Genomic DNA, 72,089 nt, shown 5'->3' on the forward strand with positions numbered 1-72,089 from the left:
CTCTTTTGGACTCTAATTTCTCACAATAGTCAATGCTTGCCAATAAAAGCTGGAAAATTTGCCTTTACACTAGAGGGTATACTATGTCACCCTTTAGTTTGCACCTCTTTCCACCGAGTCTGCAATGTAAAGATTAGTTGGCCTAGACACTTTTTAGAAGGGTTTCACTGGAATTTTATTCATTTATATTTCTAAGAAGCTATTAGTTTGTAGCTTATCAAATGTTTTCATAAGATTAGAATGAGAAGATCTCATGCAATGTTTAACACCATAACCTGAAGAAATCCAGAACTGTGTATTGAAAAACTAAATTAAATAGATGTTTTACTAGAAAGTGAGTACCAAAATTCACTGACAAGGAATTATAAATACTGGCTACATTATAAAATAAATTGTAGGTAGTTTCTAGGTAGTTTTCCTAAACCATGGGATATATTTATTCTTGTTATTTAATGTTTCCAGAATTCAAAAAATGATGTAAAATCTCATTTAGCAGAAATAAACCTAATATAAAATTGAACACAGATAGTCCAGAAAGTCCAAAACACAACACAAGCTTATGTTTAAAAAAAAAACAAAAATCAGTGCTACAGTTTAACCAGGAAACAACATAGGAACCAGAATAGTTCATGAATGATAGTGTATTTTATGAAGGGTCAGTGATTGTGCCTAATTCTTTCTTAGCTCTATCTGATTAGCAGGTCTGAGCTACATTAGTGGTGCCTATTCTATACTAGGTAATAATTAATTTATTTTTATATTTCTAAGGTTATATTCACTTTCTTTTTCACTGTTATTAATTTCTTAATAATGTGTTATGCATGTAACTCTACTTTTTCTAATACATTCACTAATGAGTAGAATATCTGGTATCCCCTAATTAAAAATATTCTTAACCATAAAATATGTCTCTTTCTTTCTTTCTTTCTTTCTTTCTTTCTTTCTTTCTTTCTTTCTTTCTTTTTTTTTTTTTTTTTTTGTGATGGAGTCTCGCTCTGTTGTCCAGGCTGGAGTGCAGTGTTGCGACTTTGGCTCACTGCAACTTCCACCTTCCGGGTTCAAGCAATTCTCCTGCCTCAGCCTGGTATATTTATGTTTCTTATGAATATTTTCTAAGTTGCTTTTTTACATAGGTACTACACAACTTTTCTTAAGTTCGTTTTTAAGAGTTACCCATTTTTATGTTGGTTAGTAGTTTTTTAAATTACTCTTTCTCTATAGTTACTGCTGGTTCTCAGTAATGTCTTTTATATTAGGAAAATATTGTAAAATAAACCAAATGTACTGAAGTTATTTTATATATTCTAATTATTAGTATTATTATTCAGTAAAAATAATGAAAATCCAGGCAAGCAATTAGTTTAGAGGCAATTGAAAATATTCTCAAATAATTACTTTTCCCAAAAAGCATCAGGCTCCAAAGTCAATTATTTGAAAACTTCAAGGTATAGATAATGCCAAATGTTATTTAAACTGTTTAAGAGGCCAGCAAGGAAAGAGGAGCTTTGAAATTCCTTTAACAGATTCGGTATTATATTGATGCCAAAATCTAAAAGTACAAAACAATACTGAAGCAAATATCTTAAATAAAATATTAGAAAGTAGAAGCCAGAAGAACTTTCAAACTATTATGCAACATAGTAAATTGGGCTTTATTTCATAGTTCAATCATAGGAAATACATTTCTATATTTCAAGATATTAAGCTAATGGAAAATATAGACTATTAGAAAAATATAATAGAAATAGAAAAAACAATCTATAATGATGGCAGAATGTCCTTTGATAAAATATAGATAGATAGATATTTAGATATATAGATCTATGTCAAATAACTAATTAGAAACTAGCTTAAAAATGCAACACTGGATGAATGTGACCCGAATAGTCTATTATTACTAAAAGATTACCTAAGAAACTAATGTAATAAGAGAAGCAATAATGTGAAATTTGGCAAGTAAAATTCAAAATAATCATTTTATTTGTTATTTTATACATGAATATTCCAATAAAATAAGTTGAGAAATTTCTGGATACCTTATTGAAATGGTACAGTTAATGTATAAAAATCAGTTTATTTTCTATATACCACATTTACTAAGTAGATCCTGCATGGAGAAAACATTTATGTTTCATGCAACAATATAGTTCTTAAAATACCTATGAGATATTTTAACAAGCAGTGTTCAAAAACTTTTCTGGAGGTGCATTTCTATTGTTGTCACTATTTGAATCTCTTTACATCAGCCAATTAATAACATTGTAGTCACCCTTTATTCTTTGTTTTATTCACACAATTGCTGAACAAATTTCTGAAAAAATATGTATGCATCCCATTTCCCATATTCTCAACTGTTTATTTGATTAATGCTCAAAATACCTTAAATGTTATGTGTAATATCACATTTGTGATATCCTTCTCAGAATTTTTGCAAAACTTCTAGGTTATTTCTTGCACATTTGTAATCAGTATTGTTGTTGTGGAAAGTGGTTAACAAATCACTAGATAATTGGAGAAGAAGACACTATAACAGAGACAATAAACCCTTTTTTTTTTAGTAAAGGGAAAGCATAGTAAACCAGTTAGCACACAGATACACACAAACATACACACACAAGCACACACACATTTACATGTTTTCTATTTTCTTGCAACATGAGTATGTTTTTATATACTTATTTGTATTTGTCCTTATCTTTTCTGAACTGTATTTTTGTATTATTTGACAATTTTACTACTGGGTGATTTAACTGTTTTTTGTTGATTCAAGATCTTTATATATGATTGGTATTATTCAGTCATCATTTACATGTATTGTAAAATTTTATACAATCATTACTTGCCTTTGTTACTTGTTGACTGTGCTTTTTTTAAAAAAAATGAGAAATAATATCGGTAAAATTTTAAAGCTTGACAACAGCATATACATACGTGTGTGTGTATATATACACACATATTTGTGTGTATATTATATGCATATTGATAGAAGTATAATAAATTCTACTTCAAGGGAAATTTTAATCACAATAGCCATCAAAAGCTAAATTGTATGCACATTTGCTAAATATTTTTGTATTATTCAATGTTGCAGGTACAAATACAATATGCATATGGTTGCAATCCAAATGAGCATCAATAAATTGTTGTTTCATGCATAATGTAGAATACAATGCGTTCTTCATAAAACTTATGTAGATCTATAAATATTTAAAACCTAAGCCCAATAAAATTAAGTTAAAAGAAATCTAACAGAAAGCAATATACATAATATAACCCTCTTTTCATAAAATAGAAGTTATTTTATATATGTATACATACACAGAAGGATATTTATAGATGCACACAAACACTTCCAGAATGATATATGGCAAACTGGTGGAAATAGCTATTTCTGGCAAGGGAAGTTGGCTCTTGATTTTGGAGATTGAAGGTGTTGAAAATAAACTTTCTGTTTTCACTCCAATATTTCCATAATAAATGGCATTTTTATAACTAGAATATATCTGTTATATAAACATAAGTAAAAAATAAAAATATTAGTAAACTAAAATATGGCTTAATTTGGCTGACTTCCATATAGAAAACTCAGCACTGTAAAATGTCGGTGAATTTTTATTTGATTTTTAAAATAACAAATACCTTTAAATAATATTAATAAAATATCTCATGTATATATTTATATAACATATTTTATGAGAAAATGAATATGAGTATCAAATAAGGAACAAAGTTATAATTATAACAATCTCTAGTAGCAAACATCATATGGATAAATGCTGTTTTAAAAATTCAATTATATTTGTGAACAATACCATAAACTAAAAATGTTTTCTCAAATTATAGATAACATATATTTAAAACCAATACCCAAGATAAGCTGCCTGTAGAATAACTAGAGACATTCTATATAAAATTAATAACAAAACAAGAAGTCCAGACAAAATGCATTTCAATGGCCATGTATTATGTGGTTATTAGTAGAAGCTCTGTCATCAGATTTCTTGGGTGTAAATTTTATTTGTAGCAGTTAGTAGCCATATGACCTCAAGCAAGTTAATTAATGTATTCTTAATTTCATTTTTAACATCAAAAAATTGTTAGAGTTTATACAATTTTTATAGAAATATATATTAAAATACATAGTAACTACTTACTAAAACATAGCTGCTTTTATAAACATAGCTCACCTAATAATATCCAGAGCCCTCCACAATTGGTCCTAGCAAACCTTTCCAGTTGTATTCCTCAGTCCTAACACTTTATTTAAAACTGGCCTTTGTCACCACACATATCAGTTAGTACTGTTACCTTTCTCTAAATACTCATCTTTCCCTCTTCCATTCTTGGCCAACTTATGTATTCTTTCAATGTGCCTGTTATAAGTGATGTTACTTGTACAATTCCTGTCAAAGTGTAAGAACTCAGGACTTATGTTCCATATAGCTAATCTAGCTCATTTGAATACATATACTTTTCTGAATTCCCAAGACATTTGTATTTTATTTGAATAAATTCATCAAATATGTATTTATCATTTACTTTTAAGTTTTCACAGAGTACAAAATGGGTATATTTTTTATTTTACTCACTGAGGAAAAACATAAATAAATTATATAATGTAACAAAGGAATCATATTTTAAAAGATAAATGTAGGTTATTTTTGAAATGTCTACTGGATAAGGTTCTGCACTGTTTGTTGAACACACAAAGGAATGAAATACTGGGAGAAGTCTGCTATTCACTACAGCTTCTCCTAGATTTATACTTTCATAGTGATTGTTGCATAATGACAGGGCTGTTACCATATCTTACCCAAAAAAAATCTTTCCCAGGGGTAACATTCATATAAATTTAAGTAAACCTTTATTCATCTGTATATCAATAAGCAAGAAGTTTTCATATGTGATTATACATAATTCCATGCTTTTTTCAGCTCAATAATAGAAGAGTTTACATTTCTTTCTTCTTCTTCTTCTCCATACTATAAAGAAAAAATATTGAGACTACATTTATTTATTAAAATGTTTAAGAAATTGATAAAATAACTTCCTGATGTTTCTCATTAAAATTTATGTCATTTAAGTTACTGTTATATTATTGATGTAGCTCTGGACAATCACGTCTTACTTTGGAAGAAATTTTCAGAGGCATTAGTACTTTGTTTTCTATGTAAAATTTTATAAATATAAAACTGAAAATTTCTTCAGGCCCAAGGAATAATAATACTTGATTACTTGGAAACCATAAATTGTGTTATTGATCTTAAAAACAGTAAAGTTTTTGAGGTAATATATTTGTAAATTAGCTAGATTTAAACATTCCAAAATGTATATTTACACTGAATACTTTAATGGATCTTGTTGTACACAATAAAAACATACAATGCTATCTGTCAATTTGGAAAAATCAGAGTAAACATATATTTCTTGCATGCATAAATGTTATTTTTACCTACAATTTATTAAGGAAAACTATCGTACATCACCTTGGAGAGAGGAGAAAAGGTTAAATAGTAAAGCGGTGATTTTTATCTAAGGCTTATGCATTTTATCACCTTTGGCATTTTTCTCTACTTGCTATCATAACAAAAGAAAATTCTAAATTGGAACAATTTACTCCAAAAAAACTTTCTACCGAAAGAAAGTTATTTTTCTAATTGTTTTTTCTAAATTGAATGCATTTTAATTTTAAAATAAAACTGTGTTAATTTCTGTAGTTTCTTTATCCTCCTGGAAGAATCCTTACTGAGTTTCTGTCACACCTTATTTTCACTTTCATGTTAGTATAAATTAGCATTGTGTTAAAAAGTATTTACTCAAAATAATGTTTCCTTGATGGAAATAAAGGAGTTAGTATTAGCAACTATGATGAAGAGTAAATAATAGAAAGTACTGTTGAGTTCTTAGAAAATACTACTTCATATTCCTATTTTTCTATCACAGATATTAAGAATAGAGCCAATATTACAACAAATAACCTTCATGCCTGCAAAAACTTTTTCAGGTACTGAAAAAACAAGGTTATTTTACCTTTCATATATATTTCATATATACTTGTCACACTAAAGAGAATCTGAATTCCCGGCAAATATGTTCAAAAAAGTTATTAATACATCAAATGATTATGACTACAGAGACTACAATAATACACATAATACTGTATAATACAATAATACACATAATACTGTATAATACAATAATACACATAATACTGTATAATACAATAATACACATAATACTGTATAATACAATAATACACATACTGTATAATACAATAATACACATAATACTGTATAATACAATAATACACATAATACTGTATAATACAATAATACACATAATACTGTATAATACAATAATACACATAATACTGTATAATACAATAATACACATAATACTGTATAATACAATAATACACATAATACTGTATAATACAATAATACACATACTGTATAATACAATAATACACATAATACTGTATAATACAATAATACACATAATACTGTATAATACAATAATACACATAATACTGTATAATACAATAATACACATAATACTGTATAATACAATAATACACATAATACTGTATAATACAATAATACACATAATACTGTATAATACAATAATACACATACTGTATAATACAATAATACACATAATACTGTATAATACAATAATACACATAATACTGTATAATACAATAATACACATAATACTGTATAATACAATAATACACATAATACTGTATAATACAATAATACACATAATACTGTATAATACAATAATACACATAATACTGTATAATACAATAATACACATTTTTAAACTACACATGTAGTAATTTTTAAAATTTTGAACTACACATGTAGTAATTTTTAAATGAGTGTCTATATACATGATGTATAGAATAGTTTATTTTTAGTTTTTAAAAACATTAATTTATGTTGATGACCTTTTCTATAATATCGTATAGACTTCTTATCTAGTTGATTAAATCATATGTTCATATACATGTTTCTATTGACAAAGGGAATTTACATATATAATACACATATATAAAATATATATATAGTTTTGTGTACATATATATATTACATATATATAATATTTGGAACATTGCTGGGTACACAGTGAATTTTTTTTTTTTTTTTGAAACGGACTTTCGCTCTTGTTGCCCAGGCTGGAGTACAATGGCGTGACCTCGGCTCACCGCAAGCTCAGCCTCCCGGGTTCAAGTGATTCCCCTGCTTCAGACTCCCGAGTAGCTGGGATTACAGGCATGTAACTCCACGCTTGGCTAATTTTGTATTTTTAGGAGAGACAGTGTTTCTCCATGTTGGTCAGACTGGTCTCGAACTCCCGACCTCAGGTGATCCGCCCGCCTCTGCCTCCCAAAGTGTTGGGATTACAGACGTGAGACACCTCGCCCGGCCTCCCAGTGAATTTCTTATAAGTGCTTTAAGTTGGATTGCTCAAAAAGCAGACATTGAGATGGCAATTACCACCCAAGAGTTTTATTAGATTTTTGTAGCTGTGAAACGAGAGTGAGAAGGCAGGATTGGGCAGAGCTATGGGTGCAGGCTCAATAATGATGTGGCTGGCCCAATAGGGAGCTCCCTTCAGAGTTGTTCCAATATGGTACAAGAGGACTAATCTGGGTTGATTAGTCACTGAATGAAGACTGTCCAAGGAAAGAGGTCTGACCCTAGGTGATGTACTTTTTCATCAGTGAAATGGGGACTGACAACTGAGAGCAATTTTCTGGCAGTATCCTCAGTAGTGGAGTCATAGTACATCATAGCTTGCTCCACAATCCACTCTTGTACTGCTCAGATACATTCTTCATATAGAGTCCAGAAACATTTCTTTCAGCCCTCTCATGTATGACTTCTTGGGTGAAACTGAAGTAAGACAGGTTAGGGTTTGAACTAGATAGAGCCCCTGGCATTGCAGCTGCCCTTGGAACTATAACCAATACTCACAGTTTTCTCTGTCTCAGATTCCTCTTATGCTCACACAGAACTTCTAATGGTCTTTGTGGGCTTATTGGTGGCATGACTTGCATCCTCATACTTGAGAAACTTGAGCCATAAGTCACATAATCTTTGTAGCTCACTGTTGCTGGATTTATTCACTAAACATCAAAATTAGGTAAAGGAGTATCAAAAAGCATAAAAATTGCCTACCTGAATGTCAAATACATTCCTCCCTACCTCCTCTTGATAATCAGGTTCAGTTCTCTCTGACAAGATGAAGAATTCCCTTTTTGCCTGCCGGACCCTTGGCACTAAGTCCTTGAAATACCTAAACAAAAGCGGTAGTTTTTCTTGCTGTATTTCCCACAATAGGAATGTTTCCCCTCTAGAATAAAAAATCTCCAAACCCACAAGAATCACTGCAGTACTTCACTCATGCCTCTTCCCTAGGCTGTCCATTGCTCTCTCCATCTGAAATGGGAAAACTCTTAAGGGATCTTTCAATTGCACCATCTACAGCTATTTGCTGCATGTGTAACACAAGTCAGATTTTCCTTCTGCGTAATCCTGCCTCCTTACTATAATTTTCAGCTATATTAATCCCAAGAACACTACATAGGATGGTGGTAAGTGGGATAATTCCTCATATATATATACACACACTATGTACCCATAAAAACTGAAAATAAAAAAAAATCATTTTAAAAAGTAGGGCTATACTTGCTTCCAGCTCTTGAATTCTGAACCATGCATTCTTCCTGCTGGGATGCATCACCATTTAAAAGTCTTTGATATATTCTGCAGGGTGGTATCTCACTCTTATAAAATATTAGTATCAAGTTGGTGCTTTTGCCGTACATTTGCCTAGGTATTCCATTGCTCCCGTCGGCCTCTAGATTTTGGATGTCATTACTGTGAAATACTCAATGGATACCATGGACATGGATGCATTCATGCATCTTTTTTGTGTAAAGTAAGTGCATTGATCGGACATGTCATGTGAAATTCTGTGCAGGTAAATAAATTTCTAAGTCTCTGGGGACAGACGCTACTTAAGGGTCAGAATGCAGAAACATAATTACTATTCTTAGAATATGTGTTTCTTCCTTTCAAAAATGGACTGCTTCCCCTTCTATGGTAGAAGAGATCCAAAATAGTCCATTTGCCACCAAGTATCCAGAGTCTCTCTTCAAGGATTGTAGACTCAGTGTGTGTTTTTGTTGCTGAGAGATTGAACATTAAAAGTGGCAATAACTTCACTATTGGAATTCATGCTGTAAGGATACTGCATACTGCCATTACTGCTATCGTACTTATTTCATTCTTATGCTTTCTGTGCTAAATCTAGGATAGCCAATAACGGTAGTTGGTGACCATCAACTGGCCAAGTTATTTTGTCTAATCGATTCCTTAGTTCTCTTCAACAGTGAATGCCCTCTTTTGAGTATTTACATGTAATGGGATTTTCAATGGTTGTGGTAATTCCTCTATATCTATGGGAGTGGGACAGGAGGAGGCAATGAGAAGAGAAGAAAAAGGGAAGATAGTTTTTCTTCATTTGTAAAACTGGAAATATAATGCTTCCAAATTTTAATGAAAATAAAATAGGTTATTATATAAAAAGCAGAACACATTTTAGACAGTTTGCTCATTCTTCATGGAACCTCATTAATAATAAATGGTGCACTTTGATTACAAATATAAAGAAGTAATCTAGAGATTAGAGAATTGATAAAGATGCATGTATTAAAAGTTATAGTTAATTTATTAAATGCACAAAAATAAATAATAAAAGGGATACTTATTATCAATGCTCAAAGACAAATGTCATGGAGGAAGCATTGTTTCAGAAATATAAAAAGTAATATTTAAAGAAGGCTACAGTTAAATAATTTTAAAGTAACGAAAAAGAAAATAAAAATATTAGCAAACCATCGACAAGTTACTACCACAAATTATATGTCTCAAAAAGCTGTTAATCATTTATTCATGGCCATTTCTTATATGCTTTGTTCAAAGTTAATGGCTAATTGGTAGCTCCACCCAATAGGATTTGATTAATAGATTGTCTGAAATAAAATTATACAGGCTAACCTTAACTATTAACCTTAATCAAGATGCAGTGAATCCTCTCATGGTGGGAAACGTGTTCATTTCCTTTGTCCACTTTCTAATGGTGTTGTTTATTTTTTGCTCACTGGATGAAGTTCCTTGTAGATTATAGATTCTGAATATTAGAACTTTGTCAAATGCATAGTTGGCGAATATTTTCTACCATTCTGTTAGTTGTTTACCCTGTTGGTAGGTTTTTTTCTGTATGGAAGCACTTTAATTTTATGCTGTTCTTGTTTCAAAGTGTTGTATACTGCACTCACAAATAACTATAACCACTTAGCCTTCATCTGTCGACAAAACCACTCAGTGACTACAAGAACTATCCAATGAAACTCTCTTGCTCCTCTCTCACTTGCCATTTATCTAACAAAAATCCAACATAATTCTTACACAACTCAGTATTCCCTAGGTCATAAAAAATTCCAGTTCATGTAAGTAATGTGTTATGTATAAAACAGGCATTTTAATAATCAAAATACCCTTCTCAAGTTATTACTTGGTTATATTAAGAAAATATATATCATTTTAATTTCCAAAAGAATGTTTTCCTTATGACTGGAAAAATTCTCTTCAGGTTTTCTAAAACAAAACCAAACTATTTAGCTGTGCAGCAGAATGTGAATATTCAAATAGTCTTGCAAGGGAAATTTAATTTTTAGCCTTATGTTAGTGCATTAGAAAGCATTATTTGAGTAGTTCTTACAGAAAGAACCATATACCCTGTATAGAAAGAAGTATCTCCCTTATTTTGTCTCTAGGAATTGATACCTTGCTGATTTTTTTTTATGAAGAATGAAACTTTCTTACCTTTGTTTAAGGAAAAATCATCTTCCTTTATTGATATGACTTGTAGTTAAAGTAAGCAATACACTTTTTCAACTACATTTTCCATCATAAGCTATTATGAATGAATAAAGTGAAAAATATTTGTGTGGAAGGATAGAAACAAGTATGACTGGAATATAGTGAAATCTTAAGATGAGAGAATGATCTAAGAGTGACTACTTTGGAAGATAATATTGAGCAATCAGGCTAAGGAAAGGTCATGATTCAGAGCACAGGAGTGTGTGTGGGGGGAGGGTGGGTCAGAGTCCACACCAGCTAAATATCTAGTCTTCACCTGAGTGAAAATTATGTTATCACCTCTGCTCAAGGCTTGTAGCAGTAAATTTGCCTATCTCCATCTGGAAGTCATGATCATTGCTCATTGCTTGGTAGAAGACATCATTTATGGTTCATCACTATCTACATATAATATAAAACACATATCAAAATATGTGTTTTATATTATATGCTGCAGAGAACCTCCGCCTCTCTCTGCAGCACAATGGTGAGAATATTCTGCACAAGTAGTTGTGTTGAGCTAAGTAAAGAGGCAAAATGAGAATGAAAGATCTCTGGCAAGTAAATCTTCAACAAGTTGTTGACAAATATAAGTACAAATAAGTATTCTAAATCAATCCATAAGTATAGAATAAGTACTTCATGTCATTCTCTAAACAAATACTTGAAAGTTTTATGTGTAATCACTATAGCAGTTTTTTATCCATATTTTCCTTTTGTTTAATACTTTTTATTTCTCAAGTATTGTCAATCTTTATCCATTTTAAATCTATGAGATTACATTGTACACATTATATTTCTTTTCTGTACCTTTTTTCTCTATAGTCACATTTGTTATATTGTAACAGTAAATTTTCAACTTATTTTACAAAGCAATTAATAAACATTTATGTGTTTGCTTTACAGCTTAACTAATGCTTGTAATGTTTATTGCCTGTCTTTTCAACTTGGTCTACTGAGTCTTTAATACTGGTGACTGAGCTGCTTGAAGTGAACTCTGGACAAGGTGGAGAGCATCTTCTTGATTTAGGGTCTGATAAATACTAGTAGTCTTTCAATTTATCTAGTAAAATGGGTCAGAACAATACAACTACAGGTATATTTTGTTTCCAAAATTAAAAATGTCCTAACAATCAGTGTGCTTCTATTTCAGCAGTAGTGGGTGAATGGAGCTACTGTATTTTTTTTTTACTTTGGAAGAAATATCACACACATACACATACACACAATGACTCCTTGAAACTTTATTTAGGAGGCAGACTCTGAGACTTATCTCTCTCGGCATTCAGAATGTGTGAGTCTTGCCAACTCATTCAGGATATCTCCTTCTTTTTTTCCCCACCAGGTCTTGACATTATAAATGTTATAGACCAATATGCTATGTTTTGGAGTAGTGAAATTATCAACGTCCCTCTGGATTAATTCGAACCTTTAATAGGAGAGTTGATGTAACACAGAGGTAAGAAAATGAGGGTCTACTGCTGTTCCCTGATAGATTTAATCAAATTACATCTGGTGCTTTCTCTTAAAGAATGGAGAAAAAGCCGTTAGCAGATGGAGAGTTGCGTATCAGGGGATGCATTAATTTTCTCCACAGTAATTTTTCAGGACACGTCTATACAGACCAGTTAAGTAAGCTAAATACGGGTATGGTATGTACACTTTTCAGGTGTTTGATAGTAGCACTTATATATGCAGCTCACCCAGAAATGTTGTATTGCTATCACTTTGCTCTTTTGTTAAGGAAGTTAAGTTCTAGAGGTTCCATTTCTCTCATTTTACTATAATAACACGTCTAAGGTCAGGAAAACAAGATTGTATTTCTGTTAACTGTCAAATATATGTATATGAATAACATATTCAGGATCTGAGAAAGTACTCATTGGTTAAATTGATAAATGTAGAAAACCTGGCCAGGTGTGGTGGCTCATGCCTATAATCCCGGCACTTTGGGAGGCCAAGGTGGGTGGATCACTTAAGATCAGGAGTTCAAGACCAGCCTGGCCAACATGGTGAAACCCTGTCTCTACTAAAAATAGAAAAATTAGCCAGGCATGGTGGTACATGCCTGTAATCCTAGCTACTTGGGAGGCTGAGGCAGGAGAAATGCTTGAACCCAGGAGGTGGAGTTTGCAGTGAGCCAAGATCACACCACTACACTCCAGCCTGGGCAACAGAGTGAGACTCCATAAAAAACAAAACAAAAAGAAAGAAAAGAAAAGAAAACCCATGGTGAGATAGAGTCGTTCCAACATGGACTTTGACTAGTGGACCACAGTGTTCATCTTCTGAATCATTACGGATTACTGATAGCTCAGATACAATGTGAAGTATCAACCAAATAACTGGAAGTGTTTCTTCCTTGAGTGCATATTTGCACAGTTAAATGGCCAAATCTTTCTTTAAGTGAGAAATTACATCACCTATAGATGTCAGATGATGGTTCTTTGCTCCTGACACTCTAGGATCCCATCATCCTCACTAAAATTAGCCACTTTCAATCATCTCACATATTTATTGTTGTGCTATAGGGAATAATCACTACAGTGTTTTAAATGATATATTTCTTAATCTCATTGTGAATTAATTCCTTGGCCTATTGGGTACATAATTATGAAAAAGTCATGTATTATGAATTATATTTAACATTTATCTCTCTCCAAGTTTTGGAGTTTCTTTCAGTTTATAATACAAAGAATTTCAGGTGTGACAATATCAATAATCATAGATTAAGTTTGATTCTTGGTTCAATGTACTAACCAAGAAAAGGTATGATACCATTCTCAGTGGTATAAACTAGGATATGTAATCCATAGTCTTTGTTAACTTTTCTCGAACTCTCATTTCCATAAGGTAATTCAATTTAATATTATGTTTATTTTCAACTAGTCTCATATATATTCCCCCGTATATTTTTTTACTTCTGAAGATAAGCAAAATACTGTGTTATTTACTATGTAAAATTATTATTTATTTTTTGGTCAGATATTTTCTTGGCCATCAAGTGGCAGGTTGGAGTTTAGTGGCTATGAGGAGTGATGGAAGTGGGAAGTAGGGAAACCTGGTATCTCCTGTGAGTGTCTGGTGAAGGCTCGACCTTAAGTGAGGCCATTACAAGATAAACAAAGACAGCCTTCCAAAGCAAAGACAGAAAAGCTTCTTATGATGAGAAGGAAGTCTCAGAGACTCTGAGAAGATTGTGATATTCACCATTATTTAATTCCATCCAAATGTCCTCATTGCACTTTCCAGAGTCAAGTGTTTTCTTAACTAACTTTCAAATAAAAGTTAGGTAGGTAACCAGGTAAAACTAAGCACTGAAAATCCACTGTAACTTAACAATCTGCAAGATAAGCTTCATTTTCACTATAAGGTTTTATCATAGCAGCTGTCATATCTAATACAGCATCTCCTTCAACAGAAACTTCATTTTAGATGGTAGAGATAATGAATTAATTGTTTTGTCACTGTATAATATGAAAAGTCAATATCCTATCTATAATGTACTCTTGAATCTCTTTCAACCTAACTATCCAGAAAACAAAACCCAATTTTCTATATTTTGCATGCTGTTAAAGAAGTTTCGGATTCAATTATTCAGTTAAATAGAACACAGGTTAGAATACAATCCATTTCAGCTAGCATAAAGATGGACAATTTATCTCAGCGTTTGGTAGCTTACTAAATTATTTGGGTGGTTGAAAAACTTACTCTAGGCTGATCCCGGACTTCTAAAGCCACAGTTCTGCAATGGGTTTCCTTAGAAGCTGTTCCCTATCATAATCAGAAGCTGTAGAATTATTAGTGTAGAACCAATAATCACCCTACCAACTTTGGAGATTTCTGATAAAAATATTGCTTCCAAATCCATGGTTTATGCTAGGGTTTGAATGCTTGTGTCTTCTTCAAAAATTTATAGTAGAACTCACCTTCCAATGCAATAGTGTTAAGCAGTGAGACATCTAGGAGCTGATTGAGTCATGAGGATGGAGGCCTCATAAGCGGGATTATGGACCTTAGAAAAGGGCTAGAAGGAAATCGCTAGGCCCTTTTTTGCCCTTACACCATATGAGGATGCTGCAAGAAAGCTCTCGCCAAACAGTGAATGCTGGAGTCTTGATCCTGAACATCCCAGCCTACCGAACTACAGGAGATACATTTCACTTGCTTACAAATTACCCAGTCTGAGGCATTTTGCTATAGCAGTACAAATGGACTAGGACAGCCTGTCTTCTATAATCAGAAAGAAGTTTTTGCTGAATTGGAGATCTACCGGAATTTTGCTACCTCTAGTTCAGTATGCAAAATGAATGTCCAGTTCTGTCCCTTTGCCCCATTTGACTACGTTCCAAATTTAAGTTTACTGTGAGGATATGTTATTGATGAAATCTTATGAGATTCTCTAATTGGCACCAAAAATATAGTTTTTAGTGTTTCAGCCTCTTCATGTTAAGATAGGATGTTGAATGTTTGTCAAGTGATATAATCTTTAATATTGGCCATATTTTAAAAAATTTCCTTCCACCCACTGATAGAGTCTTTTGAAATCTCATTTTTATTATACATTTACCCTTTTTCTTTTACTTAAATTATTAGCCACAGTTTTTCTGAAATTTTTGAATGGAGGTGAGATTAAAACATATGATCAATTCTCTGTATTATTGCAAGGCTATTCCAGGATTGAAGGACTTTACTAAAATTGATGACCTTAAATTTCAGAAAGACTTTTTTGAACACATTTTATTTGTAATATGTACCTTAGTTATTATACTAAATGCCCTAGAACTTGCTGCCCTGTAAGCACTTTTGGGAAAGAATTATGCCAAATTTCAATATGTCAAGCTGTGATTAATCAACTTTATTCCCCCAAAGATTAAATTACTACTGCAAAAGGTCAATAAATGCTAATGATTGTTATCTGGCCTTACAGCTATGAACAGAATTCCTAAAAAATGATTTTAAAAAAGAAAAGTCATTTTGGAATAACTGATTAGAAAAGTCAACTAAATTTGTTACGTTTGTTGTGAAAAAGTTTGTTATTTATAACTCAACAGACAATTACTGAGTGACTGTTCTTCATAGGATATTGTGCTGAAAAGTATACAATCAGTCATATGGAATAAATGCTGGTCTGTATTTTCATTGAAACAGAATGAAAAGGAAATGAAACTTCACTCTTTTGTTCAACAATACCTATTAAGTACCTAGTATGTGAAGTATGTGGCTGGTATTTATATTCTGAGGAGTGTATATAAAGATATTCTGAGGAGTGTATATAAAGAAAGTTGTAGATGTCTCTGGAGTTTAAATACAGTGGACTTTCCAAACACTTTGTTATTAAATCCCATCAAAGTTATAGTATATATGAGAAGTTTTGTTTACTATTTTACAAATGAAGAAGTGAAGACTCAAAAAAGTTAATATAGTCACAAAGTCATATAGAGAGTATTTTATCTCAAAATCTATATACTTCGAGAGCACCATATTGCTTACAATCTAAAAGGATAAAAAGACATTTGAGTAATAAATTTTACTATAGTGAGTAGATTGATAAACACATCAGTAGAAACAAAGTATTTTGGATGGCTAGAGAAGTGACCTGTTTTTAATGAAAAGATTTTTTTTAGTATGAAAGAAAGCGGTGATTATAAAATTATCAGATCACTTTTGATAAGTAGAGATTTATAGAAACGCATATGCAAAGACACAATGATATATGGGTATAGTGCACAATTAGGGGAACAGAATTTCTGTTAGAGGCTGCCCGGGGGAGCTAAAAGATAGCAACATGACTGGCGAATTCGGTTGGTTAATCATTGTGGATGACAGTCCTAGTATAAGATTCCCAACCAGAATCCCAGCACTCCAGGTTGTTGAATTGACAGGAAGAATGTCTATATAGGTTTCTAAGTTTACTCAGTTTTCAAGCTTATGCTATAGTCATTATTAAAATAGCTGGTGCTAATAACAGCTTGTGCTAAAAAAGTGGCAAGAGATGAGAGGCTGCATAAAGCAGCAAGCCCTTGACATGTGTTTATCACACTCTGAAGCCAAATATTTCCTCCAGTCACTGACACTCTCAGCTTTTAGAACAACATAAGGCAAAAACTGAACTAGAAGATGACCACTATCAGGAATGGTATGTTAACAAGTAAGGGTCATTGACTGCAAGATTTTAGGATGATATACTATGTGTAGATAACTAAAATGGTTCTTTATTCTGTAAAGCTATACCCAGATGATCATATTACTTCTATTTCAAATTGTCAGTGATGAGGGCTGCACACAATTGCCCATATCAACTGTCCAGACACACAAAACTACTTTCTTAAGAGCTAAAGTAAAAGCCTTTTTTGCTGATGAGTAAATTGCTGAGTTGACATATCCTACCAAAGTACACCCTGTGCTGAATGAATGTAGCTGCATTAATATCATTAGTGTACACTACATAATCTGCCATATTATCCTTCTGTGCCAAGCTTCCTATAAGAACCCAGTCAGTGAGTACTTCAGACGGAAAGATCTGGTGTAAACAACCCAAATATTTGTTGATGGGGAAATACCACAACTGCCTCAATTATAGCAACTCATGAAACAGCAGCAGGAAGGCCACCAACCTTAACCTCTAAACAAGTAGAACAGACAGAGAACCAGAGCAGAAAACAGAGGATCAGTACCTTTCAAAAATTAGATCAGCATTTTAAAAACTTAAGTTCCCAGTAGAAGAAAGTGGAAAGATAAGAGGAAGAGCTGCCCATGGACACCTGAGAAATGTGTTTGAATTAGTTTGCTAGGGCTGCCATAACAAAGTACCACACACTGGGTGGCTTTAAAAAACATATTTATTTTTTCTCATAATTCTGGAAGCTAGAAGTCTGGAATCAAGGTGTCAGCAAGACTGATTTCTTCTGGGGCCTTTGTCTTTGGTTTGTAAACGGTCATGTTCTCCCTGTGCCTTCATATGGTTGTACATCTATAGTCAATTTTGTCCAAATTTTCTCCCTTTATGAGGATATCAGTTATACTGGATTAGGTCCCACCATAATGACATAATTTAACTACCTCTTTAAAAACCATATCTAGAAATATGGACATATTCTGATATATTGGGGTTTGAATTTTAATACATGAATTTAGGGAAGATGAAATTCAACCCATAACAATGGATAAGGCATACTAGATGATATCACTATCCTCTGAAGAGGATAGTGATAGTTCAGTATTCATGGGAAATTAGATATGTGTATAGACAAGACATATATAAAGAAAAAAAGAAAATTTTAAAATATGTGTGTGTGTGTGTATATATATATTACTCAAACATATAGGACTTCAATGCTTTTAATTATAGCATTGATTATTTTTAAAGATAAAAACATTGTTATGGAAGTTGTTAAGCAGAAAGTTAAAACTCTAAAATTTGAGATACCTAAATAGAATTAAAGAATTTATTCAGAGAAGGCTGGAAACAGAAAATCTAGCCAAAATTCTGTTAATAGTTCATAAGAAGAGTGATTAAGGAAAACCAGGACAGAAATAAAAATTGTAACAAAAATAAAACTTTGAAGAAACACTAAAGCTAAGAGCAGCAAAATTTGGAGTCCAACTGATTATTATGTATAAATGAAAAGGGAAACTAAAATTATTTTTATATTTTTAATCTGGAAGACAAAGTATTTTGATGCTGATAGTGACAACAGGAGGAAAAATAAGAGGTAGAAGAAAATACAATTCAAGACATTTCAATTTGCAGATGGAAATATGCAAATAGGCCAAAATTCATTAAACTCAAAATCAGGAGGTCAGAAGTAAAACTAGACTTGATGTCATGCATATAGAGAAAATAATGATGGTGGGAATGAAGAAAGATGTTATGTGGATCATACTGAAAACATGCCGAAAATATAATTTTATGAAATTTCTGTTTTAAGGGTGAGATATATACATACATATATATATATATGTATATAAAACTTAGGAAAATATGATTAAATGAAAAAAAAAAAACATGAGTACTCAGAACCAAAACAGTAAGGATTTTATGAAGCAGGACATTTGTTTTTCTCAAAAGGTCAAATAATATGAAGGTATAAAAATGTGAATTTTCTAAGTTTGAAGTTACAGTTGATTTTGGGACCCACTAATTTATTTCAAAGCATTTTCCCTAAAATATTAGACTCATAAGATGTTACACATAGATTATAAAGGAATAAAACCATACACAAATTGGTTTGAGAAAAGTTATAATCTATACCTTACTTGGTGATTCACAATATGAATCCATATTGGGGTATACCATAACTGTTAAGAAAATTATCCAATGACACTTGTTAATGCTTAGTAACTAAGAGCTTATCCAGGACTATTGCAATAGGCACTGGGACCACTGCAATGGGATCTCGCAGTGGGGAAGGGACATTGAGCTCAACTCTGAATACAGCATGGACAAGTGGGAATTTATAGTCAAGGAGCAGGGTGGGGATTGGTGGATGAAAAATTGCTAAAAAGAAAAATCAGGGGTAAGGAGGATTCTGGCTGAATCAACTCAACAACATTCTTGCTGAAGCCAGGCCACAGTGATGACATCAATTGAGGGATGGTGGTAAATGAAGAACCTAATCCAATATTGAAGATGATCAGGTCTTGAGGATGAGTGGTTCTTGCTAAGCTAAATTAGCAGGGTTCTTTGCTAAAACTGGATTTTACAAGGAAGTGCACAGATGGGCTGGCCTGCCAGAGGATTCAGAAACCTGATTCAAGTTTGCCCAAGCAAAGAATCTTTTTCAAAAATTTTCCCACAACAAAGAATGACCTAGTATGAAAAACCCTATCCAAATGATACAAATAACATTACTTTTCCAACTTCACTTCCCACTAATTCCTCAACTTACCGCTCATTCAATCCACTTGGTCCCCAGAGTTCTTCTCTTTCCCCAAACACACCAGGAACACTCTTGCATCTACACCTTTGTACCAGTTTTGGCCTCTGCCTGGAACTCCTATTACTCAAAAATCTAAGTACCCTATACTTTCATCTTCAAATCTCTGTTCAAACACTGTCTTCTCAGTAAGGCTGACCCTGCATCTTCCTTAGAATATAAACTACCCCTCAGCCCCAGTGCTGCCAATCTGTATGAACTACTTGTTTATTTTTTTATAGCCTTTAACACCTTCTAGCATACTATATACTTAACATACAGCTACGGTGCTTCTTGTTAACTTTTTGTCCTGTCTTACCAAAATGTGTGTTCCCCGAAGAAAGACATCTGTGTTTGCTTTGCCTACTGATTTATACCAAATCTCTGACAAAACTAGATACTCAATACATATTTGTTAACTTTAGTAATTTAGTTTTCACTTCATTTATTTTATTTTCAAGACAATTTAGTGTACATTTTTTTACTAGTTTATATGGAAAAGGTGGCAATTTTTATCTACCATCTGTGTTGGTATGATCTGTGGCTAAACATATTCTTGTTTCTTTGTTTGCTGTTCCTTCTCCCTGCAGAAAGATGAATTTCCTAAAACGACATTACAGCCTTACTTTTCCTATTGTTTTTTGTGGGAGGAAAACTGCAAAAGATTAAAGGGATCATTAATTTCTTAAGGAACAAGAAAACACATTAGAACCCAGAGCCATTCTTACCCGTTATTTAGTATTTTTATACCTTTTAAATAACCTGGTGTCCTAAAATAATTGTGCAAAATTTCTCCAGTTACATATTTATATCTCAGTAAAACAGCACAATGTAGGTCATTACTGATACATCACGAGACAACGCACTAGGATATTGGAGACTGATTAGTTGCTATGCTGTGCTTGTTAACATGCAGACCCTTGAGTGAAGATTACATTTGCATATTTCTTTTCTTGTCCAGGATGACACACATTTCTCTTTGCCTGCCTAATACTATTATCATGTTTGAACATTCTTGTCCTGGGAATTAATTTTACACAGGTCTTTCTGTTTGCTCCACTTTTTCACTCTATTTTTGATTTTTTTAAAATTTATGTTTATATAATTCTGTCATTACCTATTTAATTGTTCAAAGTAGCATTTTCTCTGATTTTTTTTTAATGTTTTTACTTTGGGTTTAACTCCTCAGAGAGAATATGGGTAGGATTTGACCATGACATGCTGTGCTTTTTTAAATATTTTAAGACTTACATATTCTCTCTGCTCTATTTCATATAGCATGTTTATTACACTTAACATTTAAAACTTGTCTATTTTTTTCCAAACACTCTCAACTCTCATTTCTACTCTAAGCAAATGCAACTATGCAGCTGTCATCAAACATAATACATATTAATCCAACAAGAGATTTGCTACATGAACAAACAGGAAATGCCTCTGAACATGATATATACATATAAATGCAAGTTTAAGATATATAATTGGGCCAGACACGGTGGCTCACATCTGTAATCCCAACACTTTGGGAGGTCAAGGAAGGTGGACCACAAGGTCAGGTGTTCAAGACCAGCCTGGCCAACATGGTGAAACCCTGTTTCTACTCAAAATACAAAAATTAGCTGGGTGTGGTGGCATGCACCTGTAATCCCAGCTTGGGAGGCTGAGGGAGGAGAATCGCTTGAACCCAGGAGGTGGAGATTGCAGTGATCCGAGATCGTGCTACTGCACTCTAGCCTGGCAACAGAGTGAGACTCCACCTAAAAAAAAAAAAAAAAAAGATATATAATTGAAGGCTTACACTTTAATGAGAAAGTTTTCAAGGGAAGAAGAGGAAGGAAACAGAAAAGGAAAGTGAAAAAAACCTCAAAAATAAGAAATGTGTCTAACAGAAAATAATAAATACAGGGTTAGAAGTTGATTTAATGGAATTCTGGCTCAGATTGTGGAGTAAGATCACTCTGATATATTCTCTCTGTTCCCAACACATAATAGTGATAAGAAAATATAAGGGTAAAAATAGCAGTAACAAGAAGTCATGAATTCTCTGAAAAACAAGATAATTTGATCTTGTTTGATCTTTGATCAGAAAATTAAACATAAACTTGAAATAATACATAAATTCGAGGATACCAGTATGATTTTCTTTGGTGTTTGAGGCTGACAACGATGATTGGATTTTGATTCTTACAAGTCAGAGGGCACTAAAAATGTTCCACTTCAAAAGTCTATTCCCAAGGACAAAAGAGGAACAAAAAGACTTTCCGTCCACAGATATTTAGACTAGATTGAGAGATTTCAACAAGAGTCAATAGTTCTGGAAGTAAACATAAGAAACAATGGTGAAGTTGTAGAAATCATTGCTTTAATTTCCCAGAGGATGCCTTAGATCCAAAAAGCACAGATCAAATACCAAAAACTAAAAATAAATATACATATAGATCAAATATATAATAACTGAAAGATCAAAAATAAAAAGAAAATCTTAAAGAATACCAGTAGAAAACAGCAGATTATTTACTAATTATAATATTTAGCAGAGTATAGTCTTAATAATAGCAGCATATGTCAGGAACAATAGAGTTGTATCCATTTGTTGGGGGAAAACCTCTGCTCTGACTCTTTCTGCCCCATGAATTTCTTACTTTCTTAGCATTGAACACATAAGATTTTTTGTTCACCTAGTAAATATGTACTATGTATAAAATTCAGTTTCAACTATTTAAAAACAACAGTGGCATTGAATTTATAATTTTGTGAGGCATAAATATGACCATTGAAAGGAGAGTGATATTTACATGTGAAACTTTAAGATAGTGAGTGACATCTATCTGTCAATATTACAGCCTAGCTGTTCTTGCCTTGCCCTTGCTTATGCTTTAGTGGTAGATGACAACTTGCTTTGAAGAGTTATCTCCCAAATTAGTAGGCATATAAAGAAATGCCAAGGTTGTGCTATACTTTCTACATATCATGGAACATACAAATATATGTACATATATATATATATGGCATATTCTTATTCTGTTGTTTTGTTAATTTGCTGGACTCTCCCAAGAGGTAGTATATTCCTTGCACTTATAAATCCGATTTATTTGTGACTGTAGTGGAGGAAATCCATAAATCAGTTAGTCTTAAAATACAGCCTTTAAATTACCTGCACCTGAAACATCTGCATATTGAAAGTTTGAGTCTCACTACCAGGCAGAAATCCATGAACAGCGGAGAAGCTTGTTTATGTCCAAGTGACTACAGAACTGGTAGTAGAATTAAATAGTTATTAATACCAGCAAGTCTCATGAGATCTGATGGTTCTACAAGGGGGAGTTTCCCTGCACAAGCTCTCCTTTTGCTTGCTGCCATCCATGTAAGATGTGACTTGCTCCTCCTAGCCTTTTGCCATGATTGTGAGGCTTCCCCAGCCACGTGGAACTGTAAGTCCATTAAACTCTTTTCCATATATAAATTAGCCAGTCTTGGGTATGTCTTTATCAGCAGCATGAAAATGAACTGATACAGCCCCTAAAAGTTCTGCGTATTTATTCTTTATTTTGATATGAGTATTTTGTGTGTAACTAGCACTTTTTTTTCTCTTCTCTCAATCTCCCACCATCTAACATAATACGGCATAATAGTTAATTGTATATCTCAGTAAATAAGTTACTGAGAATATTAAAGGGGAAATATAACTCAGCAAGAATAATTAACATCTATAAAGACAGATAAAAATAATATATCCTCCTTTGAGGCAAGACTTGGTATATTTTCAGTTGTGCAAGAATGATTGCATTATGTTAGGCAGGAGCATAATTTTGTTGTTGCCTTAATTTGAAACGAAGCATGGTAAAGTGGTGTCTATTGATGTCAAATTGACAAAGAGTAAACCCCAGTGGATTTGTACTATGTCAGTTTAAATAGGGTAGGACTAAAGTTATCAGAACAGTAAACAGCTTCAAGTTAGTTTCAGCCATAGAAAATATTTTGTACAAAATCCTCAAAACAGAGCTTAAGCATCCAAGAAGCAGCAGCCATATCCTTTTTATGCTTAAAAACGAAAGCTCAGTGGGCATAGAGCACCAGCTGCACAGCACAGCCATGTTGTTCTACTACATGTTGGTCTACTGCCTCACCAGGCCCTCAGCAACTCCAGCTCAGGGTTTCTGAATCCTGGGCCAGCATGTTCCACTCCTGGGGCAGCTGTTGGGTGCATATTCTTTCAGCTTCTTCTGCTCCTGGGTCACGTATGTAATAAAGGGAACCAGTAAAGCAGTTTCCAGCTTGTTCTCGCATATTTCAGTTTGTTTATGCTCCCTTCACTTTCTTCTTCGCATTCAAATTCTCTTCCCTTTGCTCTCCTCGCTGCCTGCCCTGCTACTACACAGCCAAACACAGAAGAGCTTTCATAAATGAATAAAGCTAAATCCTTACAACAAATCCTTTAGTTTATATTATTCTTAATATACTTATTTGATGAAGCCTGACTAATCTAGTTCTAGAAATTAAAATGATTTAGTGATCGTGCTATACAGTTAAGGGGTGTGTGTGTGTGTGTGTGTGTGTGTGTATGTGTGTGTTGGCCAGTCTTATTCTTTTGCTGTTTTGCAGGACACTCTCAGTGGTTTGTGTTTTCCGTGATACTGGAATGACTCAAATGCTGATATATTGGGGACCTTTTGAAAGATATTGATAATTCATAACCCCTCAAAGTGTGATATGCAGATCATCTGTACCTAATTCATATCTGATCACTGGTTTTTGATCTCAGTCTGTTCCTAGAGATTCGGATTTATTAAATCATTAAAATGTTGGTTGCCAAAGGCTAAGGGAGTGTATAGCAGTGTATATTAAGTACCATATTTCATGTAAGAAAGTGGGGTAAAAACTTTTAGTTGCTGGATTTAAATAAGATATCAGTAAAATACACACAAAACTAAAAACAGTGATTACTTAGGAGGACATGTCAGGGTGAGGAGGTTGGGGTAGCTGGACCTTTCACTATACACTTGAAATTAGTATTTTGATTTTTGTACCATGTGAATAGAACTTCTGTGTCAAAATGAAACAGAAAGATAATGAAGTGAAATGAAATAAAAACCAGCCAGATTGTTTTGCTAAACTCTGAGATTTGAGAGCCTCTGACTTAAATTGCATGATATTTAAGTATTATCTTTTATTTGTATGAGACTCTATGTTTTACAAAATACTTTAACATCATTATTCTAATTTGATTACTATGACAGACCTATTAGTGTTTATTTCTATTCAACAAAGGGGAAAACTGGTATTTGAGGATATCTTCCTTCGGTCTGATGCATTCTGCACCCAGATTTCTTCTCCCACTTTTCAGTGAGTTTTCCCAAAAGCAATTTCCTCACAAAATCATTCCTGACACTGTATCTAAAATAAAATAGACTTTGAGTCTTTACTTTCCTTTTTAGCTTTTAAAGATTTTATACCTGATATTCTATCTCATATTCTATTTTATTTTGTTCTATTTTTGTGTTCATTATCATTAATCCCCCCCGTGTATGAAGAGCAGCCACATCAAGGTTCAGCCTTTATATGTGTGGTCAACTGCCCAATCCCCAAGTGCTTAAAAGAGTGCCTGTGTAAAGTAGAAACCATAAACATTTTTATGAATGAATGAATATCTACTTGGTTTAAAGATCACTCAAAAGTGAAGTAATACTAGCTATAAATTTAGACCCCCAATCAAAAGACCTGTAAAAGCATGTACTGCAAAGAAAAGTGAACACAAGCAAATTGTGTGAGATGTAATAAAAAATAATGAGCAGATACTTTAATAAGTATGATAAAAATTTAATAGACAATTTTAAAATTTTCATAGGACAACTTTATGTGAAGTAAAAATTAGATCATGTAAAATAATTCAGGAGAAAGAGAAAAACAGCAAACTTTATTTTTGTTGGAGAAATTGACAATTATATATGTATATTAAGTGCAGATAATCAGAAAAACGTAGGGGGGAATATGATCTATATTTTTCACTTTAGGAGTGGAAACATTGCCAGAGTCATTGGAACCAGAGTAACTCCATCTTGAATAGGAGCTGGGTAAAATGAGGCTGAGACTTACTGGGCTGCATTCCCAGACAGTTAAGGCATTCTAAGTCACAGGATGAGATGGGAGGTCAGCACAAAATGCAGGTCATAAAGACCTTCCTGATAAAACAGATTGCAGTAAAGAAGCCAGCCAAATCCCACCAAAATCAAGACGGCGATGAGAGTGACCTCTGGTTGTTCTCACGGCTACACTCCCACCAGGACCATGACAATTTACTAATGCCACGGCAACGTCAGGAAGTTACCCCATATGGTCTACAAAGGGCAGGCATGAATGATCCACTACTTGTTTAGCATATCACCAAGAAATAACCATAAAAACGGGCAACCAGCAGCCCTTGGGGCTGCTCTGTCTGTGGAGTAGCCATTCTTTATTCCTTTACTTTCTTAATAAACTTGCTTTCACTTTACATACTCACCCCGAATTCTTTCTTGCGTGAGTTCCAAGAACGCTTTCTAGGGGCCTGGATCAGGACCCCTTTGCTGTAACAAAATGGAAAGACAGAAACCCATCACTTTAAGAGAATGTAACAAAAAAGGGAAAAGAACTAAACAAAAGTTGTCACATGAAAAGCACAGATTAAAATGGAATCAATAAATTTAAATATATCAGTAATTAAACAAATGTAAATGAATTCAATTTAAGCTTTGTAAGTCATTTATGATCAGATTAGATTTGAACTAGACAGTTACAGGTTTCTAAAGAGACTAAACTAAAACACAACTATAAGAAAATAAAATAGAGAAAATACCTTCTAGAAAATAGTAAACAAGAAGATACCCACCTAAGCATACCCGCCTAAATCAAATGACAATACTTTAATGCTAAAAATAAAGAGAGAATGGGCTACCAGGGAGGAAATAAAAAAAGTGTCAAATATTAACAGTAAAACATAAATAAAAATAAACACAGATGGTATCAAATAATACAATAATTCAGAAAATATAAAAATAATAAAACTTGAATATATTTTAAAAATAACTTCCCACTATACAAAGCAAAACTAATAGGACTACCAAATAAATGTCAATCTATGGTGATAAATTTGAGACACCCACAACTCTATTAGAAGGTAATAATTCACTATACACAAAATAATTAGTAGTATAGAGAAGATTGAAATAGTAATATCCCAAGCTAGATCTAATAACTATATAGTGCATCTTTCATTCTCAAAAATAGACTATATTTTTTAAGAATACATGAAATATAACAATTTAGTCACTTTTTTGATCATAAGAATATTTTTTCTCAAATACTATTATATGTTTTTACTGAAATTAACTTTCAAATAAGCCATAAAAGAAAAGAAAAACCTTCATATATTATAAAACATAAATTTCCCCTAAATATCCTCTGTGCAAATACATTCACAGTGGAAGTTACAAAATTGAACAACAAAAACTCTTTTTTTATGGTATAGCGGGACTTCTTCTAAACTTGCAGTCTTAAAGACACTTAACAAAGAGGTGAAAGTAAGTGACTTAAGTATTTAGTTGCCAACATAAAAAAAGGAATAAAAAATATGATATTCTATTCTATTGGAGATGTGAAGAATACCTATGATTCTTATGGAATGATTAATAAGACATGACATCTTTAGTTCATGCTTTATTTGAATTCCATTTTAAGAAACCCAAAGAAAATAGAAAAATCCTGTTATCTCAATACACAATTTATCTTTTGTGTTGATTAGTTTCGTATATTGAATAAAAATGTTTTTAAAATCATAGATTATATGTGTTTGGAAGTATATTTAAATGTTACTGAATTAAATAAGCTTCTAAATATATAACAAAACAGCTATAGAAAGAAAATTTTGCACTTATACACTGCTAGTGATTTTTGTCTAAAAACTATACTTATGAGTCAGAAATTATTTTATAATTTTTCTTGTTAAACAATTTGAAATATTTCTCTCTCACATTAAAAGTTTTCTCCCACTTCTGGGTACAATTTTTAGTATATATAATACTCCGTTTTTCAAAAGCAAAGATGGTACTGAAGATTGAATGATGGCAGGCAATTTACATAGAAAATGTTTTACATTTTCCCAACCTAAAATATACATTTAATCAATTCCCATCCCCCAAAGCATTGTATTCTCATTGGAACAATTCTAAAGAAAGGGCATTGTGGAAGACAGCCTCCAATATGGCTCACAATGATCTCTGCTTCCTGGTGTTTATACTCTTGTAACTCCTCCCTCATTGGACCTAGGTAGGTCCATGTGACCAAAAACACATGCAAGAAGTGATGGCATGTGACCTCTAATGATAAGTTACAAAATCCTGCAGGTTTTCACTTGGGAGAGTCTACAGTTATAAAAATCTCCTTGACACATTCCCTTTCTCTGTCTCAGATACCTTTCAGTAAGGGAAGCTATGTCCTGAGAAGCCTTTACAGAGGCACATAAGAGGCCAGGACCTGAAGCCTCCCCCTCCCCCAAGACCCACACAAGTGAGCTTGGAAGAGGAACTTCAGCACTAACTGGCAACGTAACTAGTGCTGCGTGAAAGACCCTGAACCAGAACCACCTAAATAAGCCCCTTCCAGATACTTGAGCCTTAGAAACTATGTAATATAATAAAGACTTGTTTAGGGGCAATTTATAACCCAGAACTGGATAACCAATACAGTTATGTTTTAAACAAACAGCTGGCTGGGGCGAAGAGTGCAGGTTGAAACAACAAAAAGAATTTTCCCCGTAGAAATGTACCTCACCCATATGAAAAATTACACTTGCAATCAGATTCTCAGCAGCAATGCTTTAAAGTACATTTGTATTTATTTATTTTTAAATGACAAATTAAAAATTATATATGTTTATGGTGTAAAACATGATGCTTTGATATAGGTATAAACTGTGGAATGGCTAAATTAATCTAATTAGCATATGCATTGTATCACATAATTTGTTGTGATGAGGACACTTAAAATCTACTCTCAGCATTTTCAAGTATACCATACATTGCTATTAACTATAGTCACCATGTTGTACAATAGATTGGCAGAACTCATTCCTCCTAATTGAAATATCATATTCTTTGACCAATTACTTCCTAATCCCAGTGCTTTAAACAGCTGAGATAATTGTATTTAGATATTGCCATTTCATTATTATGCTATTAATATGATAATAAAATAAAATCTTCACTGAGCTAGACTTAGAACTATATTGAATCTTAAAAAATAGGTGGAATCATTACAAAAGTGCCAACGCAACTTGTTATTAACAGCATAGGTGATAACATTACCTATCACAATTTCAGAGAATGTAATATATTCAAAAATACAGCTTGTCTTTCATTAAATTTGGATGGTGTATTATTTTATGAGACTCATTAAACATTTAATTTTTTTTTAAAGTAGTGAAATTCTGCTGACTTAATTCATAAGGCAAGGTGTTCACTGCATATTTGTGTTTGGTTCAGTTAAACTTAGAACTTGGAATTTAGATTTTTTTAGTACTTGTTTAATTACTAAGTAAAAATATATATCAATTATCTTTGTTTCTACCCTGTATTCGGACAATTAATATGTTTTATGTAGTTCTGATTTGTTTCTTGGCAATTGTATCAGTCAGTGTCAAGTCTAGAATGCAGAAATCACTCTAGAACTTCAGATACTGAGAAATTTAATGCAGTTGCAAAGTTGTTAGATGGGCTGTAGAAGCAAAAGAGAAAAGGATTTATGAGCAATTAGGGGGTTGGCTCAGCCCTGGGAGGGAAGGATGTGACTCTTGCAGGTGCAGCTTCTGCCTGACACCATGCTGCCAGGAGTTGCAAACAGCAATTTGAACTCCTGAGGGCTGCACTGAAACTGTTTTCTATTGCATTCAATCCCTATCCTACCTCTATGTTCCCATTGGAATTCTCTAGGTGCAAAGCGTGTTAGAGAATGTGCTTTTGAGTCTTCCCTTTCAAACACAATAAACAGGCAAGTTCAGAGAAACAGGAAGTGAGCTGAAAGCCTACAGACACCTAAGAGATATAACAGTAGACAGTAATTTGTAACATTGAAGTTTCTTCTAATAGAAACATTTTTTCAGGTTTCCCATGCAAATGTATGCAAACATATAGAAGTTTGACCTTTGCTTATTTCTAAGCTTTATCATATTCCTATAGCCTCCTATAGATCGGACTTTTCCCCATGAATCTCAACAGATATACTTGCCTATTAAGCCAAAACCAAATGAAAAAACTGAAAATTGTCATTGAGGAAGCAAAGGAATCAACTTTGAACATAATTCCTATGAAAAGCATGTTCCTCCTCTTGTCTAGGATTAAGTCCATCACCTCTGCTCTGTATCTCATAATCTTGTTCTTCTCAGGACCTCACTTTATCCAAAGATTTTCAATTATCCACTGCCCATATAATCACATTAATCTTTCTCTCATTTTTTGGTTCCTTTCTACACTTTAAATTTTCTGGCACCTTAAAAATTAATGTTTGACCCAAGATGTCAAATTAGTTATACTCTTCCTTATTTCCATCCAAATGTGCTTGTTGAAAGTGTTGCATAAGCTCACATTCTCCTCTTGCTTATTTTCATTCCTCCAATCAGTTTGGTTAAGTATTTACATCCACTACTGCATTGAAACTACTTTAGGAAGGAGGTCCACCAATAACCTCATTTCCTTAATGTTTTGCTGATTGCGAAGTGTATTACCATAGCTGTTGGTTCTATGGCCCACTTTCTCGCTTTTGCAAATTTCTTCTGTGTTCTCAAAAAAAAAAAATCACTCTGCTGGTACTCTTTCTCTGTTTGCTGATTCTTCTCATGTTTGCCTCTGGATTTCGCCCATGCCATAAGTATTTCCCACTGAATATTCTTCAAAGAAATTTTGTCTCATTTTGTGACTTGAACTAGTCTATGTCAGAGAGGCATAAAGCTATATGTCTGGTTGGGGAGCTTCAAACTCATGTATCAAATCGTTTTGGGCATATAAATAATCTGCATGTCACAGAGATATTACTCGACACAGTAAGTTAAAAGAGAGCTTGCGATTAAATCTCTTCAAATCTTCCTGTCCAAACATGTATCATTTCTAAATGAACAGCACCACCACTCTCTTAGCTCTGAATACATGAACTTTATGGACAGCTTTGTGGCTTCTATTATCCACCCCAATCGATAACTGAATCTTGTTAATTTCCTCACTTAATATTTAGCAAAGCTATAAATTTGTTAGCGTTCCTAATGCTGATAGCTTACTTTGTCCTATGGATTACTTCATTCTGTTTTACATAGTCTCCCTGCATTGTCTTCTCTTCCTTTAATGCCTTTTTGCTATGTTAACTTGAATAATATTTGTGAAACATAAATACAACTGATCATTACCATGATTATCTTACTCCATTAGCTATAGAAACCATTTGATATGAAATTCAAATTAATTAGCCCTAAGAGTATCATGGGAGGGACTTTGACTTTCCCTTTTTCCTTTTCTTCCTTCTTATTTTCTTTTGCATGACTTACACTTTGGAACTCTAGTCACTCAAACGATTCATGCTGTGGCTTCCACACATGATGCCTCCTGATTTTGTCCCTTCTTGCCTTCTCTCTATACCTAAACCCATGTTCCCTACCAGTACCTCAGGTCAGGAATTACCTTCCCTTAGAAAGCATCTTAGCCTTACTTGAACCTCAGGCTGATAGTTGCTCTTCCATAGAATTTTGTTCATAATTCATTATAATATTTAGTAAATTTTATTACTAGTTTCTGGATATTACTTGGTTCTCAGTGTCTTGAAAAGAGATTTCATATTGTTAACATTTGAGTCAATTTCATGACCTAAGAGAAAGATTATATGATGGAAGAACAAGTAAGTAAAATAAAACATATTGAATTGATTTGACATATGAATTGAATGTCTGCAAAGTACCAAGCTTTATGCAGGACTTGGGATCCCAGCAGTGATGAATTCAGACTCAGTGCTAGTTTCTTATCTATCTTCTGCATAAGACTCTGTACTCTTTGAAAGCCGAAAGAGGCTTACCAATATTAAACCTATTGCCATTTAACAGATAAGTTTTGAGAAAGAATGAAAAAGCGAAATAATTTTTGCAGTTGTATATCCAACTTGTAAAAAGTGCTGCTTTTGATATGCTCCACTTTTGGATTACAGACTCTTAAGTTTCTCCCACTGTAAGAGAAAAGATCTGTTACTAATCCTATAATCTACTTTAGAGTTTTTCAGGTATCTAAAATAGTCTTGCATCCATGTATCAGGGGCAGCTTTAATTATCTTTGGTCCTCTAAGACTGATATCCTTTTAATCAACTGAAATGGCTCTACAATTATCTAAAAACAAAAGGGTATAAGTTAAAGGTGATTCTTAAATGTGGAAGCTAAGAGATTAGAAAACATTAGGCACACGTTTTCTGGGTTTAATAATGAGTCATCTATATTTATAAGCCAGTTTGCTATAACATCAGTAGGGGAGTGATGCATACTTTTATTGTAGTGAATGGAATATAATAATCGCTAAATTCTCCCTTCCATATTTTTTAGGTTTTATACAGTTCTAAATATTTCAGATGAATAGAGTTCAGGCAAAGTCAGGATTTATAGAATTTTATTATAGAAATGTTATAAGAAATATAACACATGAGAGGGATACTAAATTACCAAATAGTGTACATAAGATAAATAGCTTTTCTTCACCTCTGAAAATAATTTAAATATGTCAATGCCACTTTCTTGGATATGTAATGCTAGATGATAAAACAGAAATTTCTAATATTGGTGAATTTTTAAGGAATTTTCAGTAAGATTGATTTTCAAACTTTAAAAAATCTTGTTTGATAGTTTGCTTTAATTTCACCTTACTCAACATTTTTCTGATGCTCAAGAGTGATGTCATGATTATTCATGTACTAAATAAAGTGTGTTTAATTGCAAATTTTACTTACTGACCTCAAAACAATTATGGTACTCAGTTGAACGCAATTTTCTTTCTAATTACCTGAATAAATTACTGTGTTCACTCTACATTGCCTTTTTATTTCACTTTGCCTATTGTTTGCTCTCAAACCTGACTGTCAACATTCTGGAGATGCCTTTTATTGGAGGCATTTCATTTTCTTTGATGGAAATGAATAGTTTAAAGTGATTTTATTCTGTTCTCTCATAATTGATAAAATAGAAAATGACCATCACAATCTGGAGACCATTATTTATTTATTTATTTAAAGACACATCCAGAAATGCTAAAAGTAAGAATGAGAACAATTTATTTTTTATCCAGCATGAATTCATCTTCTTTTGGAAATTTTGCGTATAGGCACATATATTTGTTTTATTCAATTGAAATATTTTAGCAGGTATTGAATACTTGTTAAGGAATTTAGTGTAATGTTTTCCTAATAATACTCTATAATATTGTATTTTTATGATGTTATTGTTAGCTGCATCTATCTCCAAGAAACCTGATTCGCTAGATAAGAAGTATTATTTTAGAGTAATATAAGCCATTTCTTAATGTTCGCTAATAATTACCTACTGAAGTGAAGGGGAAATAAAAACAAGTTTCAGTTTCTGAATGGACATTTCTTACACAAACTATTTGTCATGCACATGTAGGATAAAAGTTAAATTTATGGTAAATATGTTCATATACTATGTAAAGTCAAAATAATTTTTACTGGTCTGAATAAGTTGGTCATATAATGTATATGTAGAGTAAACTCTTTTTTAATTTGGCGTATTACTAAACATTTTTACCCCAGCTGAGATGAAGCATATGTAAATATGTCTTCTGCATATGTTTGAAGAGAATTTTAGAAGAAAATGAAGAAAATATTGTCAAATTCTCAATGAAAATAAATGGATGAGTCATAGGCCTGCTTCTGATGGACAAAATGAGGCACCAGAAATGTCTATAACCTGATTAGGGAATAAAACAAATATCATACATAAGTAATAACATCTTGAGACTCAACTTGTTCCTCATATGTGAACATTCAAGTAATACTTCAAGAGAATCCATTGCAATCGTATGTGTCTAGTCACACACAACTATGTGGTGGAAAATTCTTGGGCTGCGAGAAGATGCAACCCTGAGGAGGGTAGGAGAAAATAAGAAGCAGTTGATTTCATCAGCCAGTCAACAAATTTGATCCTTTTCTTGTTTTAACGGTTTTTGTATTAAGAATGCTTAATTTTTATGAATCATGGATAAAGTAAGAAAATTCTAATTTGGGCTATTTTAACTTATGTCACCCATTTTAATCTTCAGTCGCATCAGTCTTAAAAATTGTAATCCAATAACCTAGAAATGTTAATTCAAAAAAATCCATTATAACATATAAACAACCCTATTCAGATAAATTGACTGAAAAGAAAGGAAGAAAAGGAAAGAAATTGAAGTCGAAAACATACAAAAACCAGAAAGGAGAAAAATTTATGTAGAATGATATTCACTATAGAGTTATTTATTTAAAAAAAATAGAAGCAATCAAGGTGCCCCAAAATAGAAAATATTAAATAGATAACATATGATACAGCCATTACGTAAAAAATATATGCAAATTGGAAATATTTTCTGATTTAATGATATCTGAAGCTTTTCACAGTTTAGTGGTAAATTAAACATGGATAAATAACGGGCAGAGTAAAATAAAACTGTAAGAAAGCACACCTTTTTTTTTTTTGCTTTTTAATAAATATTTACATTTTAAAATATATCTATGTTAACAGAAGAGTTGTAAAGAAAGTACAGAAAGATCATATTTGCCCTATACCTAATTCTTAGGGAGAGAAGTCAGATGAAGATAGATAATATAGGAACAAAATAAGTACAGAGAAAATCTACTTCTACATGGGGGGAGTAAAAGTGCACAGTAAAAGTGCACATTTATCTCCGAAACACAGTGACTATTTTTAAATACATTATTAGTATTTAAATTTTGGACTGTGGAAACTCACCTACTTAGAGACATTTTTTTTTTTTTTTTTTGAAACAATCTCCCTCGGTCACCCAGGCTGGAGTGCAGTGGCATGATCTCACCTCACTGCAACCTCTGCCTCCCAGGTTCAAGCAATTCTCCTGCTTCAGCCTCCCAAGAAGCTGGGATTACAGGTGGATGCCACCACGCTGGGCTAATTTTTGTTATTTTTAATAGAGATGGGGTTTCACCATATTGGCCAGGCTGGTCTCAAACTCCTGGCCTCAAGTGATCTGCCCACCTCGGCCTCCCAAAGTGCTGGGATTACAGACATAAACCACCACGCCCAGTAGATAACTTTTTATAAACAATAGAATCCCCTTCATAGTCCAAATTTTGTTGAAAATAATTTTAGCAGTCAAATTTCAGTGTGTTGCCATAATCACAGTACCCCAAAATATATTGTCCTTATCCCTCACCATATCATTAAGTGTATACAAGTTGTTAATTAGACAAATATCATATTTTTTCCCTTCTTACATGTAAAACATAGATTTCAAAATAATTCATATGATCAAAGTAGGATACATGAATTTATTTCATATATTATTTTCAGATTTATCTTTTATCTCCATCTCCATTTTTTTCTCCTATCACGTGAAAACTTTGTCATCATGCAATTATGCAGTCAAAAATTTAGCTTTAGGATATAGCACAGAAGATCAAGAAAAATGAATATATGGTTTAAGTGTTTTGTTTTCTTTTTCCATTTCTTACTTTGATATACTCTGTGTTTATAGCCTCTATTGTAATGTTTGATAGCACATCACCGTGTCCCTATGGTAAAATTAAACAAAACACAGTAACTGAAGGTATAATTCTGTTTAATCACTGCAATAGGTATTTGTTGTGTACTTAATAGGTACTCTCGGGTTATTCTAAATCCTGATATAAAGATAAATAAAACATTGTTTCTAACACAGAGGACGTCACAGCCTAAAGGGGAAATGAAATAGGATTGTACTTCTTCCTGACACTTTCATTCATCTTTTCTTCATTATGGGAGTCCTTGATAACTCCCTGCAGTGTGTTTGTTCTTAGAAGTAATCCAGAGGTGAATTACAAGGCATTTAACTAGCTGAAGGCTCATATTCTGTTGCTCCTTATGATATCACTCTTGCTGTTAGTCAGAATTGAACCTAGCAGTCCGATTTTAGTGACTGAGCTCACACTTTGCTCCCGGATTGTACCCCTGATGTATCTTGGCTATTGACTGGGAGCTCTAACTTGACACTATTTAATGAATTCCATGCTCGATAACCTCCTTTTACCCCAGACTCCTACAACAGATGTTCTAACCTTTCCCTTACCGGTGTGCTAGAGTTTTGCTTCCTTACCTTGTCCTGTTGCTGGGACCCTACTTAAACTCACTGATCTTCCAATTAGGAGTCACTTTCCTGCCAACCTGGGGCCTCAGGGAAGAATGCTAGTCTTTCTTACTATTCTTTGTAGCACTGAAATTTAGCATAGGTCCTAGAAAAGCATAACGATCCAAATTTTTTTATTAAATTGTTAACATAAACTAAACCTTGCAATTATTCATTTTTATCTTTCCCCTCATTGTCTGTGCTGTCTGTCCAGACCTCAGAAGTATATTGTTACATGCTGACAAGCATACTTCCTATACATACTCGTTTTCATTTTCTATACTTTATCTTCTTCCAGTTTTTTCTGGTTTCTCTATCTACATAATGTATGTCATTTTACCTTTTTGCAACTCTCAACTTGTTCTCTTTCTATAAACACTTGAATGTCTCTCACTAATATTATAGCTTCACCAGGGAATTACATGAGCACAATATTATGACGCTAATAATTCCAGGAAGAATGGACATTTTAGAACAGCATAATGTGTGATAATTATTCCTGAAGAGGTCAGAGAAGATATCATAAAAAAGATGTTTTGAAAGCTTGAGAGGGCATTTTCCAGTTGTATAGCACAAGGATAGTTAACTTTGCTCTAAGGAAAAACTCTCAGACACGTGAAAAAAGACTATGATCTGGTTACAATAATTAGTTTGGTATAGTTACAATGTGGAAATAATTCTGGAGAGTGTGAGGAGTTGGAACTGTGTATTAGGCTAAGACTGTGAAGAACCTGTTACAAAATGAAAACAGATTTGAACTTTGTCCTTTGGTAAATGCTTTTATTATGAGAGATTAAAGGGATCAGATCTGTGTTTTAGAAATATGCCACTCATGTTTCTGTGATACTAGATCTGAGAAAAAAGCAGAGTCACTAATACCACTTAGACAGGGACACTGACAAAGAACAAAATACGATGCTGTGGGCCTGAATTAGGTTATGTTGCAAAATGATATGACACAAATAATATTTATTTTTATGTGGAAAGTATGTAAAAGAAAGGGGTCAAATATTCTTTCATCAATTTATTCAACAATGAGTTGAATTTACCAAGCAAAGTGCTATAAATGCTGTATTAGTCTGTCCTCATGCTGCTAATAAAGACATACTTGAGACTGGGTAATTTATAAAGAAAAAGAGGTTTAATGGACTCATAGTTCCACATGGCTGGGGAGGCCTCACAATCATGGTGGAAGATGAAGGAGAGCAAAGACATGTCTTACATGGCGCCAGGAAGAAGTGCAGAGCAAAAGAGGGAAAAGCCCCTTATAAAACCATCAGGTCTCATGAGAATTCACTCACTATCATGAGAACATGATGGAGGAAACCACCCCCATGATTCAATTATCTCCACCTGGTCTCTCCCACCACATGTGGGGATTATGGGAACTACAATTCAAGATGAGATTTGGGTGGGGACACGGGCAAGTCATATCAGATGGCTAGAGCAACAAAGAAAACTGACAACAGCCCTTGATCAGAAGGTGCTTAAGTTTTGGTAGGGGAGACAGGCATTAAACAAATATGCAAAAAATATATAATCTGAAAAATGATGATAAGGTCTGTGAAGAAAATTAGGCAAGAAAGGAGATGGGAACAAAAGAATACTAGGAATTTTAAATGTGAGGACTTGAAGTTGAGAGACAGAGTCATGCATAAACCTGGGGAAGGGCATTCCAGCTAGTGGGAAAGGTAAATAAAAAGTTATTATTTAGATGGAGCAGAGTGGATGAGGAGGAGTGTAGCGAGAAGTAAAGTCAGAGAGTAGAGATACCTACAGGCCAGTATTGTCTTTAATTTACTTGCAGAATCAGAAGTAAATCCTTACTCTGTGAGTAGATTGTGAGTTGGATTTTGGAAAGATTTTAGTTTCCTGAGTAAAACATCAGAGAAACATCCACTAAGTCAATGAAGGTATGACTTCAGCTCAGTAGGCAGATTGGAGATACAGAATAAGAGGACCCATCTAACAAGTTTGAAAAATATTCTTCCAAAAATTAAAAGGGAAAAGCTGAGTCAACATCAAAAATAGAATTTTCAGTAGAAGATTGTGAATGACATGAATGACATTGAAAATGATTCAGAGAAGTCACGTAGGTAAAAACTGAGAGGAGGTCGTTATGTTTGGCAATTAACAAGTTTGTAGTGACTTAAATAGGAGCTCTTTCAGTAGATTAATAGAAGCAGAGACAGATCACAATGGTCTGTGGAATATGTGAAAGTGAGGACGACGAAGGAAGGTTAGTATTGAGGATTTTTTTGTGGTAAATGGATAAAGAAAGCTAAAGTTTGATCATTTTAAAAATACACTTTATTACAAGAGTTTCTTCTAACTTTGGAATTCTTTACTTCTGTGTATTTTTCTATCAAATTAAATACAGGAAACTTCAAAGAACCTACAAATTTCCTATACTGTGCTGAAATTAATGGAGTGATTTGACTATGAAGTACAGTCTAGCAATCCAGCATAGTACAAAAAACATATGATCTCAAATAAAGACCTGGATTTCAGGGCTGATTTTGGCAAATAGTATTGCATGGAAGTGTTAAACTTCTTTGACTTTTAGTATTCTTAACATAGAGTTAGGATACTAGTAATATCTACCTGAAAAACATCTATTACAAATATTAAATTCATGAATATGTGTTTTTTAAAAAGGCATTTGAACATACACAGGGTGGTTCCTGTTATGATTAGCAACAGTAGGTTTTACAGAGGGAAATTGGTGACTCCGATCCGATTTTAAAGAGTGACACTTTTGCTCCCTATGATTTCAGGCAAGTCATACTTTTTAAATCTAAAAAAATACTATCTGTGAGGAGGTTTTAAAAACATAAGCATCAATCAACCTAAAAGTTTAAACCTTTTCCCCATCTTTGAGCATTATTATTATTGTTTCTAAGTTTTGTAAGTGATTTTTATTTTGAACTAGGTCTTGTACAGAAAAGTGTTTACAAACTGTGAAACACTATGTACCTGTGAAGTTTTATATATTTTACATGTTTTCATTGCAATTATATTTTATTTAATTAGATTTCACCTGTAACTACTATTCATTATAGCAGATTACATATATATATCTTCTGATTCCAAAGAAATACTTTCAATAGTTTTGAAACAGCCTTGGTTGCAAATAGAGCACCTTTGATTTTCTTCATAAAATCATCTTTCATAACCTTTGGATTGAACACCTTATATCACTTTCATATTGCTCTTTGAAACTCTATTTCTGATCCCTTTAACATCAAATAGAGAAAGAAACATACTAGAGCACCATCACAGTACAGCCCTTTGGAGATTCCAGAATAAGGCCCACGGCACAGTATGTTAACCCATCACCCATTCGGATACTTGAGCTTATTTGACCCCTGCTTGACAAGAAGAGGTCAGATTCATATTGTTAATATTCTTAAGCATGTGTATCTCTGACACCCTCCATTTCCCTTCAAGACCAGAATAGAGTTCAAATGCGCTCACCTTTTCAATAAAGCATCACTAGTATTGTCTGCATATACACTTGGTATTCAGAAGATACAGATCTTTTTGAAGTAAAATCAAGAAAATACTTCTTGTATATATTTTGCCAAAGATTTAAAATGCTTTGTGCAATAAGTTGCTCTTATCAAAAGTTTAGTTGAAAAAAAATGAATGTTCCAGAAGATATATCTTAACCTAAAGAATATAAAAAGTAACAGCTATGCAAACAATTTTGGTAGATAATAGTTTTAGGTCATCAGATGTTCAGAGCTAAATTTTGGATTTTATCATTAATAAAATGAGTCCTCTATAGGATTTCTTCCTCCTCTTATGTCTTTAGTAATTAATTTTTGGCAATAAATTATAGATGGACTAATATGCATTTATAAAAGCATGGAATTTTACATTGCAGAACTCTGAATTTGAATGCGAGTGGTCTTTGACACTTTACAATTGATCAAGTTACTTATCCAAGTGTGATCCATTTCTTTTTTCTGTGAAATGGAAGAATGTATATATCACAGAGTTTTCTCTTCCTTGTTTTATTCCATTTTGCTAATTAAATAAAAAACTGTGTATACATTGCCTGATACAAAATAGAGCTTCAGTCAACAATTGGCTTCTTGTTAGTATGTTTGGTGGTTTTATATAACTGTCAATATAAATTGCCTAAAATTATTTTATATGAGCATGTGTGATATTAACAAATGTGTATTTGATACCAAAATATGCTCAATAACAAGATGAAGAAGAATAAGGGGAAAATTGACCATGATAACAAACATACTCTCTCATAAGTAAACTACTACACAAGCATTGCTATTCTATTATTTTGCTTTTTATTGTTGTTAACTTGATCTTTATCAGTTTTAATTCTATTTTGGGTGACTTTCTATAGGTAAGGATGTAGTGATAACAAATCAAAATACATTTGAAATACAATCAGGAACTGCAATAATAATGTTTTGGTTAATGACAGACCTCATATACAATGGTGATCCCATAATATTTTAGTGAAGCTGAAAAATTCCTGTTGCCTAGTGATATCTTGATGATTCTGACCCTGCGTAGGCCTAGGCTAATGTGTGTCTTTGTGTCTTCATTTTTAACAAAAATTTTAAAATGTAAAACAAACAAAAAAAAAACAAGAAAAGAAGCTTATAGGATAAGAATATAGAGAAAATATTTTGGTACATCTGTAAATGTGTTTTTGTTTTAAGCTAAATGTGATTACAGAAGAGTAAAAAATTTTAAATAGGAAAAAGCTTATAAAGTGGAAAACTTACAGTAAGCTAAGATTAATTATTAGAAAATAAATAACTTGAAAAATGTCTTATGAATTTAGCATAGTCTAAGTGTACAGTCTTTATAAAGAATACGGTAACGTACAGTTATGCCCTAGGCCTTCACATTCACCCACTCACTGACTTACCCAGAACAACTGCCAGTGTTGCAACCTTCATTCAGTAAGTGTACTATTTAGTTGCGCCAATTTTTATCTTCTATGCCATAATTTACTGTCACTTTTCTATCTTTAGATATATTTATGTACACAAATACTTAAAATTGTGTTACAATTGCCTACAGTATTCAGTACAGTAACATGCTATATGGGTATGTATCCTAGGAGCAATAGGTTATACCATGTAGCCAGGGTGTGTAGTAGGTTACACTACTTAAGTTTGAGTAAGTACACTCTATGCTGTTCACACAAGAACAAATTTGCCTATTGATGTATTTCTCAGAACATATCCCATTAAGCGGTGCATGACTGTAATAAATATCAATACTGAGAAATACTTTGAGAATATATAGTTATTTCATTGTTATTTATGAAAGTATTTCATTGTTTTTTATGAACATATTTTTCATTGAGAATGATTGCCAACTAAACAAGGTTTCATTGGAGTTTGTCTATTGACAAGGTGTTATTGGAGTTTGTCTATTCACAAGGTTTTATTGCAGTTTTTATATTGTCAACATTATCTAGCTTTGCAAACCATAGTGTTCAAAAACCTTAATTCAATGTGTTTGTCATCACATACATTTGATACCAAGAAGTCATTTCTTTAAATGAAAGAGTTTAGAAGCTCAGGTTATCTCAGAAGTTGAAAGATATACACAGAGGCAAGGATACTAGATTCTAAAACTCAGCTTCTAAATGTTCATCACTACCTCAAATAACATGTGTTATAGGGAATACCAAATTTTTATTAAATAAAGTAATTGTTCCCAAAATAAAATATGAAAAAAGTTCACTATCAAACAACTTGTGAATAAAATATGTACTATGATGATCATTAAAATCAATACATTATATCACAATTTGTATTATACAAAGGTAAGAAAAATCTAGTAAAATCTTCAAAAGTATCTAAAGATTAATTATGGTTAACTATTACATACTCCATTCAATAAGTATGCATTGATGTTGTTCAGTTTGTACCAGATATTGTTGAGGTTCTGAAGATCTAGCAAATCTGGTAGACCTATAGAATTAAACGGTTAACCAATGTCCTGAGTAACACTGAAATAAATGAGAAATTGAAAAGCATGCAGGTTTTGAAGAAATTTTCCCAGTGTAAACTCAACTTATTTTTCCAAGTACGATTCTTTATATTTTGTGATTTTGTAGTTTTGCTAAGATTATTAAGAATTCAGTAATCAAAATATTTACACATTCTGCACTGACCAAATGTCTTCTTGTGTTGATTTTAGTTTCAGCAGTATGTATGCACATTTAGTATAAACTGCTATGAGAACGATTTTTGAATGGTCACCATTTTCTTTTAATTTTGGCAGTTCTATGATATCTATAACTCAGAAATGTAAGTTCAACCTCACATATAACCAGAAACCTAACTAAAATATACATTATCAGGTAAAATTCCTATTTTACTAACAAAAATTAAAATGATCTTTTGTTACACACACGCACACACAACACGTAAACTAAACTATTTATAGAGGACTATAAGTAACACATTGCATGGCCTCATTTCTCTAATGTGACATGCACTGGAGTTCTATTTGAGAAGCTTTATTACTACTGGCTGTCTTCCAGATATATGTCTATTCTTGGTTTTATTTGGAGATTTATTTATATGCTTCTTTGGAGCTTTTTCTAAAGTGCATAGCTAAGAAACATGTGAATTTTTCCATTTTTTTGTTTTGTTTATATATTAGGATATCATCTAGTTATAAACTTGTCATTGGCTACTAAGTTTATAACATGGTTTTTCTTACAGAAAAAAATATAGACTTCCATTCTTTCTGTCACAATTAATTTATGTTGCAGTAAATAGGTTAGTAAGGTCTAGAAAAGATTTTAGAAAGGCAAGGGAGAACAAGTACTGAACAGATACAAAGTTCTCCCTGTAGAGAAGAATTTGTAGAAATAGCCCTGTGTGGTCCCTGGATGGCTGTATAAATTGTCATGTTGTACAGCCATCTCTCTCTCTCACTCTATCTCCTTCTCTCTCATAAAATGGAATTTTGTGTCTTTTAAATACACACACACACACACACACACACACACACACACACACACAGACACATAGATGCTCAAAAGGAAATTTGAAGTGTTATAATATTTAATCTTGAAAGTAGAAATTTTCAGCTACGTATTTCTCAAATAATTTTCCCAACATTTCTCTTATTTGGATGATTTTTGTCACTAGTATATTTAAAAGAAAAATTATATTTTAAAAGACCTTCATATACAGTACATTTTTCAGTTTTATAGTGATGTTACTTTTTAAAGTATATCTTTAATATGTAACTATTTTTAAAATTATTTTGCTTTACCTAACAAATTTTCTTCAAACAAATTTACTGGCATCTTGTCATTTGGTGTTGACATTGTAGCTATACTCTTGATGTCCCCAGTGACTTTCATTGATTTAGTTCACTTTTCTGTTTAGAATGTAATATCTTACAGCCTTGCATTGACATCTTCTGGGGAATTTTGTGATGGCAGAAAGTCCTACTAATGTGAATAGTATAGATGCATACTTATTTTCTATTGTTTATATACTATCTCTTAGCTTACTCAATGACATTATTTAACATATGTCTCTGAGATATGTATAATATATAATTAAAAAAATAATATTAAGCTTTCATTGATCTATGCAGCTGAGTGAGAGGCAATCTTTCTAGATAAATTGTATTTGGGATCCCAACATTATTATAATTTTGAACAGAAAATGAAAATTTTTATTTCATGAGTTAACTCTAAAAGTCTAAATACACTATCTTCTTGAAATAATAATTTCAAGAAATATCTATTTCTGTAAATTTTCTTTAAAAATTTCTTTTAAAATATTGAGTATGCTGAAATTAAAATAAATTGTTTAAATGATTAAATATAAACAATAGTAATAAACATTCCATACAGATTTTCAGAAAATTTTATTTCAATGACGACATGCTCATCTTATACATTTACTTAAGCTCACTTAATCTATCATAAACATACGATTATGAGATACTGTCACAAAGTATCTCATCAAATCTTCAATAAAACATAAGGTTATTTTGTGTGGCAAAGCCTTCTTTTTAAAAAAATGTACACTATTACACTTCTTAAGGCGAAAGTATGAATTCGTTCTTTTTTGAATGTCTTCTGCCAATAGGCATTTCTCTGACAGTTTATTGGTCATCATCTCTAGTACATTTCACCTATTCAAGGTGTTAATTAGGGGATGCTTATTCTATGAGCTAGCCATATTTTTGCTTTCAATTTAAATTAAAACATGTTTCTAGAATAGTTTTATAGGCATTATTGTATATCTGACTAATATGAGTTATTGTTAACTACATTATAAATCTTATTTATAGCCATATCCTTGGTAAAATAATACTTGATTCCATGTAATAATGTAATTTACAAATATAAACAGAAGTAAATAATTACACTATTATACAGTAAGTAAATTACATCTAGGTCATAAAATTGTCATTAACTACATATACCTTTTCCATGAATGACAATATAGTTTTTCTTGGTATTTAGTGTATATAATAGGAAAATCTTCATGTCTTAGTTACCAAATGCATAAGGTATATTTTCTATCTATAAGTAAGTGGGATTTAATAAAGTGCATTAAAACAAACTGACAATAAAAAGCAGAATATGGTGGGACAATACAGTGGTCCTGGGAAGCTGTTACATTGTGATTGGAAAAAATAAATTGATATTATTAGAGAAAAAAATGCAAAGGGAAAGATGGGCTTCCATAAGACCTTAAATGCATTAGAGGAAAAGAACAATAAGAAAAAAATGATCATGTGGCAAGAATTGTATGTTTCTTATCCCATGAGAGTTAAGAAGAGAGTGAATATTTTATTTTTGCTGGAGCAGAGGGAGATGGTACTAAAAAGATAGTATAATATATTATAAACTGTTGATTAATCTGTCAATACCAAGATATGGTACTTGGCTATTTTTTTGCCTGCAGGAAAAGTACTCCCTTTGGAATTAGCTTTCCTTTGTTTCATTTTTTTCTGCTTTATCATTTTATTGATTATTATTTTTACTAATTATACTCCTTATCTGGTCTCTTCAAAATCAAGTTGGAGCTTTAGATATGAGTCTATCATTCAGGAAAAGAAGCTGGCAAAAAAATATAACAATAAAGGAAGAAACACATGATGGGAGTCTGAACATTGAAACTCTCTTGATAGATTATAAATAGAGATATAGATAGATGATAGATAGTAGCTGGACATACTGACATACATATGAGCATAATAAAGTGTGATTATAATAGGTACTTTGGAAAGAAGAAATTTACATTTAATACATTTCTGCTTTTAATGTCTTATCCTGGTAATGAAGCTTTATATTCATTAACTGATTTCATTATTATATTAATTTAGCAAATGTTTGCATTTCATAGATAAGTATATTAAATCTCAAAAAGTTTGAATAACTTGTCCAAGATAGCATAAGGTAGTAAAAGCATACCAAAGGCTTTTCAAAGGATTCAACACTGGAAACATTGAGCCCAACAAATTCTGATTCTATGTTTGTGTAAAGAATGATTGGATTCACATATTAAGTATTTAGAGAATCAAGTTGTTAAAATGTCATAAGGCTACTGATAAATTATTATTAAGCCTGAACAACTGTTTATGTGATAAATACTGTCTTAATTAGGATTTTTTTTAAAATCTCGAATAGATACAAAGGTAGGTATTCCTTTAGGATTAGTAGATTTTTATTTCAAATTGAAATGAAATAAATTCTGATTCAAATTTTGCTTGAGGTTATTTATATTGTATATAGTCTTATTTCCCCAAGGTATTAAAATATAATTAGAACACATTAAATATTAGTAAATTTTATGGTCATAATTTTAATTACCAATAACTTCACAATGGTAAATCATTTAAAGCCTTGAGAAATTTATGTCAGCATACCGTTATTCCTAATTTCCAAAATAAAATGAGTTATATCACTTATTTATCACATAAATGTTAATAAAATTAGTCTCTTTTTCTACCAAATTTTTATATCTTGAGATTTGCTGATTATAAAATTAAGCAGGGAGCTTCAGTAGAGGCCCAAATGAACTCTAAAACATTTAATGTATCAATGTCAAAAATTGTTTAGGAAAACTGAAAAGAAATACAGTTATTGTTTATATTTTCTCAATTTCCTATAGTGAGCATTTGCTATTTTTAATAACAAAAATAATCAGCTAAACTTTAAAAGATTTAATTCTGTTATCATGTGAGAAATAGCAAATAATATTTTATAATTAAATGAGAAGGTGTAGGTAAGTCTAAGATGAACTGTTAACTGGAAGATGAAAGATTTTTAACATAAGGGTTTAGGAAATATTTTAATAAATCATATTTTAATTCCTGTTTCTGTATACATTCTGTACTCTGTTCCTCCTGTCTGAAATATATTTCTTCTTTATTTCTGCTCAGACTTCGACTTTTTCCATGCCATGCCAATCTTCTTCCTCCCCTGAGACATGGCCTCAACTGATTTTACTCCTTTCTAACAAAAACTCATCTCTCCTTTAAAAATGAGAAATTTTATCATTAATGACAACATGGATGGAATGTGAGGACATCTTGCTAAGTAAAATAAGCCAGGCACAGAAAGACAAATATTGCATGATCTTACCTTATATGTGGAATCTAAAACGGTTTATTTCTTGGAAAGGGAGTAGAAAGACAGTCTGGGTTGGGATGGAGGGCCTGGAAAGTGGTGGGGATAGGGATGATGTTAATCACAAGGTACATAGTTTCATTTAGACTGAAAAAATAAGTTTTAGTGATCTGCACTGCATGGTGACCACAGTTAATAATAATGTATTACATCTTTCAAACTTGTTAAAATAATATTTTTAATGATGTCACTATAAAAATAGTTAAGTTAATGAGGTGATGGATATAGTAATTAGCCTGACTGAATCTTTATATTTTATTTATATATATATATATCAAAACATGACATTTTACTCCACAAGTATACACAAATTAAAATGATTCATCACAAGTTTCACGTGCAAAGTCTATGCTCAAATTTTACTTTCAAAACTATGTTTCTCTTTGCTTAGAAATCTGGTGGTTTCTATAGTGGTTTCTAAAGCAAAAAACACAGAAACAAAATACAAAATGTTAGAGATGAGTGTGCATGGACATTGCTTGAAAGAGAATAAATTGATATATCAGCTAGTATAGTCAAGTGGTAGAAAAGAAAATACATTCGAAAACAAATCGTCTATATATTTAAGCTTTTCTATTACTAACTTAAAAATACAGGATCATTTTAATGCTGATATATTTGTTAATTCATACAGATTCACAGTTTCTGAAAGGACCATGGACTAGTTGGATCACAAGCAAACTGAAACATTACAGGGTAAATATTATTGTAATTAGGATTATACAAAAACACCATGATGCCTCTCCCAACTTAGGGACATCAGTGAAGGTCTTCCTGAAGAAAAGTGTTATGAACCATTAGAATATTTGGGTAAAAGGACCAGACTGCCAGTACAGCCAGCTGCTGTAATATGAAGGTGTTTCTTATGTGGCTTACTGATTTTCTCTTTTAAAAGTGGATAATGATCTGGAGATATTTTTAAACAAATAAATTGAATGCTAGGTTTTGAAGAGCTCTCTGGTAGCACTATAGAGATTGGATTGAGTTTGGAGGTACATTAGATTCACGGAGGCTAATTAAATGGCTCTGGCCATAATCCAGGGTTGATATGAAAAAGCTCTTAACAAAAGAATTGGGGGTGGAGGTAATAGGAAATGTGAAGCAGTTTTGAGAGTTATTTAATATATTGATGTGACCAAGTCGAATGACTTGTTAAGATATCATAAATGAGAATATAAGAAGAATCTAAGCATTTTTTACACCATAAAATACAAACAAAATAATAATATTTCAAAATATTTTGGAATATACAGATAAACTTACATTTAATGAGAGATAATCATCTTACAAAAGGGCAGAGATGAGCAATATCAATCTATACCTGCAACCAATTTGGGACACACTATAATGGAAACCTCTCTAGATTACTTCTGGGCTTCTGCTTATGTAAGTAAGTGGATTAAAGATAGCACCTTCAAGTGCATGTTTTGAGGACAGTAACAACTAATGAGTAAAGTTTTGGAGAAGCTAAATAAATCAAAGTACAGATATCCTGCATGTTATTACAAGTTTTGTTCTACATTTCAGAAGACAGCAGTAGAAGAGAGAGATTTGAGGTTATCAACATTTAGGCACTGGCAAAAAGCCATGAGCCTTCTTAAGATAACAAAGGAAATAAGTGAATTGAGTAGGTCAGTGAAAGAACCTAGAAAGCACTAAAGTTTCAGTGGTCAAATTGAGATGAGGATCTAAGAAAGACCACAATCAATAAACATACAAAGAAGTTAGAGGAGACCAGACATTTTATTAGAGAAATTAGATAAAACATGGATGGTCACCAATAGTAAATGCTTCAGAAAAATGAGGTAATACAGAGCAACAACAATAACTACCACCACCACAACAACTATTGAAATCGGAAACTGAAAAGTCCTTGGTAACACCGGGAAGAACAATGCTAGCTGGGTAATAGGCAAGGTACTAAAAAATTAAATAAATATAAGATTGGAGATTATAGACCATAGGCTACTCTTTTAAGAACTTGTACGATTTGGAGGAAAAGACAAATAACTTCAGTAGCTACACAAGATGCATTATGATAAGATGACAGTACTTATATTTATATCTAAGTTCTACTGTATTTAAAAAAGGGAGGTGGGGGCCAGAATAATTAGACAGGGAAAAAAATGACAAGCTGAAGACAACTGATGGAATAAGACTCCCATTGGGAAGAAGGTATGTGTTTCAGATTTTTTTAAATGGAGAAATTACACTTCAGAATAACAAAAACACCTTCATTTCAGATAGAAGGTTAAGGAGAAAGTGGTATTACAATGCAAGTAATTTTCTAGTTTGAAAGGGTAAAATATTGATGGAGTCTGTATCTCATTAAAGCTATTTAATTGTAAATAAGGATATCTGCTGTTTAAGATGTAGTCTGTGAAGTGCAGGCTTTGAGAATCAAGGAGGGTTTTGATTAAAGGATATTGAAGAATTGCTGTATAAAATTGAAATTTTTTGTGAATTTAGAGCTCATTGTCACGTGGTTTTGTCTCATTAAATTCAGAAGTAAGATTGGGAAAAGCAATAGGTTGATTAAAACAATATGCAGGCTTAGGGAGCTGAAGAGGCAGACAACCACGGAAGAAAGTGTTAATGTTTGGGCGACAGAATACTGTAAATAATAAGTAAAAAAAATTACTATTAGGAAAGGATTGTTTAGAATAAATATAATGAAAAATATGTTCTGAAAATTACAAATCCCTAGGTACATATTCAGAAATATTATCAAAAGATAATGCTTAGCTATAATATGTTAATATAATTAGCAGTTTAACACTAGTGCCACTATAATGAAAAGGACCACTTATATAAGGATCCTTATTCACACAAAATTCCAAATTCATTTAAAATACAATTTAAAATAATTATCCATGAATCATATTTAGTATTTAATTTCATTATCTTAAGGAATACATACTATATTATTTCCAGAAAAGACATAGAAAATAAGTAAAAACATAATTTCTTTGGCAATCCTCTGAGCAACTGAAATAGAAAGAAGAATTGCATTGTCTAATCAGACTCACTCAGAGCTTGAGGTTTATGAAAAATCTGAGCCATAGAGAAGATCACAATGTACAAGCAAAGCAGAGAAGTCCAGGGGCTGCCACTGCAGTTGTCCGTTTGTTGTTGTTTGTTTTGAGGCTTCTTTTTTTTTTTTTTTTTTGCTACATAAGAGCAGAACAGAATAGCGTATCAAGTCTCTAAACAATGTTCGCAGCTACATTGATTAAAATAAAAATTGAGTTGTTTTAGTTGTAATACATTTTATACTCTGATATTTACATAACATACAGGACCTTTACCAAGGAGCCATGCTCTTAAATCCCTGTGCTCCACATGTGCTTATACTAAGCAATAAAAACAAGTACAACATGTGAAGAACATTTTATAGATAAGTGCTTTTTCACCAGCAAATACCAGTAACACGTTTGCAACAGGTTTGTCATTACACTATTTATGAGTGTATTTGACCAGGCTATCTTCTTTGTTTCGTGGGGCCACCCCTCCATTGAACTGAGGGAATCATCTATAGGCCTACTGCTAACCATTTTCTTCCAGAAACACATTTATATTTGACAACTGGTGATCCTTTAATATTCATTTAAATTTTAAGTTTCTCATCAATGAAATTATGAAAGAAGAAAGACATTAGTATTTTCCCTGTGCCTCTGAGCCAAACAATATCAAGTAGCTTCTAGCTGCTTTCTGCATAATTGCAAATATAATGTCAGTACGGTTAAGCATCCAAGGTAAATAAAGTATTACATGATGTCAAGAGCTACCTTATTGATAGTTTGGTCACTGTGACCTCTAAGACCCCCTCTGAAAATATCTGGACTTAGAGAAGAATACTGTGTTTCCTATTTATTGCATGTCTATGCTATATAATCTCACTCTCCCTCTAAAAAAACAAATTAGGAGCTAGAGATATGTAACTAGACATATCTAATAAAGCAATACAATTGGCCAACATAAGGTATTTCATCAGCAAACACGGTTCACTAATTTTTCAACCAGAGATGTTAAATACTATCCAAAGCATTCTATGATGTTATAAAAGTCCAAAATACTCATCTATAAGAAAGTGCATTTGTACAAAATATAAATAGGAAAGCAAGGTGGTCTTTTCTTACAGAATCCTACAGTAGAGATCAAAGAACCTTACTGAACAGACATTTAAATAGATCACTGAGAGATAACATTTGAATTGGTTTTAATTTTATTTGAGAAAATTCTACCAAAATCTATAAACCAGCCAATAAAATGTCATGATTAACTGCATCAAATGCTGCCAAAAGGTCCAACAAAATCATGAAAGACAACATCCCTTGTTGCAATCAAAAGGTCATTATTTTCTTTCAATACAGCAGTCTCAGCACTATGATGAGGATGAAATCCTGATTAAAATTGCTCGAATGAGTCAAATTGCATCATGTGTTAATGTAATTGATTACAACCTCCAACACTTTAAGCAGAGCCTAAATTAAAAAATGAATGATGGTGTTGCACTTTATCCACCAGTAATGAAGCTTTCTTCAGCACTTCTGGCTCAGTATAAATTCACGGTCATTTGAAGAGCTGACTCAGAGCCAAGAAGGAGAAAAAAGAATACTATTTTAATGTCCATCAATGACATTATGAGAATCAATATCCAGGTACAAAACAGAGGACTGAGTCTTGCTGAGAATCCATCTCTCACTCTGAGAACCAGAGTTTACTAATCCTGAACTGTTGAAAAAAATATCTACTTTGGTCTCTGAATAATTACTACCATAAACTGAATGATCACATTCCCATATTGTGCTCCTTACAAATTTTTGCTACTGAACAATACAAAAAGGATATATTCTTAGATGTTGATAGTTCTCCCTCATTTTGGTGCCTCTCACAGATTAAGAGAGATAGGAACTGTGTCATTGACCTCCAGGTCATTAGTGCTACAGCTGTACCCTAAGACCATCCCAAGGTAGACTAGAGATTGGAGGCAGAGACAAATCAGAAAAAAATGCTTTACAGATTGCAGATATTTTAGCAAGCAACCTTGGCTTATAACTTATGCATGTAATCTATGAGGAAAAATTGACATTAAAATTTAAAATGTTGCTATGTGATAGTAATAACAGTAATAGATAACATTCAGGGACTGATTATTTTTTCCAGGAAATATTATAAGCAATGTATCTACATAGGAAAAAAATTCATGTTTGTATTAGCTTCGTCAAAATTCATGTTTGTATTAGCTTCGTAAAAATATCTCCTAGTCTATAAAATAATCCCTATTTTGCAGATTAGGAAACTAAGACAAAGAGAAGAAATTCTGCCAATTCATTTTTATATAAGTACAAAAGTTTGAAATTGAATTCAAATATTTTGCTTCAGGAGCACGCACCACTGTCTCATAGCATCGCTATGCCATCTTATCCCATGTTGTCTAATGCTTATGTGGCTAGTGACACTAGACAAAGCAATTCAATTCTCATGCTACATTCCACTACTTTTTACACTGGTATTTCTTTTAGTATGCTGCAAACAGCCATACATATATCTATATTTATATACACACATAAAATGTCATAAGAATCCTAAAGGGTATATCCCTAAGCACTGTTTTATATGTACATAAGTATTATGCACATACGTATCAAATGATCTAACTCATAACTTGATAAACACTCAAAAACTTTTATAAGAAAAAATTATAGGACAAAGTATATATTGTCTTTGGCTTAAGTTGCCTATCACTAATTATTTGGGTTAAAAGGTTTCTCAATAGTATTGAGTGGCAATGACAAAAAAGATTTTCTCTGTGGTAATACTCTCTCCATAATAAACTATCTTAGCAGAATGGCATTATCACAGTCAAAATATTGTTGTAGACTATACATTCTTTCTTGCAGACACACATATTAATTTTTTAATCCTGAATATGACAAGAAAGAAACTATAACATATTTTGAACTGAAATAACAATGAGAGAATCATTTCACACAAAATCATCTCTAAGTTTCATTAAGTACATCATCAGCTGTCTCATCAACTGATTTTTGAAGTGGCAGAATGACCTAGCAAATCACATCTAATGGCAAAGAAAGTAAATGTAATTAAAATCCAACCTAGGGCAAAAGCTAATAACTGACAAATGAAGAGAAGGCATTAAAGTTATGTTAAAAGGTGAATTAATAACCTTGAATAAAATAATAACACTCTAATGACTAAATTTCACCGACAGCTTTCCAGATTCTGAAGTCAATCAGTCGTCCTTTTAAATCAGGTGTCCAACTATCCCAAGATTGATTAAGAAATGCTGGCTTCCATTTTTTTCCAAGCGATTTCAAATCCTTCCATCAGTAGTTATTTTACTTTTAACATCTTTCCCAAATTGATTGCAGATTCTGCTCTTTTTGATTTTTGTTCATGTTTCATGGCTCTGATTTCTCATTTAGTCACATCATAGGTCGTAAAACTGTGCTACATTTAAAAGACCACTGAACTTAGCAGAGTATTTAATGGACATGGAATCAGAAGAACTGTGGTTGAATTTCCATTTACCACTTACTGAATGAGTAGTGTTAAAATTAACCTTTTGAATAGCTGCTTTCTCCACTGTACAGGGAATTTTAAAATAACAAAATCTGCAGATATCTTATTTTTTAAAAAGCGAATATGTTAAAATTTGCATGATCCTTTCAGTTGGACAAATGTAAAATATTATTTTCAATGGTAACTGACATTTCAGCAATACCCAAGGGCACAATTAGAAGAATGAAAAGTAGCAGCATTTACAATTGATTTTGAGAGGTATAAGATATTACATTCGATTCAACTTTTTATTTTATAAAAATGAAGAACTCATTGCCAAAGAGATAAATGTATCCAAGGTCTCAAAAATAGAGATTTGGGGTAAAGTTTCTTGAATCTGGTCTGTATTTTTTTTTTTTCAAAAATAAATCATTCAGGATTTACTACGCAGATATGTTCTGAAAATGTGCTGACAGGAAGGAAGGAGATGAGATCTGTTTCCAAATGGGCACAATACTATTTTAGAAAATCTTGCCAGATATGAAATACCAAATAAAGAGACTAGAGTCCTTTTCTAGTTTTGCCTTTGAATTTGTAAATACGGAGAAGGAGCCAGTTCATTTTACTCCATTTTCTTTGTTTGTAAAATGAATAGGACGCAGTCATCTATAATGTCCTTCAGCTCAGTGAGTCACCTTCAGAGCCTTCCCCACTGCTTATAGTAAGCAAAGCTTAAGAATTTGACCTTATAGTAAAGAACAAGTAGTTTATTCCTGTTTCAACCAGGTACTCTCTTGACCTTTAAATGATTACTTGATTTAAATATTCTGTTCTCCAAAATGGAGTTACAAATGTGCCCATTTTGCAGAGTTGCTCTGAGGATTAATGAAACTCAATTTGCACATACAAAGCACTCAGTCAATATAAGCTTTTATAATTTATTATAATGATTGTTTTCATTAGCTGATGTGGAAACAAGACCACTCATTAGCTCATAATAATCAATTCCTATAAAGTATCTTTAATTACTCTCCTCGAAAGAGTTATGTTACAATTATGTTGAATTATCTTGTTTGTTTGCTTTATGAATTTTCTTACCTCTGCTTTACTTGGCGTTGAATATGTCCAGCCTCTTACAAGGTCACACTAGAACATACCTTTCTTTATGAAGCACTTTCTATCCTTCTCTAAGCTAAATTAACTATCCATCTCGTGGTAGCATTCTGTATACATTTCCATAGTGATACTTAAATTATATTACCATGAATTATACTTGTGTCTCTCTCTCCTACAAGAATGACTCTTCAGGGAGCAAAACCTGGGACTTATTTACCTTGAGAGTTTGGAGGCCAAAAGAATTACTGGAAAAACAAAGGTTCTCTGTACACATTTGCTAATTTTATGAAGTATTAGCCTATCAGAAGGTAACATTAAAATGTATTACGTTCTCCCAGGTTACTTTAGCAAAACCCATCTAATCAACCTATAGGGATATTAATGTGTTAATAATCTAGATAATTGCTTTGGCTTTTCAGATTATAGTTTATGTAAATAAAGCTGTATTGCTATATATTTTACTTTGAACATATTTATTACTTTGAAGTTCTTGTTGGAGAAACAATAAACTGTGATACCTTTGCTCTCTCTGTTCCTTCTCCCAAGAATGTCCTTCTCCCAATATCTTTGACAAGGTTCACTCTCTCACCTCCTTCAGGTTTCTGTAGGAATATCACATTTTCACAGATCAGTCCCCTGACCTCCATTCCTTTTGAATCCATCTTTCCATTTTTATGATCTTCCTCCCCTGTACCCACATTATAAGTGTTGTATACCTTGTTCATTTTCTTTATTTGTCTTGCCCCAGTTAAATCTTTCTGAAAGCTAGGGCTTTTATACATTTTGTTCATAGCTATATTATCTTTGCCAGAAGGTGGTCTGTCACACATAGACACACAAAAATATTTGTTAAATACATGAATAAATGAATAAATACTAAGATAGAGTAAGGGAAATGGAGGACAATGGTATTTTTAAAAAATACAAAAAGTCAAATAGTTTAACGTAACAGTGCCATAGACTTATTGAGAAGAATGGTTAAAGAAGAACTTTCTTTAAGACTTATTATTATGACATTGTGAGGTCTTGTTTTCATGCGAGCTAATAATCGCAATTATAAAATTAATCATTGCAGCCAGCATACACCATGGGTAATTATGTGTATTGTGAAGTATATCAAAATGAAGAGTGACTTCTTTGTGAATTTGTATACCTTCTAAAATATATATGTATTGAATGTGTGCAAATATCTCTTCATTATTATATATCTACCAATTGATTTCTGGGTACCCTGCAAGCCCAAATGTTTTTAGCATCTATTTCTCCTCTGTATAGCCGTTTCCATGAAGATCATGAACATGTGTGTGCCAGTACTAGCAGAGTCCCATCAGCACAGGTTGTAAATATATGAACAATAACAGCAATAATATTAATAATAATAATATAAAAGCAATAATACTAATAGAGAGTAGCAATGGCAAGAAGCATTTATTTTTTAGATGGTGTACCAGTACAATTGGTAGCAACATCTGATTGAGAAATTATGAGCCATTCCTTCTCTAAGTGAGATGTCGTGGTTTTCAGAACACCCCATGCACAGAATTTCAGTTGCATACTAGTATTACTCATCTACTGATCTGAAAGCAGCAGAAATCATGGCTAAATAAAGACACTTTGCAATTTCTAAATACGGTTCTAAGTTTCTGAACTTGTGATCCTCAGATTTATTTTTTTTTAAATCTTCGATTCAGATGGGCCTGGATTTGACATTCAAACAGAGTACATCAAAAGTTGTTACTAAATAATCAGTTTTAAAACTTGAATATGAGAACTGCATTGGAAATTGTGTAAAAAGTTATCTAACATACTTTTGCGTTATTCTATAAGCAATAAGGTGAGTTCTGAATAGAAAAAAAGTTAACATATTAAGAAGTTTAAAGAAAAAAATGAATTAATCTAAACAGCAACATTCACATTATGTGGATGTCATGATATTTAGCAAATTAATTTTAAATTTTAAAAAATCACATAACATTGTAAATAAACACTGCTTTATGCTGGTTTGTGTGCCATTGTTCTAATAAAATCCCTTGCCAAATAAGTTTTGCAAATATTATATGATTTAACACAGATGATACTGTAAGAAGTGATATAAAATTGTCTGTATTCATTCAAACTAGATATAAAATATTTTTAGAGCATAATACAGCAAAGAGTTTAATGGGGAAGGAAATGAAAATATTAATAAAGAACATATCAGTGCCGATTCAGAGAGGAGAAAGTTATCAAGAAAAAGAACAATTCAAATAAAAAGCAGTAAGAACTACATGAGTAACAGGATTTCTGGGTTTAGGGGTTTTTTTTTGTTTTTTTATGTGTGGGTTTTTTGTAATATAATTTTTTTCTAACATCATGAGAACAATTTGGTAGTAGGGCTTGTGTCTATTTTGTTAATGATGTTTGACTTTTAGTGTTATAGCTCTACAGTTGATACAGGAGGATTATTTACTTTCCTTGTTTGGAATCTAAACTCTGATAAAATCTGTGGCTTAAGGTATAAGAGCACTGTGTGTGTGTGTGTGTGTGTGTGTGTGTGTGTGTGTGTCTGCCTGTCTGTGTCTGTGTGTATGTCTATATTTATTTTCTTATATTTATCACATTAATTAATATATGCCTATTATTGAGACTTGAAAGTTTCTGTAAATGAAAATATTACAATCACCCAAATTCACCCCACTAATAAATTTATTGTGTAAATGAAATTACATGTCTTTTTTTCTATGCACACCAAGCTGAAGGACTGCCTAAAGGACTCTGTTTTGGTCTTCACATTACTGAGTGTCAGCAATGTGCAAGACACCAAACTCAGAGCTCAGTAAGGGGCTCAGCCCATGGGGATGTTTAACAAACATTTGTAAAATTATGACTGAATGATTATTACAAGTATTTTCTATACACTCAAATATTTTTCAAAATTATGATTTTGAATGGCTTCTTAAGGGATTGTCATCTCATTTTGTCATACTAAGCATCACTCCAATATTGTTGACTATTATTTCCAATTCTTTGCATCTAGAAATAATGCTGCAAAGCTGGGCATAGTGACATGCACCTGGAGTCCCAGCTACTCGGGAGGCTGAGGCAGGAGGATTGCTTGAGCCCAGGAGTTCAAAGTTGCAGTGCACTATGATGGCACCTGTGAAGAGCCACTGCACTCGCACTCTAGCCAGGGGAGCATAGTGACACTTCATCTATTACAAAAAATATTATATAAAAATTATGAAAAGAGAGAATACTGAATGAATATATATATATATAGCCTTTGTAAATTTTTCTTTAGCATATCTATCTAGGTGTTGCATTATTTTACCAAATAATAGAGTTCACATAAATCTGCAGAGTTTTCAAAGAGACTGTATTGAAATTAGTGCTTGCGTACATTATTATTTAGTGAAAATTTAAAAATGATGGCATAATGTTTTGTTTCACTTTCCCATGTTAATAGTAAGGTATACCCAGAGTACATTTCTTATTAAGAAAAAAAGAAGACTGGGGTCACCTTGATCAAAAATTACCTGCATACTAGTTCAAATATATTATATGTGAACTACAGTTTAAGAAATATCATCAAATATTATTAATAGATTCTACTATCTAAAAATTCTGCTATAGCATTATATTTTATGGCTAAAAAAGCTTGATACTGGTTGTTACAGTAAATATTTACTAATTTATGAAGCATCAAATTCAGATTTTTAAAAATTATGTCAAGCTGAAGCTATTTAGAATTCAGTATAATTTTATATACTACATAAAAAGAAAATAGCTTAAAATAAAGTTATATTATTTTATTGGGACAAATTAAATCAAAATTAATTTTCATTAATTCTTCATGGGCAAATAAGTTGTACTAATAGCCAAAAAAATACCTAATTAAATATATAAAATTATCATGCAATTCTACCTGCAATAATTACTAAAAGTTGGAAGTGGCATTTAAACTTCAAAGTAACATAATTGAATTTATTTAATAGTAATTAAAAATGTCTATGCTACTATATAGGGCTAGAGAACTGGATGCTGTTTAACTTCATTTTTCTTCCTTCTCAGAAAAACCTCAGAAATTGAAGTTTAAAGGTATCCTGCTATTGTCAATTACTGTGGCTCATAGTTCTTTTCACAATCCCCCCACCTCCAACCACCACTTTTTTCTTTTTCATCAGGTTTTCATTCTGGGAAATTAAATGTTTCTATAGACTGGGTTATTAATGCAAGAAACCTATCCAGAACAATTATACCACTTAGTAGTTTGGGAGAATCTGTATCTAATTCAGCTTTTGAAATGTTTCACTTATACTTAATCGTACATAACAGTTTGTGGGTGCATTTGCATCTTATATTTCAATTTTGAAAATGAATTTTCCATAACAAAATTATTTTTGCCTTAATACTGTACTGCATAATTGATGAAACATAAAATGATTATTCAATAATGCATGTATGCACTAACTTTGCATCAAAAACTATTTCTTGATATATTTATGAAAATATTCCAAATTAAGTACTAAAATATATTGTTAACTCCATATACCTGGCAAAATAGGACAGTGATATACATTATATTACAAAGTTGCCATGTGAACAAGTGTCCACTGTATAAATGCATGCATGCAGTTTTATGTATTTAGACTTCTAAATATGTATACGTACATCTAAGTGTGTGTGTGTATGTGTGTACAGAAGAGAGAAGAGAAAAATGACAAAAGTGTACATAATACAATGAATAGTACAAGATTGCCACCTTCTGGATTTAATACATAAGTGACTTTTTTTTTCTTTTGGAAAAATGTCCCTCTCTTCCAAAAAGTGTTTATTATTAATGATATTTCTTGGTAGCTTGCCCTATATTTTACTACTCATATTTAAGTAGTGTTTCTAACACTAGAATTCTTATACAATTGCTTGGAATTCATTTTATGTATACAAAGATTTTCTAGATAATATAGTAGGTCTCAAAATTTTCTCCAGATGTAGCCATTTGTGTGTCAGTGATACAAATAAAGCCAATCTCCCCCTCCTGCCCCGCAAAATAGAACGCACTGCAATGGGAACATATATTTAGTAGGAAGTTAATTAAGTGATTATTTTTATAACTGTAGAAATTGATAACTCAGCAGTAAAACATTTCCAATATTTCATGCAAAATAATGGCAAAACACATTTTTCTAACATTTTACTAGTTTAATATTCTGAATTTCTATATATATAGATTTGTTATCAAAAGTAGCAGAATTATTTTTGTTAAAGCTCAAAATTAAACATATGGACATTATACAAGTATATCTACATTATCAGGAATGATCAGACATTATGTGAAGTGAGCAAGCATATCTTGGATTTACAATTGTGAAATATGGACCTCTCTTCTCCTTTGGTACCAGATTCCCCTGAGCCATAAGGAAGCTGAATCATGATGTCCCTTATCACCCAAAATCTCATATTCCATAATCAGAACTTGCTCTGAATCTAAAATCCAATCAAACATTTTCAGCAGTGTTCTAACTCACTTAGAATACTGATAAATTATAATTGTTAATTTTGCTTATACACTAAAAATCATTGACCTTTCTTCTATAAGAAACATCAAGGCTTTGGGAAGGGACATGACTAATCATTGTGTTTGGGGCAATTTGCTTTATTTCTTTTCCTTTTGCCTATTTTTCATTCCTTTCTTCTTTCTCCTCTGTTTTTGGAAATATGGGGTGCATATATATTTCACCGAGCTTATAAAGATTGTAAAGTATCTGAATCTTTATATTTTGCACATGAATAAGACTAACCTTGCATGTAAACATATCAAATATACATATGAATCTTAAATATGTCAGAAAAGATATACTAGTTTTGGTTGTAGACAATATTTTATAACACAATGTAAATGTTCATAGCCACTCTAATATTAATGCTAATTTTATGTAACCTATGTTGTAAAGGTCTTTTAAAGAACTTATTATTCTTCTTTGGGGGATTGGGATTTTAAGAATCATGATACCTCTCCATTATCTGTGTAAAATTGCAGTAAGACATTGTTTTAAACATGAGATAATATCCTTGTCCAGATTTCTTGCCCTTCAAGTATTATTCATTCACTCTTGAATCCCCAAATGACAACTTCCCAAGTAGATTCAACTAATGGGAATATGGAGTGTATTGAAACAAAATGAGAATGAAGAATGAAACAATTCGTTATAATAGAAGAGGATTTTAAATGCTTATGACTTTAGTTTATGTAATTCAAATAACCAAAATATTGTAGAATACACTTTTCTCACTTAATATTGCAACAGGGACACATTTTGATGCGCCTGCACTAGTTTTTGTCATATACTCCCGATGACATAAGCGTCTGTCCCACATACAAAACGTACATGGGCCGGGAGCGGTGGCTCACGCCTGCAATCCCAGCACTTTGGGAGGCCAAGGCGGGCAGATCACAAAGTCAGGAGTTTGAGACAAGCCTGACCAACATGGTGACACCCCCTCTCTACTAAAAATACAAAAATTAGCCAGGTGTGGTGGCGGGCACCTGTAATCCCAGCTACTCAGGAGGCTGAGGCAGGAGAATCGCTTGAACCCGGGAGGCAGAGGTTGCAGTGAGCTGAGATCGCTCCACTGCACTCCAGCCTGGGCGACAGAGCGAGACTCCATCTCAAAAAAATAAAACACATTAAAATAAAATAAATCGTACATAATTTCTACATCAGGGATTTGAAGTTCTGTAAATAATAGTGCTTTACTTTTAATGTATAAGAGCTTAGAAATTCTTGAGTTTAATAACTAGTAACTTCAAAAGCTCTCTATATATAATTATCATAAAAATTAATGGGGATTAAACATATTATTAAAAGGTCAACAAATACCTTTGGATCTCAACTGGAATTTCTTTCACAACTCCATACACTCCAAAATAAATATAAGTAATTGTCTTAAATAAGATATTTATATTTTGAGTAAAGTGAGATAAAACAGAATATAATATCATACGAAACTAGCAATCTCACAGTATTGACAGTGTGTTGGGGGTTCCAGAGACAAAGACTAAGAATTGAGTATCTTGTAAATAAGAAATATCCTCTGCAGGGCACGGTGGCTCACGCCTGTAATACCAGCACTTTGGAAGGCCAAGGCGGGCGGATCACGAGGTCAGGAGATTGAGACCATCCTGGCTAACACGGTGAAACCCCGTCTCTACTAAAAATACAAAAAATTAGCTGAGCGTGATGGTGGGCACCTGTAGTCCCAGCTACTCCGGAGGCTGAGGCAGGAGAATGGCGTGAACCCGGGAGGCGGAGCTTGCAGTCTGCCAATATCGCACCACTGCTGGCGACAGAGCGAGACTCAGTCTCAAAAAAAAAAAAAAAAAAAAAAAAAAGGAATATCCTCACCTCGGAAATTATCTTGGTGAACCTACTAAGGTCCTATGTGTATGAAGGACTTGGAATTTTGTTAGTAAAAACCTCTTCTTAATGAAAGAGAAAGTTGAGATTAAACTTGGTGCAAGGATCAAAGGCAACTATGAAAGGGTAGGGTCACTTACAGTTGCAGCCTGTCGCAAGTTGTGCATTACTCTTATACTACACTTTTCAGATTCCTGCCAAGATTCCAAGGACATGACACTAGCCTGGAAGCATTTCTAAATTAATAAAGGTCTATCATCGCTGAAGTCCCTATAAACAACTGAAAACGTAAGACTTGTCAGCTTGATAAATTTGCTTTAAAATTTTGGAAGAAATATATTTTTCCCAGTTAAGCATAATGACTTTTTATTGGTTGAAATACATGGCAGCGTGTTTTTGTTTGTTTGTTTGTTTTTTAATTTTATTTTACTTTAAATTCCGGGATACATGTGCAGAACGTTCAGGTTTGTTACATAGGTATACATGTGCCATGGTGGTTTGCTGCACCTATCAACCCATCATCTGGGTTTTAAATCCTGCATGCATTAGGTATTTGTTCCAATGCTCTCCCTCCCCTTAGCCTCCACCCCCTGAAAGGCCATGGTGTTTGTCCTTCCCTACCCTGTGTGGTTTTTAGTTCTCATCGAAGAGGTCCTTCATGTCCTTTTTTAGCTATATTCCTAGGTATTTTATTTTCTTTGTGGTAATTGTGAGTGGGAATTCATTCATGATTTGGCTCTCTGTTTGTCTATTATTGGCGTATAGAAATGTTTGTGATTTTTTTCGCCTTGATTTTGTATCCTGAGACTTTGCTGAAATTGCTTATCAGCTTAAGGAGTTTTGGGGTTGAGACAATGGGGTTTACTAAATATACAATCATGTCATCTGCAAAAAGAGACAACTCGACTTCCTCGCTTCCTGTTTGAATATCTTTATTTCTTTCTCTTGCCTGATTGCCCTGGTGAGAACTTCCAATACTCTGTTGAATAGCGGTGGTGAGAGACGGCATCTTTGTCTTGTGCTGGCTTTCGAAGGGACTGCTGCCAGCTTTTGCCCATTCAGTGTGATATTGGCTATGGGCTTGTCATAAATAGCTCCTATTATTTTGTGGTACGTTCCATCAATACCTAGTTTATTGAGAGTTTTTAACATAAAGCGATGTTGAATTTTATCGAAAGACTTTTCTGCATCTATTGAGATAATCATGTGGTTTTTGTCATTGGTTCTGTTTATGTGATGGAATATGTTTATTGATTTGCATATGTTGAATGAGCCTTGCATCTCAGGGATGAAGCCAACTTGATTGTGGTGGATAAGCTTTTTGATGTGCTGCTGGATTCGGTTTGACAGTATTTTATTGAGGATTTTCACATCAATGTTCATCAGGGATATTGGCCTGAAATTTTATTGTTTTGTTTTATCTCTGTATAGCAACCTGTTTCACTTTGGAATGATGGAGAAAATTTATATAGCAAGCAGGACTCAATGGTTTCATAAAATAATGTCTGTGGACAACAGAGAGGAGGAAATGACAGATACTGGGATATAGTCCATGTGACTGATCACATGTGAGCCATCACCTGAAGAATTTAAATTGACTCCAGTGTCCAAAATGCAGTGGGTAGGGTTAAGCCAAAGAGAGGTAGTTATGGTTATTTTTATTGTGAGTATTGAATGACCTAGAAAACCATCAGACAAAATTAAATCATAAGGCAAAAGTTATGTTATTTTATAAAAGTAGTCAGTTCTCCAAAATGTAGTTCAAAATTTTTGAAGTTACCAAAATAACGCTAGGACAAGACAGCTGATGAAGGATCCTTTTGGAATGGGCTCATTGTCATTGGAAAAAAGAAGAAAATTGCCCCAAAGGGGAGTAAGGTCGGAGGTACTAGGTTGCTACAAAAGTAATTGCAGTTTTAGCCATTACTTTTGCACCATCTAATACAAATACAATTGAAATCATTATCTTCAATGGGTATTCATAAATTTGTACCTGGTCTCCTAAGAAAGCAAGGTCAGATCCCTGATTTGAAATTCCCAGAAAGCTCAGTAATTATACACTCAACACTTGAACAATTAACAGATACTATTGGAGTATTCCAGGAAGAAAAAAAAAATCAAAATTTGTGATTTTCCTAAAACATTCCTCATATTCTTTTGCCATATGAAAATGAGTTAAACCAAATTCACATCTGAATTTTTAATGTGAAGACTAGAAAAAGAAACAAGATGAATGACTCGTTTTGTGAAGCTTTGGATGGTTTATATCCTTAGTATTCTAACTTCAGTAAAAAAAAAATCATTGCCTTAAAAGTTGGACTGAGTGGTCAATACATGTTTTAAATTTTCGGAGCCTCATTTGTCCTTGCAAGTATATGAGTTAGCACACTTCTCAATTGGTGGATATTTGCATGCTCCTATTACCATACCAACAACAAAGGCATAAATTAAAGAATCATCCTGAAAACAATAACGCAGTGTAATCAGAGGAATGTATAGTGTCTGCTACTCCAAAGTAAAGCTCCAAACCTCCGTTCTGGAATCTTCATGGGTTCTTGTTTCACGTTATAACTTCTTAAGGAAAGAAACTTGAGTATAAGTTCTACTTGGCCCGAGGTCATCTAACAATTTTAGCAGCGTCTTCACACTAAGAAAATAATAATAATATATTTAAGCTGGGGAGAGGAGAATGTACTCTGGAGAGAATTTGCAGGCACCTATACAAATCTTGATTTGTTAAAAATAATTATATTTATTAGATTTCTTGTATTATGAAATTATTTTTTATTAAAGCGAGGTATAAGGAAATATGTTAAATGTTGATTCAATTTTTATTTCAAAACTATTAATTACAAGCTTCTTTTATAACTTTATACATGTTTCTATGATTTAAGAAGTATACACATTTCTTGCTCAAAACTTTTCTAATGATGATCTTTTCAAATCTTTCACAGTCACAATATAGTAGAAAGTTTTGCATGTAAAATGGTAAAATATTTAACTCCAAATTGTCCTTGAGGAGAGCAGGAGCTAATGCAGGACTACGTCAAGGGACAATCCCCAAGTGACTTTAGTAGTTTGACTTCCATGATTGAAACCCAGAAATGTTGATGGCCAAAAACCTCCCATATGAGAGTGTTCTTTAGCACTCATGAACTCATTCAACTAAAAGGAGAGAAAGGAGTCATGCTCATGCATGCTAAACTTTAAACTTTACTATAAAATGCACGTTATCAGTGTCTTGGATGTGAGCTATTCAAAGAAACACTTCTCTTTGGAGAAAGAGTAGGATGCTACCCATAAATATCTTATCTTCTACTTTAGAGGGCACATTTTATTTCAACCTTCCCTCCAATTTATTATTGTGTTGGTAAAACCTGTTATCAATTAGGAACATTAATTTCCACTCTGAGGAAGAGATAGGCAGAGAATTAGGGAATTTCTGCAAACACTGTGGTGAGGCCGCTTCCCTGCTCTTTGCCATGTCTTCTATTGATCATTCTGGGACCAATGAAATAAGCAGTACATCACATTGATCAAGGGCTTATCTAAATGCCCCTTAACATTGCCTCCAGAAAATAGAATCCTTCTCTCATTTAATGGATGTGTTGGTGCAGAAATTGAACAAATACATTAATTCATAAATTAAGATGATACACATGCCATTTCTATATTTTAACTTTAAAAACATAATTCATCAGTGATAATGTATCTTAATAAAATATTTCTTGTATATGACTCCCATAATACATCTATTTTCAGTTTGCTACTTATATAAAGAGACATTACAGATAACTGGAAAATAATTCTTAATATAGAATCCTTCTATACACTTTACTCTCCCACCACTCCTGAGTCTTTTAAAACTCTTTGTCACAACCACTTTGACAGAGATTTCTTCTTAATGATTTGCCTAAAGGGAATATCTGCAAAGTATTTCACTTAGTGCATATAGAACAAAATAAATCCTTTTTCCCCACACTCGTGCATCATTCTTTTGCATACTACTTAACTGCATAATCAAATACATGCTAAAACTGACACAAACAGTCATGGGAATAATACAACATAATCTTGGTAAGCATACAAACAAAAAAGTAGCCCAATTGTCATGACTATTAAAAAGAATATAAAACATTGGTTAATCTATCACATTGTTACATAAAAGTAAATTTTAAAAGCTTTGACTATCATGCCTTGTTAGCAACTAAGCAATGTGAGAAAAGTAAATTTCAAAACATATTCCTAAGCAAACATTTTATTTCTACAGGGGAATTAGAGCCTCCTAAATAAACATTCTTCTTCCTTTCAAATTTATTTTCAAAAATAATTTCTCCACTATTATGTCTTTATTCAACTCAGTCCTTGCTATAATGACACACTCATGTGGCTAAGGAGAGCCTGGATTTTATCCCCAGCTGTAGCCACTTGAGTCATCCTCTATCGTAATTAGACTCATATCTTCATTTAACATCTGCAAAGTCGGTTAGTCTAGCTTCAGTCAGTCTTGTGTGTCTGCTTTGCTGACGTCGCAGCTGGTCAAGACACATAAGGGCATTTTAGCACCAATATAAGTTCCACAATATTTAGGAAAAAAAAAATCAATTCTCTAGAAACATGCAAACAGCTACTGCTTTTTATGATCTAGACACAAATTCCCATAGAAAATAATATTTCTGGTGCAAAATTGAAACACTCAAAAACAATGTTTAAGGCAACTAGATATAAGGTATTAAGTCCGAGCCTCACCTAGCTGTCACCTTTGTAGCTATTTAAATATGCACACGTACACAGCTTATTCCAACATATTTGATTCCAAGTTGAACTTGGTATTTTGTCCTTTTTAAGAGCTCCACAAGTGATTCTTAGACATCCAACTCCTACTGCGAAATGCTTGCCTATGCTTCTCAGCCACCAACTACAGGAGAAACTTGTTTCAGGAAAAGGAGTAAAGTAACAAACGTAAACAAAAACAGTAAAAACATTTTTGGATGCATAATCACTACTAGTGCCTCTTTGTGGCACTATTTAGAATGTAAAATACATGAACAGAAATTTCAATTGATGGAACTTTTCTATCAGGTGATTAATTGGGGCACTGTCTTCTCATTTCCTGGGAAAGTCAAAGGTTCCCCTTCAGGCTGTGATATCTGAAATATGTTTATTCTTGAGTAATTGTCTGGGTCTTTCTTTCCTTTTTAAAATTAATTAATGAATGTATGTATGCACGTATTCACTGCTATGCTTCTGGTACTTTAATGTTGAATTAAATGGAGATTTTCAATGGTAGAAGATAGACTCCAGCAGTTTTTCTCTTGTATCCCAGAAGTGGGTCCCACATGTTCTTCCATTTCCTGAAATTAGAAAATGTCCTCAAAAAGACTGTCAAACTAAAATTGTTTTTGTTTAGCCTTTGTTTTGTCTTTCTTCAGCCTCTATCCTCCAATGTGTGTTCTTTCTCAAACCTCTCAGTTTTTTACTTTTTTTTAACCATGAAAAGCTTTGACCTCTTACATCGTAATAAAAGGGTCACCTCTCTTTCCGTGCAGTAAAACAACTTGACTGAAATTCTTGTTGTATTCTACTTTCTTCCCTATTTTTCTCTTCTATCTGTCAGATGTAAGAAAAACTTTTCAAATATTAGCATTATTCCCTCACTAACATATTAAGGACAAATATTGGATGCTGAATTTTAGCATTTTGGATTTTTTAATTCACTTTCCTAAGAGACAAAAAGTGTCTTTAAGTTTATCACATTCTTCCTTGTATTGCTGCTGTTTCCTTTTAACCAAATTCTGTCTGTTGTGAACATAACAGACTGAGTCTTCCTACTTCTCACTGCTGTTTTCCTGTAGTTCTGAGGAAAATGATTCCTAGGGTCATGGAATTTTCAACATAGACTGTTCACACTCTTCTTCGCCACTGTTTACCACACTTTCATTGATTCCTTTTCCTCCACTCCAATTCAGGAAAATGTTACTGTGCTATAGATATCCCTTCTCTTTATTCCTTGTAGTCAACAGTAGCACCAATTTTGAACCTACACTCAGAAGCTCTGAGATACGTAATCGTGGTCAACGGTTATCTAATCAACAATTCAAATCCAAATTGAGAGTCTGAGAGAACTTTCCAAAAGGCCATAGGATTTCACCAAAGTTCATCTCATAGTGGTTCCTTTTGCAACCTTAGATGTTATACTAAAACAGAATAAAGAGGGAGAAGAGTAGTGATAGCCAATATAATACTGTAAAACACCTGGAATTAAGAATCCGATGGCCTAAATAAATCAAATAGACAAGCTGTGCTTTATTGAGTGAGCTCATCATTGCCCATAGAAACCTTATGGTTTTTACAATTTGAAGTCTAAAACGAAACTCTTGAGAGCCCTCAGATGAAGTTCTATATACTCTTACAGCAGAACCTGCCTGCATTAAATGTTGCCAACCAGACCTGTGTCAACATGTTGCAGTAGTGTGAATGTTGCATTCTAAATATAAGGGATTGGGATTCATTTATTCATGCATTCACATTTATTTATATACATTTACAAATATTGACTAAAATAAGACTGTGCAAATCATTCTGCTAATCATAAGTAGCTGCTATAGTAAAAAATGTTGATAATATAAATTCTATCCTCCAAGACCTAACAGTATAGCAGAGATGATACTTAAGTGGATCACACACATGATTTTCTAAAGGTTTGGTAAGCACAGAAGGAAAAACACAGGATGCAGATTTTGGACTAACCTAATGAGAGTTCCCAGTTTGTAAACTTTCGCATCTACTGAAAATATACCAGACTGTGACAGTAAGATTTTAAGAATGTTTTCAGTAGCTCCGCTTTTTATAATAGCAGGTGTTAAGTTTATATGGTAGGGTTTAGGTGGCAAAGTAAATTATGCAGATATCAATTCACTGAATTTTCATGACAGTCAGAATACATTTGGGAAAATTTGAAATGAATACTTTGGAGAGCAATATTTAACACAATTCTAAGTCATTACATAAACACTTGGGAGATCTGAATTAAAATATTTGAATAACAAATTCATTGAAAAAATGTTGAACATTTAGCAAAGCTTAGTGATTTATAGCGTATTTGAACTAAGGTGTAACTTAATCAAAACACTGTATTTTACATTTAAATCTGTTACCAATAAGGCCCATATAACAAAATGCATTAAAAAATAAAATAAAACGAACTTATCCAATTCTATCTAGAAAAGCTGCTTTCCCAAGACTCCAATCTGGTACCTTTATATAACATTAACATACCAAATATCATTTTAATTCAATAAATTACAAATGAATATTCAAAATGAATATGATAAAATAAAGTTTAACCTTCAGCTCAAACTATTACTCTGTCCAGGTGTCATTTTGAATATAAACTTTTAAAGCCAGACTTAGAATTTGACACTAATTTCCTTCAATGTCAAATTACATTGGCCTTAGAATTTTCAATGACCGAATAATCACACATTGTATTATTTTCTTCTATTACACACAAATTATTCCTTCTAGGGACAAAGTTTATTTATTATTGATTTAGTGTGTGCCTATGTTAAATAAAAATTCTTTTTACTCAGCTCTTCACGTGCAATGAGATTTCCTACTCAAAAATCACTTGCAATATTTCCTACTTAAACCAGGTAATTTTACAGGTGAATGAACTCTTCTAGTTGGGCTAAATGATACAACCTAATAGCGGTGGATTTAGTCCTAGAACCTAAAGTGTCGTTTGCCAGGAAAGTCCCTCTGTCTTGGAACAAGAGTTTGCAAATTGATAGTTACAGAAAATTTTTAACCCATATTGTGTATGCATATTGTGCTAAAAGTAAATCCAATGTAAATGAATGTGAATCTGTTTAGTATTTCTGATTTTCCAAGGTTTCTACTACTTCTGATGTTTGTATAGCAGGTCTAAAATATGATGTGGATGTCAACCTAAATAACAAAGAAAAGCTCCCTGAAAGAAAATGATATTTATTTAGAAGTGGCCATTGCAATGTGAATATGCGTGCCATATTAAACTGTATACATACTGAGGGAGGAAAGGGAAGTCAAAGGTTTTTAAAGAAAAAAATGAGGAGGATTTACATAATTGTTTTGAGGTAATTATCCTTGCTACAAAGATCAATAACAAGGGTGGCACCAGTCCAAGTTTAGACAGGCAGTTGCTGAGCAGATGTCCTCACAGAAGTATCATTTTGTGTATAAAGTTTTGATTGCCCTTGTACAAGGTTGTGGTTTTTACAGTCTTTTGTGATAATTTTTTTTATCAGGTGTTCATCTATGAGAACCTTACCTTATAGCCTCCCCTGGCTCCACTCGTCATTTTTTTTTAACACAAGTGACCATTTTAATTCTTAATAACTTTCACATTTCTTTTTCTTTCTTTTTTTTTTTCTTTGGTTAACATTTTTTTTTTCTAAAAGTATCACTGACCAGTTATCCTGTAGTAAGCCTTTGATTGTCCCTTGGTGTGGGGATGGATCTTTCCCAGGTTGTTGATTTGTTTCATATTGGAGGGTGTAATTGGCAAATAAGGGTCAGTGTCACTTTTAGCCACATTTGAGTATTAAGGGACCTCTGGAGGAAGTGGTTCTCAGGTTAGGGCTAGGTCTACCTGGAGTCCATTGTTAAGTTTCATTTTGTCTGTTCCATAGCAGTTGACTGTAATCTTAAGGTTCCGGGTGAGTGCTATTCTGTTAGGAGCTGTACTTCTGCAGAAACTTTACAAGTAACGTACAAAATTAACACACGCACACACACACACACACACACACAAAGTAAAATTAATAGTAATAAGATCATCTCCGTTTACATGATAGTTCTGAGCCATGAACCTAGGCTTTAAAACAACCAATTTAATAAATCAAAAGACCATGAGAAATTAGGTGAGACCTATTGTCATTATGTGGCCTGTTTTCTTATTTGTGTATATAGGTCGCAACTTTCCCAGAGGAATTTACTGTGGTACATTATGTAGTATTAGCAATAGCCCAGACATTTTCTTTTTTTTTTTTTTTATTTAACCAATATGCAGCAATTTTATCATCTAGTATCCCATGACTGGGTTGAATTAAAGCAGAGAGAGAGCAATAGTTGTATTAGGGATGTTGCCAAAATTACTCATTAGGTGGAATAAACAATCTCTTAGGTAAGATGCTATAAAGTTACCAGTGGAAGCAATTAGTTTTAAAATTTCAATTATACCATTATCTTGCCAAGTAAAAAAATGTGGGCAGGAAGACAGATAAGAATCTCATTATGATATATGGAGTCTTACTCTGCCATCTTAGGAAGAGCTGTCTACAGTGTGAAGCCATCAACTTCTCGTTTTGGTTTGCATTTTGAATATATCTGGTTATGACAGCAGGCAGTTCAGTCAGCATTCTGTGTGGTCCATGTATCATGCACAAGACTTATTTATTAAAATTCATTCAGCTTATAGGGCTTTAGCACCAGAGTAGTTTCTCTTTTTACTAATTTCATAGAATAAAGTTAGATTGCAGCAACCTAGAAGAATTCAGGATCTAGTCTACTCTACAGATAGATAATAAAACCTTGAAAACAGTGCACAGTGCTACAGTCTAATAGCAGATGTATTATAGCTTTTCTTTAGAAATATAACTTTTCTCTCCATAGATATCTCAATTTCTACCAAAGACAATATGAGTAAAAGAAATTTGCAAAATAAGTTTAGTTTCATCAGTTTTGGTCAGATTATTTACATAAGGGCAGCAAGGTAGGTATTAATTACATCAAAATCTCAAATTTAAGAACTTCTTGGGACTAGGATATGAAATAAATGTAGACTTTAGATTTTGCCCACAGTACTTATAAACAATTTAAATTATGGCATTTCGGTCAAAACCTTGGTAATATAACCAGTGTGTTCAACTATATCCTGTACTAAAGAGAGCAGATTCTTATTGAACTTATGCAAAAACTGATATTGCCATAGAAATAAGAATACTCATGAATACATTCTGAATGTTGGAAAGATCAAGTAGGGAGAAGTAAATGTTATCACTTTTGTTTAAAAAGTAAACTTTACCAAATCGATGTAAATTATAGGTAGCTTAAGACAAAATAGAGTATTGAGTTATTATCATTGATCCAT

The 72,089-nt window shown here is 32.7% G+C and overlaps 1 long non-coding RNA gene across 1 annotated transcript; it reads left to right on the top strand.

Moving 5' to 3' along the window:
* The first annotated feature begins 11,840 nt into the window (after positions 1-11,840).
* Positions 11,841-58,333, top strand: LOC105739812. Its single transcript, XR_001115794.1, has 3 exons — positions 11,841-11,965; positions 47,554-47,615; positions 57,577-58,333. It is a non-coding gene; the product is annotated as an uncharacterized LOC105739812 (long non-coding RNA).
* The last annotated feature ends 13,756 nt before the right edge of the window (positions 58,334-72,089 follow it).

Source organism: Nomascus leucogenys, chromosome 5, assembly GCF_006542625.1.
Source record: "Nomascus leucogenys isolate Asia chromosome 5, Asia_NLE_v1, whole genome shotgun sequence".
Lineage (NCBI taxonomy): Eukaryota > Metazoa > Chordata > Mammalia > Primates > Hylobatidae > Nomascus > Nomascus leucogenys.